Source organism: Hyla sarda, chromosome 13 (assembly GCF_029499605.1).
Source record: "Hyla sarda isolate aHylSar1 chromosome 13, aHylSar1.hap1, whole genome shotgun sequence".
In the NCBI taxonomy this organism is placed as follows: domain Eukaryota; kingdom Metazoa; phylum Chordata; class Amphibia; order Anura; family Hylidae; genus Hyla; species Hyla sarda.
The window spans coordinates 4570801-4642889 of NC_079201.1; the positions used below are offsets into that span (position 1 = coordinate 4570801).

The 72089-nt window shown below is 43.9% G+C and overlaps 1 pseudogene; it reads left to right on the forward strand.

The window, feature by feature from the left end:
- Positions 1-2626: 2626 nt before the first annotated feature.
- Positions 2627-48540, forward strand: LOC130297658 (zinc finger protein 850-like; annotated as a pseudogene).
- The last annotated feature ends 23549 nt before the right edge of the window (positions 48541-72089 follow it).

Below are 72089 nucleotides of genomic sequence, written 5' to 3' on the forward strand. Positions count from 1 at the left end.
GGTGTATTATAGTATATGGTGTAGAGCTGGGTGTATATATAGTATATGGTGTAGAGCTGTGTGTGTATATAGTATATGGTGTAGAGCTGTGTGTGTATATAGTATGTGGTGTAGAGCTGTGTGTGTATATAGTATATGGTGTAGAGCTGTGTGTGTATATAGTATATGGTGTAGAGCTGTGTGTATATTGTATATGGTGTAGAGCTGTGTGTATATAGTATATGGTGTAGAGCTGTGTGTGTATATAGTATATGGTGTAGAGCTGTGTGTGTATATAGTATGTGGTGTAGAGCTGTGTGTGTATATAGTATTATGGTGTAGAGCTGTGTGTGTATATAGTATATGGTGCAGAGCTGTGTTGTGTGTGTATATAGTATATGGTGTAGAGCTGTGTGTGTATATAGTATATGGTGTAGAGCTGTGTGTATATAGTATATGGTGCAGAGCTGTGTGTGTATATAGTATATGGTGTAGAGCTGTGTGTGTATATAGTATATGGTGTAGAGCTGTGTGTATATAGTATATGGTGCAGAGCTGTGTGTATATAGTATATGGTGTAGAGCTGTGTGTATATAGTATACGGTTGCAGAGCTGTGTGTATATAGTATATGGTGTAGAGCTGTGTGTGTATATAGTATATGGTGCAGAGCTGTGTGTGTATATAGTATATGGTGCAGAGCTGTGTGTGTATATAGTATATGGTGCAGAGCTGTGTGTGTATATAGTATATGGTGCAGAGCTGTGTGTGTATATAGTATATGGTGCAGAGCTGTGTGTATATAGTATATGGTGTAGAGCTGTGTGTATATAGTATATGGTGTAGAGCTGTGTGTGTATATAGTATACGGTGTAGAGCTGTGTGTATATAGTATACGGTGCAGAGCTGTGTGTATATAGTATACGGTGCAGAGCTGTGTGTATATAGTATACGGTGCAGAGCTGTGTGTATATAGTATACGGTGTAGAGCTGTGTGTATATAGTATATGGTGTAGAGCTGTGTGTGTATAGTATATGGTGCAGAGCTGTGTGTGTATAGTATATGGTGTAGAGCTGTGTGTGTATAGTATATGGTGTAGAGCTGTGTGTGTATATAGTATATGGTGTAGAGCTGTGTGTGTATATAGTATATGGTGTAGAGCTGTGTGTGTATATAGTATATGGTGTAGAGCTGTGTGTATATAGTATGTGGTGTAGAGCTGTGTGTGTATATAGTATATGGTGCAGAGCTGTGTGTATATAGTATATGGTGTAGAGCTGTGTGTGTATAGTATATGGTGTAGAGCTGTGTGTATATAGTATATGGTGCAGAGCTGTGTGTATATAGTATATGGTGTAGAGCTGTGTGTATATAGTATATGGTGTAGAGCTGTGTGTGTATATAGTATATGGTGTAGAGCTGTGTGTGTATATAGTATATGGTGTAGAGCTGTGTGTGTATATAGTATATGGTGTAGAGCTGTGTGTGTATATAGTATATGGTGTAGAGCTGTGTGTATATAGTACGTGGTGTAGAGCTGTGTGTGTATATAGTATGTGGTGTAGAGCTGTGTGTGTATATAGTATATGGTGTAGAGCTGTGTGTGTATATAGTATATGGTGTAGAGCTGTGTGTATATAGTATATGGTGTAGAGCTGTGTGTATATAGTATTATGGTGTAGAGCTGTGTGTGTATATAGTATATGGTGTAGAGCTGTGTGTGTATAGTATATGGTGTAGAGCTGTGTGTATATAGTATATGGTGCAGAGCTGTGTGTATATAGTATATGGTGCAGAGCTGTGTGTATATAGTTTATGGTGTAGAGCTGTGTGTGTATATAGTATATGGTGTAGAGATGTGTGTGTATATAGTATATGGTGTAGAGATGTGTGTGTATATAGTATATGGTGTAGAGATGTGTGTGTATATAGTATATGGTGTAGAGCTGTGTGTGTATATAGTATATGGTGTAGAGCTGTGTGTATATAGTATATGGTGTAGAGCTGTGTGTATATAGTATATGGTGCAGAGCTGTGTGTGTATAGTATATGGTGTAGAGCTGTGTGTGTATATAGTATATGGTGTAGAGATGTGTGTGTATATAGTATACGGTGTAGAGCTGTGTGTGTATATAGTATATGGTGTAGAGCTGTGTGTGTATATAGTATACGGTGTAGAGCTGTGTGTATATAGTATACGGTGTAGAGATGTGTGTGTATATAGTATACGGTGTAGAGATGTGTGTGTATATAGTATATGGTGTAGAGATGTGTGTGTATATAGTATATGGTGTAGAGCTGTGTGTGTATATAGTATATGGTGTAGAGCTGTGTGTGTATATAGTATATGGTGTAGAGCTGTGTGTATATAGTATATGGTGTAGAGCTGTGTGTATATAGTATATGGTGTAGAGCTGTGTGTATATAGTATATGGTGTAGAGCTGTGTGTGTATATAGTATATGGTGCAGAGCTGTGTGTGTATATAGTATATGGTGCAGAGCTGTGTGTGTATATAGTATACGGTGTAGAGCTGTGTGTATATAGTATACGGTGTAGAGCTGTGTGTATATAGTATATGGTGTAGAGCTGTGTGTATATAGTATATGGTGTAGAGCTGTGTATATAGTATATGGTGTAGAGCTGTGTGTATATAGTATATGGTGTAGAGCTGTGTGTATATAGTATATGGTGCAGAGCTGTGTGTATATAGTATATGGTGCAGAGCTGTGTGTATATAGTATACGGTGTACAGTTGTATATACAGTATACAGTGCAGAGTGTTGTGTATAAAGGTTCAGGGCTCAGCCTGACTCCGCCCACCCATGTGACTGGTCACATGACATGCCATCAGGTCCTTCAGCACAGGCTCCTGTACACAGGTCAGGTATGTGGAGTTTCCTCAGTTCTCGGTGTCGCCCTCCTGTGGATGTTTTCTCCCTCACAGGCTTCTGTAGCTGCCGTCTGTTGCCATGGTTACTATGTTTCCTGTATAATCCTGTGTGAACAGAACCTTAGAACATTCCGGCTCCATCACACACAATGGAGACGAGAGAAACAGATTTACCACAGCAACCAATCACAGCGCAGAGATAATTAACCAATCACAGCGCAGAGATAATTAACCAATCACAGCGCAGAGTTCCCCTCATGTATATAGTCCTCATGTATGTACCCCTCATGTATGTACCCCTCATGTATGTACCCCTCATGTATGTACCCCTCATGTATGTACCCCTCATGTATGTACCCCTCATGTATGTACCCCTCGTGTATGTACCCCTCGTGTATGTACCCCTCGTGTATGTACCCCTCGTGTATGTACCCCTCGTGTATGTACCCCTCGTGTATGTACCCCTCGTGTATGTACCCCTCGTGTATGTACCCCTCGTGTATGTACCCCTCGTGTATGTACCCCTCATGTATATAGTCCTCGTGTATGTACCGCTCATGTATATACCCCTCGTGTGTGTACTCCTCATGTGTGTCCCTCGTGTGTGTGTGTACCCCTCGTGTATGTACCCCTCAATTGTCTGCTCTTCTTTCCACATTATAGGATCCTATTTAAGATACTTTTCCTGACTGACCCTTCAAGGATGGAGAAGGACAGAGACAAGATGGCGGAGAGGATAATACACCTCACCATAGAGATACTCTTCCAGCTTACCGGAGAGGTGAGGGATGCTGGGAGTGATGTCACATGACCTCATTCTTCTCTATGGTAATCACATGATATGACCGGAGAGGTGAGGGATTCTGGGAGTGATGTCACATGACCTCATTCTTCTCTATTTTAATCACATGATATGACCGGAGAGGTGAGGGATTCTGGGAATGATGTCACATGACCTCATTCTTCTCTATGGTAATCACATGATATGACCGGAGAGGTGAGGGATTCTGGGAGTGATGTCATATGACCTCATTCTTCTCTATGGTAATCACATGATATGACTGGAGAGGTGAGGGATTCTGGGAGTGATGTCACATGACCTCATTCTTCTCTATGGTAATCACATGATATGACTGGAAAGGTGAGGGATTCTGGGAGTGATGTCACATGACCTCATTCTTCTCTATGGTAATCACATGATATGACTGGAGAGGTGAGGGATGCTGGGAGTGATGTCACATGACCTCATTCTTCTCTATGGTAATCACATGATATGACTGGAGAGGAGAGGGATGCTGGGAGTGATGTCACATGACCTCATTCTCCTCTATGGTAATCACATGATATGACTGGAGAGGTGAGGGATTCTGGGAGTGATGTCACATGACCTCATTCTTCTCTATGGTAATCACATGATATGACTGGAGAGGTGAGGGATTCTGGGAGTGATGTCACATGACCTCATTCTTCTCTATGGTAATCACATGATATGACTGGAGAGGTGAGGGATTCTGGGAGTGATGTCACATGACCTCATTCTTCTCTATGGTAATCACATGACATGACTGGAGAGGTGAGGGATTCTGGGAATGATGTCACATGACCTCATTCTTCTCTATGGTAATCACATGATATGACTGGAGAGGTGAGGGATTCTGGGAGTGAAGTCACATGACCTCATTCTCCTCTATGGTAATCACATGATATGACTGGAGAGGTGAGGGATGCTGGGAGTGATGTCACATGACCTCATTCTCCTCTATGGTAATCACATGATATGACTGGAGAGGTGAGGGATTCTGGGAGTGATGTCACATGACCTCATTCTCCTCTATGGTAATCACATGATATGACTGGAGAGGTGAGGGATTCTGGGAGTGATGTCACATGACCTCATTCTTCTCTATGGTAATCACATGATATGACTGGAGAGGTGAGGGATTCCGGGATGTATGTAGTGATATGTATTATTGTGTCCCCATAACCAGGATTACACAGTGGTGAAGAAGACCTCTAGGGGGCGCCATCAGGCCCCTGTGTGTGAAGGATGGGGAAGAACCCTGAGGCCAATCCCGGGGCCTCCACCTCACTCCCTGATACATGAGGAGATGAATGAGCAGAAGATCCTAGAACTCACCAACAAGATGGTGGAGCTGCTGACTGGAGAGGTGACCCTGCTGGGAATGCTGGGACATTATACAGTAACGCTATGAAGGGATGGGGGTGATGACTGTATCATTGTGTGTGTCAGGTTCCTATAAGGTGTCAGGACGTGGCCGTCTATTTCTCCATGGAGGAGTGGGAGTATTTAGAAGGACACAAGGATCAGTACATAGCGGACATAGTCATGATGGAGGATCAGCAGCCCCTCACATCAGCAGGTAATACACATGACTATATACACACCGCACACTGCATTTATTCTATATACACAATGGATTCACTCACTGGATGTGTTTCCTACAAAACCAGAGAGATGTCCCCGTCCTCTTCCTCCAGAGGATTCTTCAGAAGGAGATGACAATGTCCTCCAGGATTATCAGGTAGATAAGGGAGAGAAGGTTCCATGATATGTTCCCTATGATGTGTAGAAGAGCTGGGAGGCTCCTGTGCTCAGGATCAGTTCATCTAGAACATTCCATGTCACTTCTACAATATTTCTTTCACAGCTTATGGATCAGAGTAAAGATGTGAAGAACATTAATGCTCCAGACATAATGGTGAAAGAGGAGACAGATGTGAGGGGTGATGATCCGTGTACAGAGGACGTCCCTACAGCGCCCCCGCCAGGTCAGTAGTCATTACCGCAGACAACCCTTGATCCCATGATCTGGTCCGTACCTCCATATCTAAAGGGGTACTCTGACGTCAGATAAAAATGCTGAAGAAGCCTATAGTATTACTTACCTAGCTGTCCCAGTTCTAAAACCACCAGAAATTCAGATTTGTGCACATTTACCACATTCATCACAAGACAGCATGCTGTAAACACACCTTATTCTTCCCTAAATCTCCTGATAAAGTTTAACTTCCACCCTGACAATAAGAGGGCTACTCAACTTCCTGTCAGGAGAAAGGGAGGAGCCGAGAGCTGCTGGGACAACACCACACTGACTATGAGAGGACTACACAACTTCCTTTAGAGATCTGTAAAGCTACAAATACTGAAGCCAATAAAATGATATTTTTTTTAAATGTATTTATTTTTTAATCCAACAAGTTCCAAAACATTTCCTAGTCTTACCCCTACCCCGGCCCTATCACCTTGTGGCCTGAGGCTGAAAAAAAATTACATATGTGTAATTGTATGTGCGGATATCGAAGACTGGAAAGCAGTGGTCACAAATTGTGGCCCTCCAGGTGTTGCAAAACTTCAATCCCAGCATGCCCAGACTGCCAACCCTGTCCGGTCATGCTGGGAGCTGTAGTTTTACAACACTTGGAGGGCCACAATTTGTGACCACTGCTTTACAAGTCAGTTCCTACTGGGGATGTACCAAAAGGGAACTTATGGCCCGAAACCGAAAATTTAGGCTGTGCTTGGTCGAATACCGAAAATACATTGCCCCGCCCACTTTTTTTGCAGAACTACTGACCTCTAACTTTTTTTTTTTTCGTATACGGGGAGTTTTGTGGGCTTATTTTTTGCTTGTTCTGATTTTATCACTTTAAAAAAAAAAAAAAATTCTGATTAAAATTCTATATTTTTGGACTTTGGTGTTTTTTTATGTTTACGCCTTTCACCGTACAGGATCATTAACGTTCGTTTTTTTTATGAACGAGGCATTTACGCAACTGGTGATACCAAACATGATTTATTTACATTTTTAACACTTAAAAAAAAAAACTATTATAATAGGAAGATTTATTAAAACTTTTTTTTTTTTTACACTTTTTATCGTCCTAGACTAGATACTGCAATCTTTAGATTGCAGATACAGATCAGTGCTATGCATAGAGCATAGCACTGATCAGCGTTATCTGTGATCTACTTCTCTGGTCTGCTCGATGGCAGACCAGAGAAGAAGACCCCATGCTGGCAGCAGGAGAGGAGACCTCTGGCCAACAATTTAGCTGATATGATCCCCGTAGCCGTGCTGCAGGTGATCAGATCAGCCACCGGAACCGCCACAGATGTCGTGATAAATAATGATCACAACATCTGAGGGGTTAATGCCGGACATCAGCGCGATCGCTGATGTCCGTCATTACCAGCGGGTCCTTGGCTGCTGAAATCATCCGGAACCCGCGGTCTATGAAGCGTAGCTCCTGCACTCCTGTCATAGGACTCGGGGCATACAGGAAAGTCCCTGGCACCCAGGGCGTACCTGTACGCCCTGTGTCATTTAGGGTTTAGGCCACACCCCCGAAATTTTTGGCCCGGAGTTCCATTAACCAAAAATGCAGAATGGGGCATTTTCGGCCGATAGTTTTCGGCAGCCAAAATTTCGGTGCATCCCTAGTTCCTCCATTTGTGTCTGAACATCCACTGCTCATTCTCCATCTGCAGAGGTTGGACACTACGATAGTTATTATAATTATAATTTATAAGTTTTATGATACAAAAATAATAAAATAATCTATATTTTCGGCAGATGACTGTACCAGGATCTCAGAGGGTCACCTGATATCTCCTGGATCTGGAGCAGATTGTGGCGGTGTCACACATGAAGATCATGACCATTTCCCACATACACCCTCAGACCTTCACAACAAAGAACCGTCTTCCGAACCTTCTAAGCCAGTCCCTTCTTCTGATTCATCGCAGAATGGTAAACTAAATAAAAGTCACAGAAGAGGTGTTGAACATCAAAAAACTCACCCTGGGGAGAAGCAATACTCATGTTCAGAATGTGAGAAATGTTTTACCAAGAAATCGGATCTTGTTAGACATCAGAGATATCACACAGGGGAGAAGCCAGTTTCATGTTTAGAATGTGGGAAAGATTTTACTAGGAAATCCTACCTTGTTAAACACCAGAGAATTCACACGGGGATGAAGCCGTATTCGTGTTCAGAATGCGGGAAATGTTTTAACCAGAAATCAGATCTTGTTATACACCAGAGAAGTCACACGGGGGAGAAGCCATTTTCGTGTTCAGAATGTGGCAGATGCTTTAATCGGAAATCACGTCTTGTCACACATAAGAGAATTCACACAGGGGAAGCCGTCATCACGTAAAGAATGTGGGAAATGTTTTCAGGAGAAATCAGATCTTGTTATACACGGCCTCATAGGCAGAATATTAAAAAGGTTCAGAATAGTGCAATTTTATTTTTTTAGCAGACATAGTTTGACTCATTTTTTTAAACTAATTAATAAAATAAAAAAACAATGGGAGCCCTATCAATTAAGTTTAGCCAGGTTGCTGTAGTAATCACCATCTACATCAGTGGTCTCAAACTGTGGGCCTCCAGCTGTTAAAAAACTACAACTCCCAGCATGCCCGGAGAGCCAACGACTGAGGGAACACTGGTTGGGAAATACTTGTGTAAATAATCAAGATGTGATATGTTCTGATTATCCAGAGAAGTAAGGGAGGAATTTTCTGTGCGTGTGCTACTGGTTAACATCGTAGCTCTTAAGTTGTATGCTGGGAGTTAAAGTATTGCAACTTCTGGAGGGCCACAGTTTGAGACCACTGCTTTAACGTATGAGTCTGTGGATGGGGGGAAAAAAAAGTTAAGGCACTTGAGAAGCGAAAAAGGAAAAATGCAGAAATAAACATTGTCGTCGTGTAATTCAAAAAAACTTTTATTATGTTGTTTAAACATGTTTCACTCCCATCGAGTCTCAGTCCCAGCTCGTACACAACATGATTGGTTTAGGTCACATAAATTCCTCAATCCCAATCCACCATCCACACCCCCTGATGAAGCATTATGCGCGAAACTCGTGAATATATTGTACATGTGATGTATTGAATAAAAATTATATTTTTTTTTATGTAGATGTTCGGGCCCTTTTTGGACGTAGGTGTTTGTTCCTGAAGAACATGTCAAAGGGTTATTGTTTTTTTTTATTTCTTAATGACCGTCAAGATGGTCCTTCTTAGTGGGGGGGGGGGGGGGGGTGTGCTCTGCACCATATACTATATACACACAGCTCTACACCATATACTATATACACACACAGCTCTGCACCATATACTATATACACACACAGCTCTACACCATATACTATATACACACAGCTCTGCACCATATACTATATACACACAGCTCTACACCGTATACTATATACACACACAGCTCTACACCATATACTATACACACACACAGCTCTACACCATATACTATATACACACACAGCTCTACACCATATACTATATACACACAGCTCTACACCATATACTATATACACACAGCTCTACACCATATACTATATACACACAGCTCTACACCATATACTATATACACACACAGCTCTACACCATATACTATATACACACACAGCTCTGCACCATATACTATATACACACACAGCTCTACACCATATACTATATACACACAGCTCTACACCATATACTATATACACACACAGCTCTACACCGTATACTATATACACACAGCTCTACACCATATACTATATACACACACAGCTCTGCACCATATACTATATACACACACAGCTCTACACCATATACTATATACACACAGCTCTACACCATATACTATATACACACAGCTCTACACCGTATACTATATACACACACAGCTCTACACCATATACTATACACACACACAGCTCTACACCATATACTATATACACACACAGCTCTACACCATATACTATATACACACAGCTCTACACCATATACTATATACACACAGCTCTACACCATATACTATATACACACAGCTCTACACCATATACTATATACACACACAGCTCTGCACCATATACTATATACACACACAGCTCTACACCATATACTATATACACACACAGCTCTGCACCATATACTATATACACACACAGCTCTGCACCATATACTATATACACACAGCTCTACACCATATACTATATACACACACAGCTCTACACCGTATACTATATACACACACAGCTCTACACCATATACTATATACACACAGCTCTACACCATATACTATATACACACAGCTCTGCACCATATACTATATACACACAGCTCTACACCATATACTATATACACACACAGCTCTACACCGTATACTATATACACACACAGCTCTACACCATATACTATATACACACACAGCTCTACACCATATACTATATACACACAGCTCTACACCATATACTATATACACACACAGCTCTACACCATATACTATATACACACAGCTCTACACCATATACTATATACACACACAGCTCTACACCATATACTATATACACACACAGCTCTACACCATATACTATATACACACAGCTCTACACCATATACTATATACACACAGCTCTACACCATATACTATATACACACACAGCTCTACACCATATACTATATACACACACAGCTCTACACCATATACTATATACACACACAGCTCTACACCATATACTATATACACACACAGCTCTACACCATATACTATATACACACACAGCTCTACACCATATACTATATACACACAGCTCTACACCATATACTATATACACACAGCTCTACACCAAATACTATATACACACACAGCTCTGCACCAAATACTATATACACACACAGCTCTACACCATATACTATATACACACACAGCTCTACGCCATATACTATATACACACAGCTCTACACCACATACTATATACACACAGCTCTACACCACATACTATATACACACAGCTCTACACCATATACTATATACACACAGCTCTACACCATATACTATATACACACACAGCTCTACACCATATACTATATACACACACAGCTCTGCACCATATACTATATACACACACAGCTCTGCACCATATACTATATACACACAGCTCTACACCATATACTATATACACACACAGCTCTGCACCATATACTATATACACACACAGCTCTGCACCATATACTATATACACACAGCTCTACACCGTATACTATATACACACACAGCTCTGCACCCTATACTATATACACACACAGCTCTACACCATATACTATATACACACACAGCTCTACACCATATACTATATACACACAGCTCTACACCATATACTATATACACACACAGCTCTACACCGTATACTATATACACACAGCTCTACACCATATACTATATACACACAGCTCTACACCATATACTATATACACACACAGCTCTGCACCATATACTATATACACACACAGCTCTGCACCATATACTATATACACACACAGCTCTGCACCATATACTATATACACACAGCTCTGCACCATATACTATACACACAGCTCTACACCATATACTATATACACACACAGCTCTACACCATATACTATATACACACACACAGCTCTACACCATATACTATATACACACACAGCTCTACACCATATACTATATACACACACAGCTCTACACCATATACTATATACACACAGCTCTACACCATATACTATATACACACACAGCTCTACACCATATACTATATACACACAGCTCTACACCGTATACTATATACACACACAGCTCTACACCGTATACTATATACACACCCAGCTCTACACCATATACTATATACACACAGCTCTACACCGTATACTATATACACACACAGCTCTACACCGTATACTATATACACACAGCTCTACACCATATACTATATACACACACAGCTCTGCACCATATACTATATACACACAGCTCTACACCGTATACTATATACACACACAGCTCTACACCGTATACTATATACACACAGCTCCACACCATATACTATATACACACACAGCTCTGCACCATATACTATATACACACACAGCTCTGCACCATATACTATATACACACACAGCTCTGCACCATATACTATATACACACACAGCTCTACACCATATACTATATACACACAGCTCTACACCATATACTATATACACACAGCTCTACACCATATACTATATACACACACAGCTCTGCACCATATACTATATACACACACAGCTCTACACCATATACTATATACACACAGCTCTACACCATATACTATATACACACACAGCTCTACACCATATACTATATACACACAGCTCTACACCATATACTATATACACACAGCTCTACACCATATACTATATACACACAGCTCTACACCATATACTATATACACACACAGCTCTACACCATATACTATATACACACACAGCTCTGCACCATATACTATATACACACAGCTCTACACTGTATACTATACACACACAGCTCTACACCATATACTATATACACACAGCTCTACACCATATACTATATACACACAGCTCTACACCATATACTATATACACACACAGCTCTACACCATATACTATACACACACAGCTCTGCACCATATACTATATACACACACAGCTCTACACCATATACTATATACACCCAGCTCTACACCATATACTATATACACACCCAGCTCTACACCATATACTATATACACACACAGCTCTACACCATATACTATATACACACACAGCTCTACACCATATACTATATACACACACAGCTCTACACCATATACTATATACACACAGCTCTACACCATATACTATATATACACAGCTCTACACCATATACTATATACACACACAGCTCTACACCATATACTATATACACACAGCTCTGCACCATATACTATACACACAGCTCTACACCATATACTATATACACACAGCTCTACACTATATACACACAGCTCTACACCATATACTATATACACACAGCTCTACACCATATACTATATACACACACAGCTCTACACCATATACTATATACACACAGCTCTACACCATATACTATATACACAGCTCTACACCATATACTATATACACACAGCTCTACACCATATACTATATACACACAGCTCTACACCATATACTATATACACACAGCTCTGCACCATATACTATATACACACAGCTCTGCACCATATACTATATACACCCACAGCTCTACACCATATACTATATACACACAGCTCTACACCATATACTATATACACACAGCTCTACACCATATACTATATACACACACAGCTCTACACCATATACTATATACACACACAGCTCTGCACCATATACTATATACACACACAGCTCTACACCATATACTATATACACACAGCTCTACACCATATACTATATACACACACAGCTCTACACCATATACTATATACACACACAGCTCTGCACCATATACTATATACACACAGCTCTACACCATATACTATATACACACAGCTCTACACCATATACTATATACACACACAGCTCTACACCATATACTATATACACACAGCGGTAACACATACACTCCTGGTCCCCCTGACAGTCCCACAGATTTGTGGGGGTTCCTTCGCCACTGGTCACAATACTTCTGTCCATGTAACTGGCCTTTTCTAAGGTGTCCTAGTAGCAGTTACCCCTGGGGGAGGCCTGTTGAGTCTTCTTGAGTGTAGAGCCGTGTGTATATAGTATATGGTGTAGAGCTGTGTGTATATAGTATATGGTGTAGAGCTGTGTGTTTATAGTATATGGTGTAGAGCTGTGTGTGTATATAGTATATGGTGCAGAGCTGGGTGTGTATATAGTATATGGTGTAGAGCTGTGTGTATATAGTATATGGTGTAGAGCTGTGTGTATATAGTATATGGTGTAGAGCTGTGTGTATATAGTATATGGTGTAGAGCTGTGTGTATATAGTATACGGTGTAGAGCTGTGTGTATATAGTATATGGTGTAGAGCTGTGTGTATATAGTATATGGTGTAGAGCTGTGTGTATATAGTATATGGTGTAGAGCTGTGTGTGTATATAGTATGTGGTGTAGAGCTGTGTGTATATAGTATATGGTGTAGAGCTGTGTGTGTATATAGTATATGGTGTAGAGCCGTGTGTATATAGTATATGGTGTAGAGCTGTGTGTATATAGTATATGGTGTAGAGCTGTGTGTATATAGTATATGGTGTAGAGCTGTGTGTATATAGTATATGGTGTAGAGCTGTGTGTGTATATAGTATATGGTGTAGAGCTGTGTGTGTATATAGTATATGGTGCAGAGCTGTGTGTATATAGTATATGGTGTAGAGCTGTGTGTGTATAGTATATGGTGTAGAGCTGTGTGTATATAGTATATGGTGTAGAGCTGTGTGTGTATATAGTATATGGTGTAGAGCTGTGTGTGTATATAGTATATGGTGTAGAGCTGTGTGTATATAGTATATGGTGCAGGGCTGTGTGTGTATATAGTATATGGTGTAGAGCTGTGTGTGTATATAGTATATGGTGTAGAGCTGTGTGTGTATATAGTATACGGTGTAGAGCTGTGTGTATATAGTATATGGTGTAGAGCTGTGTGTATATAGTATATGGTGTAGAGCTGTGTATATAGCATATGGTGTAGAGCTGTGTATATAGCATATGGTGTAGAGCTGTGTGTATATAGTATATGGTGCAGAGCTGTGTGTGTATATAGTATATGGTGTAGAGCTGTGTGTATATAGTATACGGTGTAGAGCTGTGTGTGTATATAGTATATGGTGTAGAGCTGTGTGTGTATATAGTATATGGTGCAGAGCTGTGTGTGTATATAGTATATGGTGCAGAGCTGTGTGTGTATATAGTATATGGTGTAGAGCTGTGTGTATATAGTATATGGTGTAGAGCTGTGTGTGTATATAGTATATGGTGTAGAGCTGTGTGTATATAGTATATGGTGTAGAGCTGTGTGTGTATATAGTATATGGTGTAGAGCTGTGTGTGTATATAGTATACGGTGTAGAGCTGTGTGTGTATATAGTATACGGTGTAGAGCTGTGTGTATATAGTATATGGTGTAGAGATGTGTGTATATAGTATATGGTGTAGAGCTGTGTATATAGCATATGGTGTAGAGCTGTGTGTATATAGTATATGGTGCAGAGCTGTGTGTATATAGTATATGGTGTAGAGCTGTGTGTGTATATAGTATATGTTGTAGAGCTGTGTGTGTATATAGTATATGGTGCAGAGCTGTGTGTGTATATAGTATATGGTGTAGAGCTGTGTGTGTATATAGTATATGGTGTAGAGCTGTGTGTATATAGTATATGGTGTAGAGCTGTGTGTGTATATAGTATATGGTGTAGAGCTGTGTGTATATAGTATATGGTGTAGAGCTGTGTGTATATAGTATATGGTGTAGAGCTGTGTGTATATAGTATATGGTGTAGAGCTGTGTGTGTATATAGTATATGGTGTAGAGCTGTGTGTATATAGTATATGGTGTAGAGCTGTGTGTGTATATAGTATATGGTGCAGAGCTGTGTGTGTATATAGTATATGGTGCAGAGCTGTGTGTGTATATAGTATATGGTGTAGAGCTGTGTGTATATAGTATATGGTGTAGAGCTGTGTGTATATAGTATATGGTGTAGAGCTGTGTGTATATAGTATATGGTGTAGAGCTGTGTGTGTATATAGTATATGGTGTAGAGCTGTGTGTATATAGTATATGGTGTAGAGCTGTGTGTATATAGTATATGGTGTAGAGCTGTGTGTATATAGTATATGGTGTAGAGCTGTGTGTATATAGTATATGGTGCAGAGCTGTGTGTGTATATAGTATATGGTGCAGAGCTGTGTGTATATAGTATATGGTGTAGAGCTGTGTGTGTATATAGTATATGGTGTAGAGCTGTGTGTGTATATAGTATATGGTGTAGAGCTGTGTATATAGTATATGGTGTAGAGCTGTGTATATAGTATATGGTGTAGAGCTGTGTGTATATAGTATATGGTGTAGAGCTGTGTGTATATAGTATATGGTGTAGAGCTGTGTGTGTATATAGTATATGGTGTAGAGCTGTGTATATAGTATATGGTGTAGAGCTGTGTGTATATAGTATATGGTGTAGAGCTGTGTGTATATAGTATATGGTGTAGAGCTGTGTGTATATAGTATATGGTGTAGAGCTGTGTGTATATAGTATATGGTGTAGAGCTGTCTGTGTATATAGTATATGGTGTAGAGCTGTGTGTATATAGTATATGGTGTAGAGCTGTGTGTGTATATAGTATATGGTGTAGAGCTGTGTGTATATAGTATATGGTGTAGAGCTGTGTGTGTATATAGTATATGGTGTAGAGCTGTGTGTATATAGTATATGGTGTAGAGCTGTGTGTATATAGTATATGGTGTAGAGCTGTGTATATAGTATATGGTGTAGAGCTGTGTGTATATAGTATATGGTGCAGAGCTGTGTGTATATAGTATATGGTGTAGAGCTGTGTATATAGTATATGGTGTAGAGCTGTGTGTATATAGTATATGGTGCAGAGCTGTGTGTGTATATAGTATATGGTGCAGAGCTGTGTGTGTATATAGTATATGGTGTAGAGCTGTGTGTGTATAGTATATGGTGTAGAGCTGTGTGTATATAGTATATGGTGCAGAGCTGTGTGTGTATATAGTATATGGTGTAGAGCTGTGTGTGTATATAGTATATGGTGTAGAGCTGTGTGTGTATATAGTATATGGTGTAGAGCTGGGTGTGTATATAGTATACGGTGTAGAGCTGGGTGTGTATATAGTATACGGTGTAGAACTGTGTGTGTATATAGTATATGGTGTAGAGCTGTGTGTATATAGTATATGGTGTAGAGCTGTGTGTGTATATAGTATATGGTGTAGAGCTGTGTGTGTATAAAGGTTCAGAGCTCAGCCTGACTCCGCCCACCCATGTGACTGGTCACATGACAGGAGATCAGGTCCTTCAGCACACGGTGTACACAGGTCAGGTATGTAGAGGTTCAGGGTTCCTCTCCTGTTGTGTCGCTCTCCTTGTTTCCATATTGATGGAGGTGTCTGGTTGTTACTTTGCTCTTCCTGGTGGTGGCGCTCTCCTTGTTTCCATAGTGATGGAGGTGTCTGGTTGTTGCTTTGCTCTTCCTGGTGGTGGCGCTCTCCTTGTTTCCATAGTGATGGAGGTGTCTGGTTGTTACTTTACTCTTCCTGGTGGTGGCGCTCTCCTTGTTTCCATAGTGATGTAATCGTCTGGTTGTTACTTTGCTCTTCCTGGTGGTGGCGCTCTCCTTGTTTCCATAGTGATGGAATCGTCTCGTTGTTGCTTTGCTCTTCCTGGTGGTGGCGCTCTCCTTGTTTCCATAGTGATGGAGGTGTCTGGTTGTTGCTTTGCTCTTCCTGGTGGTGGCACTGTCCTTGTTTCCATAGTGATGGAGGTGTCTGGTTGTTACTTTGCTCTTCCTGGTGGTGGCGCTCTCCTTGTTTCCATAGTGATGGAGGTGTCTAGTTGTTACTTTGCTCTTCCTGGTGGTGGCGCTCTCCTTGTTTCCATAGTGATGGAGGTGTCTAGTTGTTACTTTACTCTTCCTGGTGGTGGCGCTCTCCTTGTTTCCATAGTGATGGAGGCGTCTAGTTGTTGCTTTGCTCTTCCTGGTGGTGTCGCTCTCCTTGTTTCCATATTGATGGAGGTGTCTGGTTGTTACTTTGCTCTTCCTGGTGGTGGCGCTCTCCTTGTTTCCATAGTGATGGAGGTGTCTGGTTGTTGCTTTGCTCTTCCTGGTGGTGGCGCTCTCCTTGTTTCCATAGTGATGGAGGTGTCTGGTTGTTACTTTACTCTTCCTGGTGGTGGCGCTCTCCTTGTTTCCATAGTGATGTAGTCGTCTGGTTGTTACTTTGCTCTTCCTGGTGGTGGCGCTCTCCTTGTTTCCATAGTGATGTAATCGTCTGGTTGTTACTTTGCTCTTCCTGGTGGTGGCGCTTTCCTTGTTTCCATAGTGATGGAATCGTCTCGTTGTTGCTTTGCTCTTCCTGGTGGTGGCGCTCTCCTTGTTTCCATAGTGATGGAGGTGTCTGGTTGTTGCTTTGCTCTTCCTGGTGGTGGCACTGTCCTTGTTTCCATAGTGATGGAGGTGTCTGGTTGTTACTTTGCTCTTCCTGGTGGTGGCGCTCTCCTTGTTTCCATAGTGATGGAGGTGTCTAGTTGTTACTTTGCTCTTCCTGGTGGTGGCGCTCTCCTTGTTTCCATAGTGATGGAGGTGTCTAGTTGTTACTTTACTCTTCCTGGTGGTGGCGCTCTCCTTGTTTCCATAGTGATGGAGGCGTCTAGTTGTTGCTTTGCTCTTCCTGGTGGTGTCGCTCTCCTTGTTTCCATAGTTATAGAGATGTCTGGTTGTTACTTTGCTCTTCCTGGTGGTGGCGCTCTCCTTGTTTCCATAGTGATGGAGTCGTCTGGTTGTTACTTTGCTCTTCCTGGTGGTGGCGCTCTCCTTGTTTCCATAGTGATGGAGGTGTCTGGTTGTTGCTTTGCTCTTCCTGGTGGTTGCGCTCTCCTTGTTTCCATAGTGTTGGAGGTGTCTGGTTGTTACTTTACTCTTCCTGGTGGTGGCGCTCTCCTTGTTTCCATAGTGATGGAGGTGTCTGGTTGTTGCTTTGCTCTTCCTGGTGGTGGCGCTCTCCTTGTTTCCATAGTGATGGAGGTGTCTGGTTGTTGCTTTGCTCTTCCTGGTGGTGGCGCTCTCCTTGTTTCCATAGCGATGGAGGTGTCTGGTTGTTACATTGCTCTTCCTGGTGGTGGCGCTCTCCTTTTTTCTATAATGATGCAGTCATCTAGTTGTTGCTTTGCTCTTCCTGGTGGTGGCGCTCTCCTTGTTTCCATAGTGATGGAGGTGTCTGGTTGTTACTTTGCTCTTCCTGGTGGTGGCGCTCTCCTTGTTTCCATAGTGATGGAGGTGTCTGGTTGTTGCTTTGCTCTTCCTGGTGGTGGCGCTCTCCTTGTTTCCATAGTGATGGAGGTGTCTGGTTGTTGCTTTGCTCTTCCTGGTGGTGGCGCTTTCCTTGGTTCCATAGCGATGGAGGTGTCTGGTTGTTGCTTTGCTCTTCCTGGTGGTGGCGCTCTCCTTGTTTCCATAGCGATGGAGGTGTCTGGTTGTTACTTTGCTCTTCCTGGTGGTGGCGCTCTCCTTGTTTCCATAGTGATGGAGGTGTCTAGTTGTTGCTTTGCTCTTCCTGGTGGTGGCGCTCTCCTTGTTTCCATAGTGATGGAGGTGTCTAGTTGTTGCTTTGCTCTTCTTGGTGGTGGCGCTCTCCTTGTTTCCATAGTGATGGAGGTGTCTAGTTGTTGCTTTGCTCTTCCTGGTGGTGGCGCTCTCCTTGTTTCCATAGTGATGGAGGTGTCTAGTTGTTGCTTTGCTCTTGGTGGTGGCGCTCTCCTTGTTTCCATAGTGATGGAGGTGTCTAGTTGTTGCTTTGCTCTTCCTGGTGGTGGCGCTCTCCTTGTTTCCATAGTGATGGAGGTGTCTGGTTGTTGCTTTGCTCTTCCTGGTGGTGGCGCTCTCCTTGTTACCATAGTGATGGAGGTGTCTGGTTGTTACTTTGCTCTTCCTGGTGGTGGCGCTCTCCTTGTTTCCATAGTGATGGAGGTGTCTAGTTGTTGCTTTGCTCTTCCTGGTGGTGGCGCTCTCCTTGTTTCCATAGTGATGGAGGTGTCTAGTTGTTGCTTTGCTCTTGGTGGTGGCGCTCTCCTTGTTTCCATAGTGATGGAGGTGTCTAGTTGTTGCTTTGCTCTTCCTGGTGGTGGCGCTCTCCTTGTTTCCATAGTGATGGAGGTGTCTGGTTGTTGCTTTGCTCTTCCTGGTGGTGGCGCTCTCCTTGTTACCATAGTGATGGAGGTGTCTGGTTGTTACTTTGCTCTTCCTGGTGGTGGCGCTCTCCTTGTTTCCATAGTGTTGGAGGTGTCTGGTTGTTACTTTGCTCTTCCTGGTGGTGGCGCTCTCCTTGTTTCCATAGTTATAGAGGTGTCTGGTTGTTGCTTTGCTCTTCCTGGTGGTGGCGCTCTCCTTGTTTCCATAGTTATAGAGGTGTCTGGTTGTTACTTTGCTCTTCCTGGTGGTGGCGCTCTCCTTGTTTCCATAGTGATGGAGGTGTCTGGTTGTTGCTTTGCTCTTCCTGGTGGTGGCGCTCTCCTTGTTTCCATAGTGATGTAGTCGTCTGGTTGTTGCTTTGCTCTACCCTGGTGGTGGCGCTATCCTTGTTTCCATAGTGATGAATGAGGTAGTATATGGGGACTGTATATGAGGTAGTATATGGGGACTGTATATGGGGACTGTATATGGGGACTGTATATGGGGACTGTATATGGGGACTGTATATGGGGACTGTATATGGGAACTGTATATGAGGACTGTATATGATGTAGTATATAAGGACTGTATATGATGACTGTATATGAGGCAGTATATGGGGACTGTATATGATGTAGTATTTGAGGACTGTATATGAGGTAGTATATGGGGACTGTATATGAGGCAGTATATGAGGACTGTATATGAGGCAGTATATGGGGACTATATGAGGTAGGATATGAGGACTGTATATGAGGTAGGATATGAGGACTGTATATGAGGTAGGATATGAGGACTGTATATGAGGTAGGATATGAGGACTGTATATGAGATAGTATAAGGGGACTCTATATGAGGTAGTATATGGGGACTGTATATGAGGACTGTAAATGAGGACTGTGTATGAGGTAGTATATGGGGACTGTATATGAGGACTGTATATGAGGTAGTATATGGGGACTGTATATGAGGTAGTATATGGGGACTGTATATGAGGTAGTATATGGGGACTGTATATGAGGACTGTATATGAGTCAGTATATGGGGACTGTATATGAGGTAGTATATGGGGATTGTATGTGAGGCAGTATATGAGGACTGTGTGTGAGGCAGTATATGGGGACTGTATATGTGGTAGTATATGAGGACTGTGTGTGAGGCAGTATATGAAGACTGTATATGAGGACTGGTAGTATATGGGGACTGTATATGAGTCAGTATATGGGGACTGTATATGAGTCAGTATATGGGGACTGTATATGAGGTAGTATATGGGGACTGTATGTGAGGCAGTATATGAGGACTGTGTGTGAGGCAGTATATGAAGACTGTATATGAGGACTGGTAGTATATGGGGACTGTATATGAGGACGTATATGGGGACTGTATATGAGGACGTATATGGGGACTGTATATGAGGACGTCTATGGGGACTGTATATGAGGACGTATATGGGGACTGTATATGAGGACTGTATATGAGGCAGTATATGGGGACTGTATATGTGGTAGTATATGAGGGCAGTATATGAGGACTGTATATGAGGACTGTATATGAGGACTGTATATGAGGACTGTATATGAGGACTGTATATGAGGACTGTATATGAGGACTGTATATGGGGACTGTATATGAGGACTGTATATGGGGACTGTATATGGGGACTGTATATGAGGCAGTATATGGGGACTGTATATGAGGACTGTATATGAGGTAGTATATGGGGACTGTATATGAGGCAGTATATGGGGACTGTATATGGGGACTGTATATGTGGTAGTATATGAGGACTGTATATGAGGTAGTAGATGGGGACTGTATATGAGGACTGTATATGGGGACTGTATATGGGGACTGTATATGAGGACTGTATATGGGGACTGTATATGGGAACTGTATATGGGGACTGTATATGAGGTAGTATATGAGGACTGTATATGAGGCAGTATATGAGGACTGTATATGAGGACTGTATATGAGGCAGTATACGGGGACTGTATATGAGGACTGTATATGAGGTAGTATATGAGGACTGTATATGAGGACTGTATATGAGGACTGTATATGAGGACTGTATATGAGGATTGTATATGAGGTAGTATATGGGGACTGTATATGAGGTAGTATATGAGAACTGTATATGAGGACTGTATATGAGGACTGTATATGGGGACTGTATATGAGGCAGTATATGAGGACTGTATATGGGGACTGTATATGAGGAGGTATATGGGGACTGTATATGCGGCAGTATATGGGGACTGTATATGAGGCAGTATATGGGGACTGTATATGAGGACTGTATATGAGGTAGTATATGGGGACTGTATATGAGGCAGTATACGGGGACTGTATATGAGGACTGTATATGAGGTAGTATATGAGGACTGTATATGAGGACTGTATATGAGGTAGTATATGGGGACTGTATATGAGGACTGTATATGAGGGCAGTATATGGGTACTGTATATGGGTACTGTATATGGGGACTGTATATGAGGCAGTATATGAGGACTGTATATGAGGACTGTATATGGGGACTGTATATGAGGAGGTATATGGGGACTGTATATGCGGCAGTATATGGGGACTGTATATGAGGCAGTATATGGGGACTGTATATGTGGTAGTATATGGGGACTGTATATGAGGCAGTATATGGGGACTGTATATGAGCACTGTATGTGAGGTAGTATATGAGGACTGTATGTGAGGTAGGATATGAGGACTGTATGTGAGGTAGGATATGAGGACTGTATGTGACGGTAGTATATGAGGACTGTATGTGAGGTAGTATATGAGGACTGTATGTGAGGTAGTATATGAGGGACCTGTATGTGAGGTAGGTATATGGGGACTGTATATGAGGTAGTATATGGGGACTGTATATGGGGACTGTATATGAGGACTGTATATGAGGACTGTATATGAGGACTGTATATGAGGGCAGTATATGAGGGCAGTATATGAGGGCAGTATATGAGGGCAGTATATGAGGGCAGTATATGAGGCAGTATATGAGGGCAGTATATGAGGGCAGTATATGAGGGCAGTATATGAGGTAGTATATGGGGACTGTATATGAGGACTGTATATGGGGACTGTATATGAGGGCAGTATATGAGGGCAGTATATGAGGACCTGTATATGAGGGCAGTATATGAGGACTGTATATGAGGTAGTAATATGGGGACTGTATATGAGGTAGTATATGAGGACTGTATATGAGGCAGTATATGAGGACTGTATATGAGGACTGTATATGAGGTAGTATATGGGGACTGTATATGAGGTAGTTTATGAGGACTGTATATGAGGTAGTATATGAGGACTGTATATGGGGGACTGTATATGAGGACTGTATATGAGGGCAGTATATGAGGACTGTATATGAGGTAGTATATGAGGTAGTTATATGGGGACTGTATATGAGGTAGTATATGGGGACTGTATATGAGGTAGTATATGGGGACTGTATATGAGGACTGTATATGGGGACTGTATATGAGGACTGTATATGAGGACTGTATATGAGGCAGTATATGAGGACTGTATATGGGGCAGTATATGAGGACTGTATATGAGGTAGTATATGAGGACAAGATATGGGTACATGAGATTAGATCAAGATATGGGGACGGCATATGAAGTCAGTATATAAGAAAGGGATATGGGAATGGTATACGAGATCTGGATATAGGGACGAAATATGAGGACAGGGTATAGGGGCGACATATGAGGACAGGATATAGGGGCGACATATGAGGACAGGATATGAGGACAGGATATAGGGGCGACATATGAGGACAGAATATAGTGGCGACATATGAGGACAGGATATGAGGACAGGATATAGGGGCGACATATGAGGACAGGATATAGGGGCGACATATGAGGACAGGATATAGGGGCGACATATGAGGACAGGATATAGGGGCGACATATGAGGACAGGATATGAGGACAGGATATAGGGGCGACATATGAGGACAGGATATGAGGTCAGGATATAGGGGCGACATATGAGGACAGGATATAGGGGCGACATATGAGGACAGGATATAGGGGCGACATATGAGGACAGGATATGAGGACAGGATATAGGGGGCGACATATGAGGACAGGATATGAGGTCAGGAATATAGGGGCGACATATGAGGACAGGATATGAGGTCAGGATATAGGGGCGACATATGAGGACAGGATATGAGGTCAGGATATAGGGGCGACATATGAGGGACAGGATATAGTGGCGACATATTAGGACAGGATATGAGGACAGGATATAGGGGCGACATATGAGGACAGGATATAGTGGCGACATATGAGGACAGGATATAGGGGCGACATATGAGGACGGGATATGAGGACAGGATATAGGGGCGACATATGAGGACAGGATATGAGGTCAGGATATAGGGGCAACATATGAGGACAGGATATAGTGGCGACATATGAGGACAGGATATGAGGTCAGGTTATAGGGGCGACATATGAGGACAGGATATGAGGTCAGGATATAGGGGCGACATATGAGGATGGGATATGAGGACAGGATATAGGGGCGACATATAAGGACAGGATATGAGGTCAGGATATATGGGCGACATATGAGGACAGGATATGAGGTCAGGATATAGGGGCGACATATGAGGACAGGATATGAGGTCAGGATATAGGGGCGACATATGAGGACAGGATATAGGGGCGACATATGAGGACAAGATAAGAGGTCAGGTTATAGGGGCGACATTTGAGGATGGGATATGAGGACAGGATATAGGGGCGACATATGAGGACGGGATATAGGGGCGACATATGAGGACGGGATATGAGGTCGGGATATAGGGGCGACATATGAGGACGGGATATGAGGTCAGGATATAGGGGCGACATATGAGGACAGGGTATGAGATCTGGATATAGGGGCGACATATGAGGACAGGATATGAGGTCAGGATATAGGCGCAACATATGAGGACAGGATATAGTGGCGACATATGAGGTCAGGATATAGGGGTGACATATGAGGACAGGATATAGGGGCGACATATGAGGACAGGATATAGGGGCGACATATGAGGTCAGGATATAGGGGCGACATATGAGGACAGGATATGAGATCAGGATATGAGGTCGGAATATAGGGACAACATATGAGGACGGGATATGAGGTCGGGATATAGGGGCGAGATATGAGAACAGGGTATGAGGTCTGGATATAGGGGTGACATATGAGGACAGGATATGAGGACAGGATATAGGGGCGACATATGAGGACAGGATATGAGGTCGGAATATAGGGGCGACATATGAGGACGGCATATGAGATCTGGATATAGGGGCGACATATGAGGACAGGATATGAGGACAGGATATAGGGGCGACATATGAGGACGGGATATGAGGTCAGGATATAGGGGCGACATATGAGGACGGGATATGAGATCTGGATATAGGGGGCGACATATGAGGACGGGATATGAGGACAGGATATGAGGTCAGGATATAGGGGCGACATATGAGGACAGGATATGAGGTCAGGATATAGGGGCGACATATGAGGACGGGATATGAGGTCAGGATATAGGGGCGACATATGAGGACGGGATATGAGGTCAGGATATAGGGGCGACATATGAGGACGGGATATGAGATCTGGATATAGGGGGCGACATATGAGGACGGGATATGAGGACAGGATATGAGGTCAGGATATAGGGGCGACATATGAGGACAGGATATGAGGTCAGGATATAGGGGCGACATATGAGGACGGGATATGAGGTCAGGATATAGGGGCGACATATGAGGACAGGATATGAGGACAGGATATAGGGGTGAGATATGAGGACAGGATATAGGGGCGACATATGAGGACAGGATATGAGGTCAGGATATAGGGGCGACATATGAGGACAGGATATAGGGGTTAGATATGAGGACAGGATATAGGGGCGACATATGAGGACAGGATATGAGGTCAGGATATAGGGGCGACATATGAGGACAGGATATGAGGTCAGGATATAGTGGCGACATATGAGGACAGGATATAGGGGGCGACATATGAGGACGGGATATGAGGACAGGATATGAGGTCGGAATATAGGGACGACATATGAGGACAGGATATGAGGTCAGGATATAGGGGCAACATATGAGGACAGGATATGAGGTCAGGATATAGGGGCAACATATGAGGACAGGATATAGGGGCGACATATGAGGACAGGATATGAGGTCAGGATATAGGGGCGACATATGAGGACAGGATATGAGGTCAGGATATAGGGGCAACATATGAGGACAGGATATGAGGACAGGATATAGGGGCGACATATGAGGACAGGATATGAGGTCAGGATATAGGGGCGACATATGAGGATGGGATATGAGGTCAGGATATAGGGGCGACATATGAGGACAGGATATGAGGTCAGGATATAGGGGCGACATATGAGGACGGGATATGAGGTCAGGATATGAGGTCCCACTCTATGGTCAGGTTAAGGCCTGTGAAATTCAGGAGAGAACCAAGACTGTACGAGCCCTGGTGGCCGGGGGGATGTATCAGGGCTTGTATGTTCTGGGTTAATGATAAGTCCCTCCCCCTGTGTTTGTAGCATTAGGGTCAGGAGTGACAGGAGGGCAGTCATGTGACCTGTGTTATGAAGAATACGTCTGTCTGACGCTATCAAACCCGTCCTATCATTGTGGATCTGAATTTGGCTTCTCGGCTTTTTGGCTAAGATGAAGTGTAGTATTGGTTCTTATCGGTTTCATGCCGGTGTGGAGCTGGTGGGGATGGGTGCTGCATGGTAGGGGGTAGGTGTACCGGGGCGTTCCGGGGCTGGTTCTGAAGAATCAGCTCGACGGCTGCCCCGATGTGACCTGTTACCTCCGGGTCTAGTCATGAGGTTGGGGGGGGGGGGGGGGGGTGTAGAGCCGAGGTACCTCTGTGCCTTGAGTGGTGACCCGAGGTGCCGAAACTCGCTGGGAGGATAGACTCACTGAGTGGAAGTACGGGCACCATTACTCTGCACCTTGTGGCACTCACCTCTTGATTCCCGGCCTTCTGATTAGGATCAGAGAATTGTTTATAGATCCGTCCGGATGTCGGGGCAGTATATCTGCACATTCACTTATATCTTTCTGTCACGGTGTCACTTTGTGTGTCCACAGGATTGTCAGGATGCGGTTCTGGGTGTCCTTCCTGGCGGTCTAGGGGAGGTGTGTGCGGCCATTAGGTTCCTCACCTCCCTGCACCCACCAGTATACGGCTCCTCGGCTGATACCTTGGATAACGCCCAGGTTGAAGCCGGGAGCATTTTCGGCCCCTTAGTAACTTCGGCGAAAAGGGGCATCGAACCTGGATCCTTGCAGGTACCTTTTGGCCCGGAGGTGAAGGGTAGGTTTGTTGGGGGTCTCTCTCCTGTTGGAGAAGGGCTTGCGATAGACCGCATCCTCTGTGCACGTTTGCACTCTTTCTTGCATTTTGGGTGATAGAGAGCACGTTCCGCGGATCAAAAAAATAAAAAATCATTGTGGATCTGAATTTCTATGTTTGCCGACTATCTGCACCCAGAAGATGACGACTCTCATTACTACATGTATATATATGTATACACGGGGGGGCCATTTATATATATATATATATATACACCATAATACAATGGATCCGTATACACTGCTATATACTACTATATACACCGCATTAGAAATGCTAGCACAGGCTTCCAGTATCCGTATACACTGCTATATACTACTATATACACCGCAGGAGAAATGCTAGCACAGGCCTCCAGTGTCCGTATACACAGCTATATACTACTATATACACCGCAGGAGAAATGCTAGCACAGGCTTCCAGTATCCGTATACACTGCTATATACTACTATATACACCGCAGGAGAAATGCTAGCACAGGCTTCCAGTATCCGTATACATTGCTATATACTACTATATACTACACCGCAGGAGAAATGCTAGCACAGGCTTCCAGTATCCGTATACACTGCTATATACTACTACATACACCGCAGGAGAAATGCTAGCACAGGCTTCCAGTATCCGTATACACTGCTATATACTACTATATACACCGCAGGAGAAATGCTAGCACAGGCTTCCAGTATCCGTATACACTGCTATATACTACTATATACACCGCAGGAGAAATGCTAGCACAGGCTTCCAGTATCCGTATACACTGCTATATACTACTATATACACCGAAGGAGAAATGATAGCACAGGCTTCCAGTATCCGTATACACTGCTATATACTACTATATACACCGCAGGAGAAATGATAGCACAGGCTTCCAGTATCCGTATACACTGCTATATACTACTATATACACCGCAGGAGAAATGCTAGCACAGGCTTCCAGTATCCGTATACACTGCTATATACTACTATATACACCGCAGGAGAAATGCTAGCACAGGCTTCTAGTATCCGTATACACTGCTATATACTACTATATACACCGCAGGAGAAATGCTAGCACAAGCTTCCAGTATCTGTATACACTGCTATATACTACTATATACACCGCAGGAGAAATGCTAGCACAGGCTTCCAGTATCCGTATACACTGCTATATACTACTACATACACCGCAGGAGAAATGCTAGCACAGGCTTCCAGTATCCGTATATACTACTATATACACCGCAGGAGAAATGCTAGCACAGGCCTCCAGTATCCGTATACACTGCTATATACTACTATATACACCGCAGGAGAAATGCTAGCACAGGCTTCCAGTATCCGTATACACTGCTATATACTACTATATACACCGCAGGAGAAATGCTAGCACAAGCTTCCAGTATCCGTATACACTGCTATATACTACTATATACACCGCAGGAGAAATGCTAGCACAGGCTTCCAGTATCCGTATACACTGCTATATACTACTATATACACCGCAGGAGAAATGCTAGCACAGGCTTCCAGTATCCGTATACACTGCTATATACTACTATATACACCGCAGGAGAAATGCTAGCACAGGCTTCCAGTATCCGTATACACTGCTATATACTACTATATACACCGCAGGAGAAATGCTAGCACAGGCTTCCAGTATCCGTATACACTGCTATATACTACTATATACACCGCAGGAGAAATGCTAGCACAGGCTTCCAGTATCCGTATACACTGCTATATACTACTATATACACCGCAGGAGAAATGATAGCACAGGCTTCCAGTATCCGTATACACTGCTATATACTACTATATACACCGCAGGAGAAATGATAGCACAGGCTTCCAGTATCCGTATACACTGCTATATACTACTATATACACCGCAGGAGAAATGATAGCACAGGCTTCCAGTATCCGTATACACTGCTATATACTACTATATACACCGCATGAGAAATGCTAGCACAGGCTTCCAGTATCCGTATACACTGCTATATACTACTATATACACCGCAGGAGAAATGATAGCACAGGCTTCCAGTATCCGTATACATTGCTATATACTACTATATACACCGCAGGAGAAATGCTAGCACAGGCTTCCAGTATCCGTATACACTGCTATATACTACTATATACACCGCAGGAGAAATGCTAGCACAGGCTTCCAGTATCCGGAGTTTCAGGTGCTGAACATCTCGTATCTTCACAGCATAGACAATTGCCTTCAGATGACCACAAAGATAAAAGTCTAAGGGGGTCAGATCGGGAGACCTTGGGGGCCATTCAACTGGCCCACGATGAACAATCCACTTTCCAGGAAACTGTTCATCTAGGAATCCTCGGACCTGACACCCATAATGTGGTGGTCACCATCTTGCTTACATTATGGGTGTCAGGTCCGAGCATTCCTAGATGAACAGTTTCCTGGAAAGAATAAAGTTACATTAAAACCAAGCACATCATTGTTTTTCTTGTGAAATTCCCAATAAGATTGATGTGTCACATGACCCTCTTCCTATTGAAAAAACAAAAGTTGGATTCAAAATGGCCGCCACAGTCACCACCCATCTTGAAAAGTTTCCCCCCTCACATTTACTAATGTGCCACAAAGAGGAAGTTATCACCAACCATTCCCATTTTATTAAGGTGTATCCATATAAATGCCCCCCTGTAGATTTCTCTGTATGTTATCATTTAGTTTTTGTGCAGTTCGCGGTCACTTTTACTTAGTACTGACGTTTCATCTCTTTTCTTTTAACTGTTTTTTATGTGATCAAAAAACATTTTTAACATTTTTTTTGGAGGGAGAGTTCCAGCAGTGACAGGAGGTGCAGCAGGAGGGAGAGTGCCAGCAATGACAGGAGGTGCAGCAGGAGGGAGAGTGCCAGCAGTGACAGGAGGTGCAGCAGGAGGGAGAGTTCCAGCAGTGACAGGAGGTGCAGCAGGAGGGAGAGTGCCAGGAGGTGCAGCAGGGGCCCGGGCTGGTTGGGCAGATTTGTAGGGCAGGATGTACATTCCCCCACACACATGGCAGTGCCCCCAGCTCCCACCTGGTTGGCGGTGGCAGTGCAGAGCGCTCTCCTGATGATGACTTCTTCATTACTTGATTTCTGCTCCCCCTGTATTATCTCCTCAGATATTATCTTCTCTGTATTATGTGTATTTCTTCCTCCAGGACTGTGTGTGGATCCTCCACGTCTCCTCTTCTGTCCCCTCAGGTCCCTACAATCCAGGATCCCCTCAGCTGATTCTTCTATAGAAGAGAATATTCCTGATCGACCATCAATGATGGAGAAGGACAGAGACAAGATGGCGGAGAGGATAATACACCTCACCATAGAGATACTCTTCCAGCTTACCGGAGAGGTGAGGGATTCTGGGAGTGATGTCACATGACCTCATTCTTCTCTATGGTAATCACATGATATGACCGGAGAGGTGAGGGATTCTGGAAGTGATGTCACATGGCCTCATTCTTCTCTATGGTAATCACATGATATGACTGGAGAGGTGAGGGATTCTGGGAGTGATGTCACATGACCTCATTCTCCTCTATGGTAATCACATGATATGACTGGAGAGGTGAGGGATTCTGGGAGTGATGTCACATGACCTCATTCTTCTCTATGGTAATCACATGATATGACTGGAGAGGTGAGGGATTCTGGGAGTGATGTCACATGACCTCATTCTTCTCTATGGTAATCACATGATATGACTGGAGAGGTGAGGGATTCTGGGAGTGATGTCACATGACCTCATTCTTCTCTATGGTAATCACATGATATGACTGGAGAGGTGAGGGATTCTGGGAGTGATGTCACATGACCTCATTCTTCTCTATGGTAATCACATGATATGACTGGAGAGGTGAGGGATTCTGGGAGTGATGTCACATGACCTCATTCTTCTCTATGGTAATCACATGATATGACTGGAGAGGTGAGGGATTCTGGGAGTGATGTCACATGACCTCATTCTTCTCTATGGTAATCACATGATATGACTGGAGAGGTGAGGGATTCTGGGAGTGATGTCACATGACCTCATTCTTCTCTATGGTAATCACATGATATGACTGGAGAGGTGAGGGATGCTGGGAGTGATGTCACATGACCTCATTCTTCTCTATGGTAATCACATGATATGACTGGAGAGGTGAGGGATTCTGGGAGTGATGTAGTGATATGTATTATTGTGTCCCCATAACCAGGATTACACGGTGGTGAAGAAGACCTCTAGGGGGCGCCATCAGGCCCCTGTGTGTGAAGGATGGGGAAGAACCCTGAGGCCAATCCCGGGGCCTCCACCTCACTCCCTGATACATGAGGAGATGAATGAGCAGAAGATCCTAGAACTCACCAACAAGATGGTGGAGCTGCTGACTGGAGAGGTGACCCTGCTGGGAATGCTGGGACATTATACAGTAACACTATGAAGGGATGGGGGTGATGACTGTATCATTGTGTGTGTCAGGTTCCTATAAGGTGTCAGGACGTGGCCGTCTATTTCTCCATGGAGGAGTGGGAGTATTTAGAAGGACACAAGGATCAGTACATAGCGGACATAGTCATGATGGAGGATCAGCAGCCCCTCACATCAGCAGGTAATACACATGACTATATACACACCGCACACTGCATTTATTCTATATACACAATGGATTCACTCACTGGATGTGTTTCCTACAAAACCAGAGAGATGTCCCCGTCCTCTTCCTCCAGAGGATTCTTCAGAAGGAGATGACAATGTCCTCCAGGATTATCAGGTAGATAAGGGAGAGAAGGTTCCATGATATGTTCCCTATGATGTGTAGAAGAGCTGGGAGGCTCCTGTGCTCAGGATCAGTTCATCTAGAACATTCCATGTCACTTCTACAATATTTCTTTCACAGCTTATGGATCAGAGTAAAGATGTGAAGAACATTAATGCTCCAGACATAATGGTGAAAGAGGAGACAGATGTGAGGGGTGATGATCCGTGTACAGAGGACGTCCCTACAGCGCCCCCGCCAGGTCAGTAGTGGCCACTATATGATGTGAGGCCTAGTTCTTCACCATCAGCCTGCTCTGTAGTAAAGTGCATGTATGTGTAGGGAGTGTGTGGGTCGGCTCCACCTAATAGTTCTGAGGTCCCATTAGTGTCTATTACATTGTGATCAGTTTTGGTCAGTTTAATGTTAGGTTTTCCCATATATATGTTTGATTTTTATATAATTTTTTTTTTTTTTGGCAGATGACAAGACAAGAAGCTCAGAGGGACATGTGACCTCCTCAGATTATAAATCAGATGATGATGTCACACATGACACAAATAAAGACCGTGTCCTTACCCCAGATATACCCTTAGACCTTCACAACAAAGACCCTTCATCTGATGCATCATCTAAAGACCCTTCATCTGACTTAACACAGACCGCTACCAAAAATAAGAGTCACAGCAGAGACACTGAACATCAAAAAGACAAGGCTCACACAGGGGACAAGACGTTTTTATGTTCAGAATGGGACAAATCAGTTCTTGTTAAACGTGAAAACATCCACATAGGAGCCAACCAATTTTCTTGTTTGGAATGTGGGAAATGTTTTACCCAGATATCGGATCTTGCTGTACACCAGAGAATTCATACTGGAGAAAAGCTATTTTCACCATCAGAATATGGGAAATGTTTTGTCATGAACTCCAATCTTGTTACACATCAGAGATTTCAGACAGACCAGAAGCCATATTCATGTTTGGAATGTGGAAAATGTTTTACCCAGAAATCATATCTTTTTACACATCTGAGAATTCACACAGAGGAGAAGCCATTTTTATGTTCAGAATGTGGGAAGTGCTTTAACTATAAATCAGAACTTGTCAAACATCAAATAATTCACACAGGGGGAAAGCCATTTTCATGTCCAGAATGTGGGAAATGTTTTAACAAGAAATCATGTCTTGTTGTACATCAGAGAATTCACACAGGGGAGAAACCATTTTCATGTTCAGAATGCGGGAAATGTTTTAGCCATAAATCGCACCTTATTGAACATGAGAGAATTCACACAGGTGAGAAGCCATTTCCATGTTCAGAATGTGGAAAATGCTTTAATCATAAATCTTACCTTGTTGTACATCAGAGAATTCACACAGGGGAGAAGCCATTTTCATGTTCAGAATGTGATAAATCTTTCAAACGGATATCAGATCTGGTTACACATCAGAGAATTCACACAGGGGAGAAGCCATATTCATGTGCAGAATGTGGAAGATCTTTTAACCGCAAAACTAATCTTGTTGTTCATCATAGAATTCACACAGGGGAGAAGCCATTTTCATGTTCAGTGTGTGGGAAACGGTTTAACCAGAAATCAAATCTTGTTTCGCATCAAGTAATTCACACAGGAGAGAAGCCATACTAATGTTCAGAATGTGTGTGTTTTTTTTTTTTTAACCAGAACTAAGATCTAAAATAAATTGGTTACGTCAAATAATGGCCAAATTGGAAAAGCAATTTTCATGTCCAGAGTGTGGGAAATCTTTCAATAGAACATCCAATGTTCAGCGTGTGGGAAATGTTTTACTATTATTTAACATTGTAAGTAGAAGTAGTAGGAGGCGGAACTTTTAGGTTTGTTCCATAGACATATAGTACAAGGGAAACATTCAATCACAGTATAAGATATGTAAACAATGACCAATAAGCAAATACAATCTACATAACAAATTTATATAAGAACTTTACGCATAGAATATTTCCCTTTAATTTATATAACACCATTGCAAACTTAATTATTAACTGTTTCCTTTTAATATTTTCATGTGTTTTGGCTTTTTATATATTAAAGGGGTATTCCACTGCCCCAGCGTTCGTAACATTTTGTTCCGAATGCTGGATGCAGGCGTTTGTGACATCACGGGGGGCCACGCCCCTTTAATATACGGCTGAAATTTCTACTACTCAGAACCCGGGGAGCAGGGAAATGCTGGTGGGGGGAGCAGGGAAGAGCTGAGAGGGAATAGCGGGGGGGGGGGGGGAGCAGGGAAGAGCTGAGAGGGAATAGCGGGGGGGGGGGGAGCAGGGAAGAGCTGAGAGGGAATAGCGGGGGGGGGGAGCAGGGAAGAGCTGAGAGGGAATAGCGGGGGGGGGGGGAACAGGGAAGAGCTGAGAGGGAATAGCGGGGGGGGGGGAACAGGGAAGAGCTGAGAGGGAATAGCGGGGGGGGGAGCAGGGAAGAGCTGAGAGGGAATAGCTGGAGGGGAGCAGGGAAGAGCTGAGAGGGAATAGCTGGAGGGGAGCAGGGAAGAGCTGAGTGGGGGAGCAGGGAGGAGCTGGGGGGAGCAGGAAGAGCTGAGAGGGAGGAGCTGGGGGGAGCAAGGAGGGAGCTGAGGGGGGGCAGTGAAGAGCTGAGGGGGAGCAGGGAAGAGCTGAGAGGGAGGAGCTGGGGGGGAGTAGGGAGGAGCTGAGGGGGAGCAGGGAAAAAGCTGGGGGGGGGAGCAGGGAAGGGCTTGAGGAGAGCTGAGGGGGAGCAGGGAAGAGCTGAGAGGGAGGAGCTGAGGGGGAGCAGGGAAGAGCTGAGAGGGGGAGCAGGGAAGGGCTTGGGGGGAGCAAGGAGGAACTGAGGGGGAGCAAGGAAGAGCTGAGAGGGAGGAGCTGAGGGGGGGCAGGGAAGAGCTGAGAGGGAGGAGCTGGGGGGGAGCAGGGAAGAGCTGAGAGGGAGGAGCTGAGGGGGAGCAGGGAAGGGCTAAGGGGGAGCAAGGAGGAGCTGAGGGGGAGCAGGGAAGAGCTGAGAGGGAGGAGCTGAAGGGGAGCAGGGAGGAGCGTTTTTTTAAAGAAGATCCCTTCTTAGGGAATCCTTATATAAACCATGTTTCCAGCTTCCAAATCCTGGAATAGCAAAAGCGTGAAAACATAGCGGGTACTTAGACTCCACCCATAAGCGTGACTCCAAGTCAATCTGGTTGGTTAAGATGGTCATGGGTAATGGGTCCACACACTTTGCTTGATACAATTGCTCAAACGGACCCTAAACGGGTCAGAGCACAACTGACGACACCACCGGATCCCATTGACTTGAATGGCGTAGGTCAGGTGTCCAGTATTTTAGAGGAGCAGATCGCATCGGTTACATTTTTTTCTCCACTCATCTCTCGTCCATTAACAGACCGCGCAACGGAGCACAACGACTGTGTACACGAGGCCTTAAAGGGGTCCTCCAGCACAACACAGGATAGAGGATAAGTGTCGGTTTGTGGGGGCACATCTGCTGTGACTCCCTATTCTTTTGCTGTGGTAGCGCTGGGGATATTCGGGTACAACACATAAAGAAGGAATCCGGATCAACAACACGTTCATAAGTCCAGTGATTATATTTATCACATCAGAGAGCAGCAGGTGACTGGTTAAACCATCCTCGACCAGAGTGGTGTCTAGTGAGTAATGATTCCACCAATGAAGACATACACCCTGCGCTCTACACCCCGCACTCTACACCCCGCACTCTACACCCCGCACTCTACATCCTACACCCCGCGCTCTACACCCCGCACTCTACACTACATTGACCATTATAGTCGTTATCATTAGACAAGATGAGCGATGTCCATCGTTTTTTCTAGGTCAATGATAATAAACAGATTTCTGGAAAAGTATTTTGCATCAGATTTGGTTTGAATTGTCTCCAGGTGGAGGGAGCGCCCCCTTGACTTTTCTCCAGGAGGAGAGAGCGCCCCCTTGTCTTTTCTCCAGGAGGAGGGAACGTCCCCCTTGTCTTTTCTCCAGGAGGAGAGAGCGCCCCCTTGACTTTTCTCCAGGAGGAGAGAGCGCCCCCTTGTCTTTTCTCCAGGAGGAGGGGAGCGCCCCCTTGTCTTTTCTCCAGGTGGAGGGAGCGCCCCCTTGTCTTTTCTCCAGGAGGAGGGAGCGCCCCCCTTGTCTTTTCTCCAGGAGGAGAGAGCGCCCCCTTGTCTTTTCTCCAGGAGGAGGGAGCGCCCCCCTTGTCTTTTCTCCAGGTGGAGGGAGCGCCCCCCTTGACTTTTCTCCAGGAGGAGAGAGCGCCCCCTCTTGTCTTTTCTCCAGGAGGAAGAGAGCGCCCCCTTGTCTTTTCTCCAGGAGGAGAGAGCGCCCCCTTGTCTTTTCTCCAGGAGGAGGGAGCGCCCCCTTGTCTTTTCTCCAGGAGGAGAGAGCGCCCCCTTGTCTTTTCTCCAGGTGGAGGGAGCGCCCCCTTGTCTTTTCTCCAGGTGGAGGGGAGCGCCCCCTTGTCTTTTCTCCAGGTGGAGGGAGCGCCCCCTAGTCTTTTCTCCAGGAGGAGAGAGCGCCCCCTTGTCTTTTCTCCAGGTGGAGGGAGGAGCGCCCCCTTGTCTTTTCTCCAGGTGGAGGGGAGCGCCCCCTTGTCTTTTCTCCAGGAGGAGGGAGCGCCCCCTTGTCTTTTCTCCAGGAGGAGAGAGCGCCCCCTTGTCTTTTCTCCAGGAGGAGAGAGCGCCCCCTAGTCTTTTCTCCAGGAGAGAGCGCCCCCTTGTCTTTTCTCCAGGAGGAGGGAACGTCCCCTTGTCTTTTCTCCAGGAGGAGGGAACGTCCCCTTGTCTTTTCTCCAGGTGGAGGGAGCGCCCCCTTGTCTTTTCTCCAGGAGGAGGGAACGTCCCCTTGTCTTTTCTCCAGGAGGAGAGAGCACCCCCTTGTCTTTTCTCCAGGAGGAGGGAGCGCCCCCTTGTCTTTTCTCCAGGAGGAGGGAGCGCCCCCTTGTCTTTTCTCCAGGAGGAGGGAGCACCCCCTTGTCTTTTCTCCAGGAGGAGGGAACGTCCCCTTGTCTTTTCTCCAGGAGGAGAGAGCACCCCCTTGTCTTTTCTCCAGGAGGAGGGAGCGCCCCCTTGTCTTTTCTCCAGGAGGAGAGAGCACCCCCTTGTCTTTTCTCCAGGAGGAGAGAGCGCCCCCTTGTCTTTACTCCAGGAGGAGGGAGCGCCCCCTTGTCTTTTCTCCAGGAGAGAGCACCCCCCTTGTCTTTTCTCCAGGAGGAGGGAGTGCCCCCTTGTCTTTTCTCCAGGAGGAGAGAGCGCCCCCTTGTCTTTTGTCCAGGTGGAGGGAGCGCCCCCTAGTCTTTTCTCCAGGTGGAGGGAGCGCCCCCTAGTCTTTTCTCCAGGTGGAGGGAGCGCCCCCTTGTCTTTTCTCCAGGTGGAGGGAGCGCCCCCTTGTCTTTTGTCCAGGTTGAGGGAGCGCCCCCTTGTCTTTTCTCCAGGTGGAGGGAGCGCCCCCTAGTCTTTTCTCCAAGTGGAGGGAGCGCCCCCTTGTCTTTTCTCCAGGTGGAGGGAGCGCCCCCTTGTCTTTTCTCCAGGAGGAGGGAACGTCCCCTTGTCTTTTCTCCAGGAGGAGAGAGCGCCCCCTTGTCTTTTCTCCAGGAGGAGGGAGCGCCCCCTTGTCTTTTCTCCAGGAGGAGGGAGCGCCCCCTTGTCTTTTGTCCAGGTTGAGGGAGCGCCCCCTTGTCTTTTCTCCAGGAGGAGGGAGCGCCCCCTTGTCTTTTCTCCAGGAGGAGGGAGCGCCCCCTTGTCTTTTCTCCAGGAGGAGGGAGCGCCCCCTTGTCTTTTCTCCAGGAGGAGGGAGCGCCCCCTTGTCTTTTCTCCAGGAGGAGGGAGCGCCCCCTTGTCTTTTCTCCAGGAGGAGGGAGCGCCCCCTTGTCCTTTCTCCAGGAGGGAGCGCCCCCTTGTCTTTTCTCCAGGTGGAGGGAGCGCCCCCTTGTCTTTTCTCCAGGTGGAGGGAGCGCCCCCTAGTCTTTTCTCCAGGTGGAGGGAGCGCCCCCTTGTCTTTTCTCCAGGAGGAGAGAGCGCCCCCTTGTCTTTTCTCCAGGTGGAGGGAGCGCCCCCTTGTCTTTTCTCCAGGTGGAGGGAGCGCCCCCTTGTCTTTTCTCCAAGTGGAGGGAGTGCCCCCTTGTCTTTTCTCCAGGTGGAGGGAGCGCCCCCTTGTCTTTTCTCCAAGTGGAGGGAGCGCCCCCTTGTCTTTTCTCCAGGTGGAGGGAGCGCCCCCTTGTCTTTTCTCCAGGTGGAGGGAGCGCCCCCTTGTCTTTTCTCCAGGAGGAGGGAGCGTCCCCTTGTCTTTTCTCCAGGAGGAGGGAGCGCCCCCTTGTCTTTTCTCCAGGTGGAGGGAGCGCCCCCTTGTCTTTTCTCCAGGTGGAGGGAGCGCCCCCTTGTCTTTTGAGGTGGTTTCTCCCATATATTTGGGGTGCTCCCCTCTTTGTCTTCCTGAGGATCTGTGGGAAATATTATGTGATTTCGGAATGATGATCAGGGACAATAGCGCCACAATGTCGTACACGTACAGGGCGGTAATCTAAAAAACTGATCAACGTGTCAGAAAGAAGAGAATCCTAAGTAATTTTATTAACACTTACACATCTGGTGACCTGACCTTATATAGTCACCGACATAGTCATCCCACTCTGAGGGGTAAGAACGGACAAATCCCTGTATAATATGGCGACACACACAGCTCTGCCGCCTCATACACGACACACACAGCTCTGCCGCCTCATACACGACACACACAGCTCTGCCGCCTCATACACGACACACACAACTCTGCCGCCTCATACACTACACACACAGCTCTGCCGCCTCATACACGACACACACAGCTCTGCCGCCTCATACACGACACACACAGCTCTGCCGCCTCATACACGACACACACAGCTCTGCCGCCTCATACACGACACACACAGCTCTGCCGCCTCATACACGACACACAGCTCTGCGCCTCATACACGACACACACAGCTCTGCCGCCTCATACACGACACACACAGCTCTGCGCCTCATACACGACACGCACAGCTCTGCCGCCTCATACACGACACACACAGCTCTGGTGCCTCATAGACAACACACACAGCTCTGCCGCCTCATACACGACACACACAGCTCTGCCGCCTCATACACGACACACAGCTCTGCCGCCTCATACACGACACACACAGCTCTGGTGCCTCATAGACAACACACACAGCTCTGCCGCCTCATACACGACACACACAGCTCTGCCGCCTCATACACGACACACACAGCTCTGCTGCCTCATGCACAAGACACACACAGCTCTGCCGCCTCATACACGACACACAGCTCTGCCGCCTCATACACGACACACACAGCTCTGCCGCCTCATACACGACACACACAGCTCTGCCGCCTCATACACGACACACACAGCTCTGCCGCCTCATACACAAGACACACAGCTCTGCCGCCTCATACACGACACACACAGCTCTGCCGCCTCATACACGACACACACAGCTCTGCCGCCTCATACACGACACACACAGCTCTGCGCCTCATACACGACACGCACAGCTCTGCCGCCTCATACACGACACGCACAGCTCTGCCGCCTCATACACGACACACACAGCTCTGCCGCCTCATACACGACACACACAGCTCTGCCGCCTCATACACGACACACACAGCTCTGCCGCCTCATACACGACACACACAGCACTGCCGCCTCATACACGACACACACAACTCTGCCGCCTCATACACGACACACACAACTCTGCCGCCTCATACACGACACACACAGCTCTGCCGCCTCATACACGACACACACAGCTCTGCCGCCTCATACACGACACGCACAGCTCTGCCGCCTCATACACGACACGCACAGCTCTGCCGCCTCATACACGACACGCACAGCTCTGCCGCCTCATACACGACACGCACAGCTCTGCCGCCTCATACACGACACACACAGCTCTGCCGCCTCATACACGACACACACAGCTCTGCCGCCTCATACACGACACACACAGCTCTGCGCCTCATACACGACACACACAGCTCTGCCGCCTCATACACGACACACACAGCTCTGCCGCCTCATACACGACACACACAGCTCTGCCGCCTCATACACGACACACACAGCTCTGCCGCCTCATACACGACACACACAGCTCTGGTGCCTCATACACGACACACACAGCTCTGTGCCTCATACACGACACACACAGCTCTGCCGCCTCATACACGACACACACAGCTCTGCTGCCTCATACACGACACACACAGCTCTGCCACCTCATACACAACACACACAGCTCTGCCGCCTCATACACGACACACACAGCTCTGCCACCTCATACACGACACACAGCTGTGCCGCCTCATACACGACACACACAGCTCTGCCGCCTCATACACGACACACACAGCTCTGCCGCCTCATACACGACACACACAGCTCTGCCGCCTCATACACGACACACACAGCTCTGCCACCTCATACACGACACACACAGCTCTGCCGCCTCATACACAACACACAGCTCTGCCGCCTCATACACGACACACACAGCTCTGCCGCCTCATACACGATACACACGGCTCTGCCGCCTCATACACGACACACACAGCTCTGCCGCCTCATACACGACACACACAGCTCTGCCGCCTCATACACAACACACACAACTCTGCCGCCTCATACACGACACACACAGCTCTGCCGCCTCATACACGACACACACAGCTCTGCCGCCTCATACACGACACGCACAGCTCTGCCGCCTCATACACGACACGCACAGCTCTGCCGCCTCATACACGACACGCACAGCTCTGCCGCCTCATACACGACACGCACAGCTCTGCCGCCTCATACACGACACACACAGCTCTGCCGCCTCATACACGACACACACAGCTCTGCCGCCTCATACACGACACACACAGCTCTGCGCCTCATACACGACACACACAGCTCTGCCGCCTCATACACGACACACACAGCTCTGCCGCCTCATACACGACACACACAGCTCTGCCGCCTCATACACGACACACACAGCTCTGCCGCCTCATACACGACACACACAGCTCTGGTGCCTCATACACGACACACACAGCTCTGTGCCTCATACACGACACACACAGCTCTGCCGCCTCATACACGACACACACAGCTCTGCTGCCTCATACACGACACACACAGCTCTGCCACCTCATACACAACACACACAGCTCTGCCGCCTCATACACGACACACACAGCTCTGCCACCTCATACACGACACACAGCTGTGCCGCCTCATACACGACACACACAGCTCTGCCGCCTCATACACGACACACACAGCTCTGCCGCCTCATACACGACACACACAGCTCTGCCGCCTCATACACGACACACACAGCTCTGCCACCTCATACACGACACACACAGCTCTGCCGCCTCATACACGACACACAGCAGTCCTGTGCACTAGACTCCTCCCCCTCCATGTGACTGATCACATGACTTGTGACATCATCGCAGGTCCTGTAAGCACAGAGCAGTTCTATGGCTGCAGGTACAGTACATGTATATTCTATTGCCTGTGTGTATTATACTGTATATAGGGGAATGTATACGGTTGTATGTGTTGTCTATATGGGCACATGTGAAGCGGCTGGGTCATCACTGAATATGTGGTCCTTACATAGGACTGCACAATCTGATGACTGATCTGCTGTATAGATGGAGCCGGAGAATGATGGAACTATACACTATATGGCAGTATTATTTATATACAATTACTTCCTATACTGAGTATAATGATACTATACACTATATGGCAGTATTATTTATATACAATTACTTCCTATGATGAGTATAATGATACTATACACTATATGGCAGTATTATTTATATATAGTTACTTCCTATACTGATTATAATGATACTATACACTATATGGCAGTATTATTTATATACAATTACTGCCTATACGGAGTATAATGACACTATATGGCAGTATTATTTATATATAATTACTTCCTATACTATACACTATATGGCAGTATTATTTATATACAATTACTTCCTATACTGAGTATAATGATACTATACACTATATGGCAGTATTATTTATATACAATTACTTCCTATACTGAGTATAATGATACTATACACTATATGGCAGTATTATTTATATACAATTACTTCCTATACTGAATATAATGATACTATACACTATATGGCAGTATTATTTATATACAATTACTGCCTATACGGAGTATAATGACACTATATGGCAGTATTATTTATATATAATTACTTCCTATACTATACACTATATGGCAGTATTATTTATATATAATTACTTCCTATACTATACACTATATGGCAGTATTCTTTATATACAATTACTTCCTATACTGAGTATAATGATACTATACACTATATGGCAGTATTATTTATATATATTTACTTCCTATGATGAGTATAATGATACTATACACTATATGGCAGTATTATTTATATATAATTACTTCCTATACTGAGTATAATGATACTATTCACTATATGGCAGTATTATTTATATGCAATTACTTCCTATGATGAGTATAATGATACTATACACTGTATGGCAGTATTATTTATATACAATTTCTTCCTATACTAATTATAATGATACTATACACTATATGGCAGTATTATTTATATATAATTACTTTCTATGCTTAGTATAATGATACTATACACTATATGGCAGTATTATTTATATACAATTACTTCCTATACTAACTATAATGATACTATACACTATATGGCAGTATTATTTATATACAATTACTTCCTATACTGAGTATAATGATACTATACACAATATTGCAGTATTATTTATATACTTTATGGGAACAATTATTTACTATGATGAGGGGAATACAGGAACCATGATAGGGGAATCTTTAGGATAAAATTAATTAATATTGGATCCTTAGATGTGAATTTGAGTAAATTTACTGTAGATTCACCCGTCTGTAGTTCTGTATAGGTTGTAAGGTTATAAATATTTCCTATACAGTATGGCGGCAGATATAGATATATATATATATATACACACTGTATGGTAGGAATATTTATTGTGTTGGTGACAATGTTTTATATACTATACGGTTTTATATATTATGGTGGAATATGTCTATACATCTGCTGGGGCAGGGAAAGAATAGGGAAAAAAGCCAAACTTACCTCTCCCCGATCCCCCGCAGCTCCTATTCGTCTCCATCCTCCCCCCAATCTTCTCTCTTCTTCCTGCTTCTGAGATAGATACAGGACCTGCCATCTCAACCAATCACTGACCACAGCTATGCCCTATCTTTGACAATGATTGGCTGAGCTGGCAGTTCCTGTGCTGGGTGATCGTCTCAGAAGCAGAAAGAGGAAAGATCTGGGGAGCGGACAGAGCCAAACACATGAGATTATTTTTGTTCTTCCATGGTCTCCTCTTCTGTCCCCTCAGGTCCCTACAATCCAGGATCCTCTCAGCTGATTCTTCTATAGAAGAGAATATTCCTGATCGACCATCAATGATGAAGAAGGATAGAGACAAGATGGCGGAGAGGATAATACACCTCACCATAGAGATACTCTTCCAGCTTACCGGAGAGGTGAGGGATTCTGGGAGTGATGTCACATGACCTCATTCTTCTCTATGGTAATCACATGATATGACTAAAGAGGTGAGAGATTCTGGTAGTGATGTCACATGACCTCATTCTTCTCTATGGTAATCACATGATATGACTGGAGAGGTGAGGTGTTCTGGGAGTGATGTCACATGACCTCATTCTTCTCTATGGTAATCACATGATATGACTGGAGAGGTGAGGGATGCTGGGAGTGATGTCACATGACCTCATTCTTCTCTATGGTAATCACATGATATGACTGGAGAGGTGAGGGATTCTGGGAGTGATGTCACATGACCTCATTCTTCTCTATGGTAATCACATGATATGACTGGAGAGGTGAGGGATTCTGGGAGTGATGTCACATGACCTCATTCTCCTCTATGGTAATCACATGATATGACTGGAGAGGTGAGGGATTCTGGGAGTGATGTCACATGACCTCATTCTTCTCTATGGTAATCACATGATATGACTGGAGAGGTGAGGGATTCTGGGAGTGATGTCACATGACCTCATTCTTCTCTATGGTAATCACATGATATAACTGGAGAGGTGAGGGATTCTGGGAGTGATGTCACATGACCTCATTCTCCTCTATGGTAATCACATGATATGACTGGAGAGGTGAGGGATTCTGGGAGTGATGTCACATGACCTCATTCTTCTCTATGGTAATCACATGATATGACTGGAGAGGTGAGGGATTCTGGGAGTGATGTCACATGACCTCATTCTTCTCTATGGTAATCACATGATATAACTGGAGAGGTTAGGGATTCTGGGAGTGATGTCACATGACCTCATTCTCCTCTATGGTAATCACATGATATGACTGGAGAGGTGAGGGATTCTGGGAGTGATGTCACATGACCTCATTCTTCTCTATGGTAATCACATGATATGACTGGAGAGGTGAGGGATTCTGGGAGTGATGTCACATGACCTCATTCTTCTCTATGGTAATCACATGATATGACTGGAGAGGTGAGGGATTCCGGGATGTATGTAGTGATATGTATTATTGTGTCCCCATAACCAGGATTACACAGTGGTGAAGAAGACCTCTAGGGGGCGCCATCAGGCCCCTGTGTGTGAAGGATGGGGAAGAACCCTGAGGCCAATCCCGGGGCCTCCACCTCACTCCCTGATACATGAGGAGATGAATGAGCAGAAGATCCTAGAACTCACCAACAAGATGGTGGAGCTGCTGACTGGAGAGGTGACCCTGCTGGGAATGCTGGGACATTATACAGTAACGCTATGAAGGGATGGGGGTGATGACTGTATCATTGTGTGTGTCAGGTTCCTATAAGGTGTCAGGACGTGGCCGTCTATTTCTCCATGGAGGAGTGGGAGTATTTAGAAGGACACAAGGATCAGTACATAGCGGACATAGTCATGATGGAGGATCAGCAGCCCCTCACATCAGCAGGTAATACACATGACTATATACACACCGCACACTGCATTTATTCTATATACACAATGGATTCACTCACTGGATGTGTTTCCTACAAAACCAGAGAGATGTCCCCGTCCTCTTCCTCCAGAGGATTCTTCAGAAGGAGATGACAATGTCCTCCAGGATTATCAGGTAGATAAGGGAGAGAAGGTTCCATGATATGTTCCCTATGATGTGTAGAAGAGCTGGGAGGCTCCTGTGCTCAGGATCAGTTCATCTAGAACATTCCATGTCACTTCTACAATATTTCTTTCACAGCTTATGGATCAGAGTAAAGATGTGAAGAACATTAATGCTCCAGACATAATGGTGAAAGAGGAGACAGATGTGAGGGGTGATGATCCGTGTACAGAGGACGTCCCTACAGCGCCCCCGCCAGGTCAGTAGTGGCCACTATATGATGTGAGGCCTAGTTCTTCACCATCAGCCTGCTCTGTAGTAAAGTGCATGTATGTGTAGGGAGTGTGTGGGTCGGCTCCACCTAATAGTTCTGAGGTCCCATTAGTGATTCTCCACTGAGTTTTACTAGAAGCTGTGGTCTTGGAAGGTTCTGGATCCAATATAGAAGTAGAAAACTACAAGACAACATCCTAGAGGCCGGACATCATGGCGGACTGGTCCTAGTTTAAACCTGTTAAGGACACAGGGCGTACAGGTACACCCTTGTTCCCGAGTTCTTAAGGATGCAGGGCTTATCTGTTTAAAACATGCTCACAGGCTGAAATTTCGTTAAACCCACTGGGTCCCGACTATCAGCAGCCAGGACCCAGGGTTAATCCCAGGGATCGCAGCGTCTAAAATGAAAGTGAAACCATCCCGGCAACTCAGCGAAACTGATCAGGGCCATTGCGATGAAATTGCAATGTCCCGATCAGCTGAGAGGACGGCGGGAGGGCCCTTTCCTGCCTCCTCCGATTGGTCCATCCAGGATGCCTCAGCAGGCTGGAGCAGCGGAGCACTGATAACAATGATCAATGCTATGCTATGGCATAGAACAGTGTAAAAAAAGGTAATAAAGGTGAATAAACCCCTCCCCTAATCACCCCCCATTTCCTATTTTTTAAATAAAATAATGTAATAAAAAATACACTAATAATATGTGGTATCGCCGCTTGCGTAAATGTCCAAACTATTAAAATATAAGGTTAGCTAATCTGCACAGTCGATGGCGTAGACGTAAAAAATAAAAAAAAGTGTGTGCGTTTTTAGTCACTTCATATACCATAAAAATATTAATAAAAAGCGATTAAAGTCCCATCAAGACAAAAATGGTACCATTAAAAACTACAGATCACGGCGCAAAAAAATGACCCTCCTACATCCCTGTATACAGAAAGAAGTGGACAATTTTAAACACAGTAATTTTGGTGCATATAGTTATAATAATTTTCTTGAGTAATAAAATAAAAATAAAACCAACATAAATTGGGTATCCTTGTAAGCATATGGATCTACAGAATAAAGATAAGGTGTCATTTCTACCGAAAAGTGCACTGCGTGGAAACGGAAGATACTAAAAATTACAAAATGGCGTTTTTTCATTTTATTTCACCCAACAAATAAGTGTTTTATTTTTCTTTTCGGCGCAGATTATGTTATAAAATAAGTGATGTCATTACAAAGTACAATTGGTGGCACAAAAAACAAGCCCTCATATGGGTCTGTAGGTGCAAGATTGATCATTTTTAGAAGGGGAGGAGGGGAAAACTAAAGTGCAAAAGTGAAAATTAGCCTGGTCTTTAAAGGGGTACCCCCCCCCCCCTAGACATCTCCCTGCTTTACCCGGCGTTCGTTTAGAGCGTTGGGTGCAGCGCCAGAGGCTCTTGACATCACGGCCACACCCCCTGAATTCAAGTCTATGGGAGGGGGCATGATGGCCGTCACGACCCCTCCCATAGACTTGAATTGAGGGGACGTGGGCCATGGCGTCACGAGCCTCCGCTCCGCATCGCCAGTCCGATCCATGTACCAGATGTCTGGGGTGCCGGTACAGAGATCGCGGGTGTCCCCAGCGGCTGGACTCCCACGATCTGACATCTTCTCCTCTATCCTTTGGCTAGGGGATAAGATGTCTAGGGACGGAGTACCCCTTTAAGGTCAAAATGTCTATTAGATTGTGATCTGTTTTGGTCAGTTTAACATTAGGTTTAGCTACATATATGTCTGGATATATATATATTTTTTTTTTTTTGGCAGATGACAGGACAAGAAGCTCAGAGGGACATGTGATCTCCTCAGATTATAAATCAGATGATGGTGTAACACGTGATACAAATGAAGACCGTGTCATTACCCCAGATATACCCTTAGACCTTCACAACAAAGACCCTTCATCTGACTTATCACAGACCGCTACCAAAAATAAGAGTCACAGCAGAGACGCTGAACATCAAAAAGTTTACACAGGGGACAAGACATTTTCTTGTTTGGAATGTGGGAAATGTTTTACCCAGATATCAGATCTTGCTGTACACCAGAGAATTCATACTGGAGAAAAGCTATTTTCATCATCAGAATATGGGAAATGTTTTGTCATGAACTCCAATCTTGTTACACATCAGAGATTTCAGACAAAAAAGAAGCCATATTCATGTTTGGAATGTGGGAAATGTTTTACCCAGAAGTCCTGTGTTGTTAGACATCAGAGACTTCACACAGGGGAGAAGACATTTTCATGTCCAGAATGTGGGAAATGTTTTAACCAGAAGTCATATCTTGTTACACATCAGAGCGTTCACACAGGAGCAAAGCCATTTTCATGTCCAGAATGTGGGAAATGTTTTACCAAGAAATCCTGTCTTGTTGTTCATCAGAGAATTCACACAGGTGAAAAGCCATTTTTATGTTCAGAATGCGGGAAAAGTTTTAACCATAAATCACACCTAGTTGTACATCAGAGAATTCACACAGGGGAGAAGCCCTTTTCATGCTCAGAATGTGGGAAATGCTTTTATCAGAAATCTTACCTTGTTGTACATCAGAGAATTCACACAGGGGAGAAACCCTTTTCATGCTCAGAATGTGGGAAATGCTTTTATCAGAAATCTTACCTTGTTGAACATCAGAGAATTCACACAGGGGAGAAGCCTTATTCATGTGCAGAATGTGGAAAATCTTTTAACCTGAAAAAAAATCTTGTTGTACATCAGAGAATTCACACAGGGGAGAAGCCATTTTCGTGTTCAGTCTGTGGTAAAAGGTTTAGCCAGAAATCAAATCTTGTTACGCATCAAGTAATTCACACGGGAGAGAAGCCATACTAATGTTCAGAATGTGGTAAAGGTTTTAACCAGAATTAAGTTCAGTCACTGAGTTACGAAGCTATTTTCATGTTTAGAATGTGGTAAATGCTATAAAGTGAAATTACTTTTGTTTTTTTACATCCAAGAATGTCCAAATGGAAGACGCCATTTTCACTCTCAGAATGTAGAAAATCTGTAATCCCACAGAGGTGAAGAAGCTGTATTCATGTTCAGCATGTGGGAAATCTTTTTACTTTTCTTTAACATCTTAAACATTAAAGAATGTATCAGGGAAGAAGCTATTGTCTTATTTATTTTTTTCTTTTCTTTTAGGTTTGTTTCATTGACATATAGTACGAGAAAAGAATCATGTAAGGGAACGCAGCGCAGAGCACTAAACAATGTAAGAAATGTAAACAATGACCAATAAATGATGTCATCCAATAAGCAAATACAATCTACGTAAATAATATATATGTTCCTGTGGCAATTGTTGTGACGTCACGGCCACGCCCCCTCCATTCATGTCTATGGGAGGGGGCGTGTCTACCGACACGCCCCCTCCCATAGACATGAATAGAGGGTGCGTGGCCGTGACGTCACGATCACGGACTCCGTGCGTTATGAACAAAATGTTCAGAACGTTGGAGTGCCCCTTTAACCCCTTAGACACCGCAGTCAAAGTTGATCTAAAACGGGAGAAAAGTCATCCCACCTCGCTCAGTGGTCTGATCCGGACCGCCGCGACATCCCGATTAGCTGAGAGGATGGCGGGAGGTCTCTTACCTGGAACCCTGCCGTCCGGTCATTGCTCTTAGTCTCTAGTCAGCCATGGCAGGCTGAAGCAATGGATCACCGATAACACTGATCAGTGCTACGAAATGGCAGTGACGGAGTGAATAGAAGCTGCCGCAAGTTTTCTTTTCAGCATGTGAGACGTCACTACGACTGTTGGGGAAGATTGATGCGGGAGCACATGTAAGGACTGGAAGTGGGCGGAGTGTCTCCAAGACTATAGCCCACATGGAGGTCACTGGAAGGGTACGTGTTATTAACTGCTGATCTGCTAAGGAGTAGGATATGGGGGAAATGTCTGATCATGGGGGGGGGGGTAGTTGGGACCCTCCAATGCCATGGTCCCTCCATTCATGTCTATGGGAGGGGTGGCGGCCATCAAGCCTCCTCCTATAGATATGAATGGAGGGGGCGGGGTATGACATCATGGACACCCGAAGCCGGCGTTCTGAACATTTATGTGCCAGCCCCAGGATGGCGGGGGGTCCCAGCAGTTGGACCCCCGCGATCAGACACTTATTTCCTATCCTGAAGATAGGGGACACATTTTTTTATAACTGGACATCTTCTCTAAGTGGGCGGGGAGGGAATGAAAATGATTATGATGCTTTTTATGTGTCATGTACAGTATGTGATGTAGGGATCGACCGATTATCGGTATGGTCGATATTATCGGCCGATAATCACCATTTTGGGCATTATCAGTATTGGCAATTACCTTGCCGATAAGCCGATAATGCCCCGCCCCCCGCACCGCGACACCCGCCCCCCCCGACTCGCCGCACCGCACCGGCGACCGACCCACCGCATCGCACCCCCCACCGTAGTGCTGGCCGGTATATTGGTATGGATTTTTGCCCATACCGCTATACCGGTCGGGCCCCTCTCCCACCCTCCGAGTCAATAAAAAAAATGTAAACTTACCCGTAATGCGGGTGGTCCGGGCCATCCTTCCTTCCTGTAGTGTCCGGTGGCATTCCGGGTGGAGGGTGAACCGGTCCGGGCTGTCCTTCTCCGGGGGTCCTCTTCTCCACTCTGGGCAGGCTCCAGCCTAGTACGCTGCATAGACGCCGCTACGCCGTGAGGTCAGGTGCGTCGCTGCGCACGGGCGTCACTGCGCAGCGACGTCTATGCAGCGTACTAGGTCGGAGCCTGCCCAGAGTGGAGAAGAGGACCCCCGGAGAAGAAGGACAGCCCGGACCGGTTCACCCTCCACCCGGAACACCCCTGGACACAACAGGAAGAAAGGATGGATGGCCCGGAGCACCCTGACAGGTAGGAGGAGAGAAGCGGGTGGTGGCGGCGGCGGCCTATGGCCCTGCAAAAGCCACTGCAGTGCATTGATTTAAAGCGCCCGCTTTAAATCAATGCTCTGCAGCGGTGTCGCGGGGGGATAAATAGCCGATAACTTATACCGGAATATCAGTATAAGTTATCGGCTATCGGCCCTAAAAAAACGATATCGGTCGATCCCTAATGTGATGGTTGGAGGCCGACACCCGACCCAGACAAGGGCCACAAATATTGATATTAGGAGGGGGGGGGGGGACAGGTGAGGAGATTGCTTAGGAGGGTGTATATATACAGTCATGGCCGTAAATGTTGTCCCCCCTGAAATGTTTCTATAAAATGAAGTATTCCTCACAGGAAAGGATTGCAGTAACACAGGTTTTGCTATACACATGTTTATTCCCTTTGTGTATATATATATATTGCAGTAACACATGTTTTGCTATACACATGTTTATTCCCTTTGTGTGTATATATATATAGATCTCCTCTCCTCTGTATATATATATATATAGCAGTAACACAGGTTTTGCTATACACATGTTTATTCCCTTTGTGTATATATATATAGATCTCCTCTTCTCTGTATATATATATATATATATATATATATATATAGATCTCCTCTCCTCTGTATATATATATATATATATATATAGATCTCCTCTTCTCTGTATATATATATATATATATATATATATATATAGATCTCCTCTCCTCTGTATATATATATATATAGATCTCCTCTCCTCTGTATATATATATATTGCAGTAACACAGGTTTTGCTATACACATGTTTATTCCCTTTGTGTATATATATATATATATATATATATAGATCTCCTCTCCTCTGTATATATATATATAGATCTCCTCTCCTCTGTATATATATATATATAGATCTCCTCTCCTCTGTATATATATATATTGCAGTAACACAGGTTTTGCTATACACATGTTTATTCCCTTTGTGTATTTATATATAGATCTCCTCTCCTCTGTGTATATATATATATATATATATATATATATATATAGATCTCCTCTCCTCTGTATATATATATTGCAGTAACACAGGTTTTGCTATACACATGTTTATTCCCTTTGTGTATATATATATAGATCTCCTCTTCTCTGTATATATATATATATAGATCTCCTCTTCTCTGTGTATATATATATATATATATAGATCTCCTCTTCTCTGTATATATATATATAGATCTCCTCTCCTCTGTATATATATATATATATATATAGATCTCCTCTCCTCTGTGTATATATATATATATATATATATATATAGATCTCCTCTCCTCTGTGTATATATATATATAGATCTCCTCTCCTCTGTGTATATATATATATAGATCTCCTCTTCTCTGTGTATATATATATATATAGATCTCCTCTTCTCTGTATATATATATATAGATCTCCTCTCCTCTGTATATATATATATATATATAGATCTCCTCTCCTCTGTATATATATATATTGCAGTAACACATGTTTTGCTATACACATGTTTATTCCCTTTGTATATATATATATATATATATATATATATATATATATAGATCTCCTCTCCTCTGTATATATATATATATATATATATATATATATATAGATCTCCTCTCCTCTGTATATATATATATATTGCAGTAACACATGTTTATTCCCTTTGTGTGTATTGGAAAAAAAGCAAATTGGACAAAATATCACCAAACTCCAAAAATGGGCAAAAATGATTGGCACCCTTAACTTAAAGGGGTACTCCCGTGGAAAACTTTTCTTTTTTGTAAATCAACTGGTGCCAGAAAGTTAAACAGATTTGTAAATCTCTTCTATTGAAAAATCTTAATCCTTTTTTTAGGGGCTGTATACTAAAGAGAAATCCCAAAAAAGAAATGCATTTCCTCTGATGTCATGCCCACAGTGCTGACCTCTGCTGTCCATTTTAGGAACTGTCCAGAGCAGCATATGTTTGCTATGGGGATTTTTCCTCTACTCTGGACAGTTACTAAAATGGACAGCAGAGGTCAGCAGAGAGCACTGTGGTCATGACATCAGAGGAAATGCATTTCTTTTTGGGATTTCTCTTTAGTGTACAGCTTCTAACAAGTACTGGAAGGATTAAGATTTTTTTTATAAAAGTGATTTACAAATCTGTTTAACTTTCTGGCACCAGTTGATTTAAAAAAAAAAAAAAAAAAGTTTTCCACTGGAGTACCCCTTTAACCCCTTAAGGACGCAGGACGTACTCAAACGGCCCCTTTTCCGAGTCCTTAAGGACTCAGGACGTTTGAGTACGTCCTGTCAAATCCCGGCCCCCCACCGCTAGCCGGAGGGGAGCCGGTGCCCGATGCCTGCTGAAATCGTTCAGCAGGCATCGCGGCATATCGCCCAGGGGGGTCATGATGACCCCCCATGTCGGTGATGGCCGCAGATTGCTGGACAATTCCGCCCAGCGATCTGCGGTGAATTCCGGGTCAATCTTCTCCGGTGACCCGGAATTACAGACTGTTCGGGGCCGTCTCTGATGGCCCCGAACAGCCATAGCCAGCAGGGGTGAGGTGGCACTGGTGCCACCTCACGATCGCCCTGATTCGTCGGCCGGTTTACCGGCTGACCAATCAGGGCACCTGCTGCGGGTGTCACTCCCGCAACCCGATCCGCCCCTCTTCCGGAGGACGTGAGCGGGTGACCCCGGCATCTGGGGACCCCAATCCCCGGCATCAATGTTGGGATCGGGGCCCCAGGAGCGACGGCGACGAGGGACTGACCTGTGTGCGGGAGCAGCAGTTGGTGGTGAGGGACAGCCTCCTGCTGTTGCTTAGCAACAGCTCTCAGCATGCAAAAAGGGCATGCTGGGAGCTGTAATTATGCAACAGCAGGAGGCAGACCACCACAACTCCCAGCATTCCCTTATGGGCATGCTGGGACTTATAGTTTTGCAACAGCTGGAGGCACATTTTTTCTATGGAAAAGTGTACCTTCAGCTGTTGTATAACTACAACTCCCAGCTTGCACAAACAGCTAAAGTGCATGCTGGGAGTTGTAGTGGTGCATCTGCTGGTTGCATAACTACAACTCCCAGCATGCCCGTTGGCTGTCGGTGACTGCTGAGAGTTGTAGTTTTGCAACAGCTGAAGGCACACTGGTTGTGAAACTTAGAGTTTTTTTTTTTAACCTAACTCAGTGTTTCACGACCGGTGTGCCTCCAGCTGTTGCAAACTACAACTCCCAGCATGCACCATACATGCTGGGAGTTGTAGTTTTGCAACAGCTGGAGGCACACTGGTTGTGAAACACTGAGTTAGGTCACAAACAGTCTGTCAGCACATGCTTGGAGTTGTAGTTTTGCAACAGCTGGATGTCCGTCCGTCCCCCCCCCCCAATGTGAACGTACAGGGTACACTCACATGGGAGGAGGTTTACAGTAAGTATCCGGCTGCAAGTTTGAGCTGCGGCAAATTTTCTGCCGCAGCTCAAACTGCCAGCGAGAAACTACTGTGAACCCCCCGCCTGTATGACTGTACCCTAAAAACACTACACTACACTAACACAAAATAAAATAAAAAGTAAAAAACACTACGTATACACATACCCCTACACAGCCCCCCTCCCCAATAAAAATGAAAAACGTCTGGTACGCCACTGTTTCCAAAATGGAGCCTCCAGCTGTTGCAAAACAACAACTCCCAGTATTGCCGGACAGCCACTGACTGTCTAGGCATGCTGGGAGTTTTACAACAGCTGGAGGCACCCTGTTTGGGAATCACTGGCGTAGAATTCCCCTATGTCCACCCCTATGCAAATCCCTAATTTAGGCCTCAAATGCGCATGGCGCTCTCACTTTGGAGCCCTGTCGTATTTCAAGGCAACAGTTTAGGGTCACATATGGGGTATCGCCGTACTCGGGAGAAATTGTGTTACAAATTTTGGGGGGTATTTTCTGCTTTTACCCTTTTTAAAAATGTAAAATTTTTGGGAAAACAAGCATTTTAGGTAAAAAAAAAATTTTTTGGGACATATGCAAAAGCCGTGAAACACCTGTAGGGTATTAAGGTTCACATTACCCCTTGTTATGTTCCCTGAGGGGTCTAGTTTCCAAAATGGTATGCCATGTGTTTTTTTTTGTTGTTGTTCTGGCACCATAGGGGCTTCCTAAATGCGATATGCCCCCAGAGCAAAATTTGCTTCCAAAAAGCCAAATGTGACTCCTTCTCTTCTGAGACCTGTAGTGCGCCAGCAGAGCACTTCTCACCCCCATATGGGGTGTTTTCTGAATCAGGAGAAATTGGGCTTCAAATTTTGGGGGGTATTTTCTGCTATTACCCTTTAAAAAATGTAAAACTTTTGGGAAACCAAGCATTTTAGGAAAAAAATTTTATTTTTTACATGCAAAAGTCGTTAATCACCTGTGGGGTATTAAGGTTCACTTTACCCCTTGTTATGTTCCCCGAGGGGTCTAGTTTCTAAAATGGTATGCCATTTTTTTTTGCTGTTCTGGCACCATAGGGGCTTCCTAAAGGTGACATGCCCCCCAAAAACCATTTGTCGCTCCTTCGCTTCTGAGCCCTCTACTGCGCCCGCCGAACAATTAACATAGACATATGAGGTATGGGCTTACTCGAGAGAAATTGGGTTTCAAATACAAGTAAAAATTTTCTCCTTTTTACCCCTTGCAAAAATTGGGTCTACAAGAACATGCAAGTGTAAAAAATGAAGATTGTGAATTTTCTCCTTCAGTTTGCTGCTATTCCTGTGAAACACCTAAAGGGTTAAAACACTGACTGAATGTCATTTTGAATACTTTGGGGGGTGCAGTTTTTATAATGGGGTCATTTATGGGGTATTTCTAATATGAAGACCCTTCAAATCCACTTCAAACCTGAACTGGTCCATGAAAAATAGCGAGTTAGAAAATTTTGTGAAAAATTTGAAAATTGCTGCTGAACTTTGAAGCCCTCTGATGTCTTCCAAAAGTAAAAACTCATCAATTTTATGATGCAAACATAAAGTAGACATATTGTATATGTGAATAAAAAAAAAATTTATTTGGAATATCCATTTTCCTTACAAGCAGAGAGCTTCAAAGTTAGAAAAAAGCTATATTTTCAATTTTTTCATCAAATTTTGGGATTTTTCACCAAGAAAGGATGCAAGTTACCACAAAATTTTACCACTATGTTAAAGTAGAATATGTCACGAAAAAACAATCTCGGAATCAGAATGATAACTAAAAGCATTCCAGAGTTATTAATGTTTAAAGTGACAGTGGTCAGAATTGCAAAAAATGGCCGAGTCCTTAAGGTGAAAAAGGGCTAAGTTCTTAAGGGGTTAATATTTGGTCTCACACCCTTTGGAAAAAATAAGTGAAATCAGTGTCTTCCTATAACCATCAATAAGCTTCTTACACCTCTCAGCCGGAATGTTGGAGCACTCTTCCTTTACAAACTGCTCCAGGTCTCTTATTGGAAGGCGCCTTTTCCCAACAGTAATTATAAGATCTCTCCACAGGTGATCAATGGGATTTAGATCTGGACTCATTGCTGACACTTCAGAACTCTCCAGCACTTTGTTGTCATCCATTTCTGGGGGCTTTTTGACGTATGTTTGGTTCATTGTCCTGCTGGAAGACCCAAGATCTTGGACACAAACCCAGCTTTCTGACACTGGGCTGTACAGTGCGACCCAAAATCCATTGATAATCCTCAGATTTCATGATGTCTTGTACACATTCAAGGCCCCCAGTGCCAGAGGCAGCAAAACAACCCAAAACATCACTGACCTCCACCATATGTCACTGTAGGTACTGTGTTCTTTTTTTTGTAGGCCTCATTACATTTTTCGGTAAACAGTAGAATGATGCGCTTTACCAAAAAGCTCTATCTTGGTCTCATCTGTCCACAAGACGTTTTCCCAGAAGGATTTTGGTTACTCAAGTTCATTTTGGTAAAATGTAGTCTTGCTTTATTATGTCTCTGTGTCAGCAGTGGGGTCCTCCTGGGTCTCCTCCATAGTGGGGTCCTCCTGGGTCTCCTCCATAGTGGGGTCCTCCTGGGTCTCCTCCATAGTGGGGTCCTCCTGGGTCTCCTCATTTAAATGTCGATGGATAAATCGCGCTGACACTGATGCTCCCTGAGCCTACAGGACAGCTTGAATAACTTTGGAACTTGTTTGGGGCTGTGTTACACTATGCGCTCTGGCCTCACACGCTGGCCGTGAGCGCATGGTCCCCTTACCTTCTGCTGCCGACGGGGCTGGGACTCGCACTGTGGGACGCACCCGCATGCGAGCCCCCGTCCGTCACTCTCCGGGTGTTTCCCCTGCCTCTGCTTCCACCTCTCTGCTCTGGCACACGTGTCCCCGTCCCTTAGGGCGTGCGCGCGCGCCGGGTGCTTTAAGATTTAAAGGGCCAGTATGCTCATTAGTGTAACCACCTGTGTCTTGTTGATAAATTCCTCCACCCTCCTCAGTTCTCTGCCGGATCTTTGTTGCCTTGTGCCCTAGAGAAAGCGTTCCTTTGTATTGCCCTGCCGTGTAGCAGATCTCCTGCTCTTGTGACTTGACCTTGCTTCTCTGCCGCCTGCCTACTGAACTTCTGCTGTGTCCCGACTATGCTACTGTGCTGCCTGCCCTGACCTACAGCTATCCTGACTACGGGTTGTCTCATCCCTTCTGTGCTTTGCATCTCCTCAGCCGCCTGTGTGGTCGAGCCGTTGCCGGGGGTCACAACCTGGGTGTCGCCTGCAGCAGCAAGCCCATCATGCTTTGCCGCGTGCTCTGGTGAAGACCAGCGGCACCTTAGTCTCCGTTCCCTGGCACGGTTTGAGTCATCTGCCACACAGGTCCAGCGGAGCCACATCCACCGGAGTTCCTGTCTTCAGAAACGTGAGTGTTACAGTAAGATCCGGCCATGGATCCCGCTGAGGAACCCCTGCCTGAAGTTGCGGATCTTTCCTCCGTTGTGATACGTCACTCACAGCAGTTGTCCCGACAGGCGCAGCAATTTTCTCAACTTGCAGCCATGATGCAACAGCTTTTGGCCTTGCAACAGCAGCATGTACCACAATCTGGCCCACCTCCAGCTCCTGCAGTCTCTCCTGGCTCCAAGCTGCACCTGCCTTTGCCTTCCAAGTATGATGGGGATTCCAAGTCATGCAGAGGCTTTGTTACACAGGGCTCCATGCATTTGGAGCTCATGTCTGAACTGTTTCCGACTGAACGTAGTAAGGTGGCCTTTGTCATTAGTCTACTTTCTGGAAAAGCCCTGGCTTGGGCTACATCCCTTTGGGACCGTGGTGATCCAGTATCCTTCAATTTGAGGAACCCGCGTATGCCTTTTCAGTTGAGACGGCGTTGCTGAATCTATGTCAAGGAGATTCTACCGTTAGTGACTACGCGGTTCAGTTCCGCATTCTAGCCTCTGAACTTGCCTGGAATGAAGAGGCCTTGTGTGCCACATTTAAAAAAGGACTGTCAAGCAGGATTAAAGAGGCCTTTGCAGCACGAGATCCTCCATCTTCTTTGTCTGAACTTATCCACTTGGCCACACGCATTGATGTGCGTTTTTCCCGAAAGACAGGAGGAATTGCGCTTTGAGAGGGAATCTGCCCGCCTGACACCTGTGTCCCAACGTTCTCCTCTTCTGTCTCTTGCGCCTCTTGTCAAAGAGGTTATACAAGGAGATCGTCCTCATCTTACGCAGCAGGAGAGGTCACGACGACGTGCTAGCCCTGGGCACTTTCTCAAGGACTGTACTGTTCGTCCGCACCTAGGGTATGTGGGAGAGGCATCCTTGGGTGTTAATACTACCTCTCCATGCTTAAATATTCCTGTACAAGTCTTCCTTCAGCGCTACAGCATTTTTGGACTCCGTATCTACAGGTGACTTAATTGATGCGGCTTTAGTCCACAAGTATCATCTTCCTATTACTTGGCTTGCCAAGCCCTTGTTCATCTCTTCTGTAAATGGACAAAATCTGGACTGTAAGGTTCACTTCCATACTGAATCTCTCGTCATACAAGTGGGAGTATCGCATAAAGAGAAGATTGAATTCTATGTTCTGCCACACTGTACTTCTGAGATTCTTCTTGGTCTTCCTTGGCTGCAACGCCATTCCCCGCAACTGGATTGGAGAACTGGAGAAATAATTCGCTGGGGACAATCCTGTCAACATTTTTGCCTCCAATCTGCTCTGCGTCAAGTTGTTTCTCGTCCTCCACCTTTACCTGGCCTGCCACCACCTTACCTAGATTTCTCAGATGTCTTCTGTAAGAAACAGGCTGAGTCTCTGCCTCCACATCGTCCTTACGAATGCCCTATTGATCTTCTGCCTGGTACCACTCCTCCTCGTGGGTGGATATATCCTCTTTCAGTTCCTGAGACCAAAGCCATGGCTGAGTATATCCAGGAGAATCTCCAAAAGGGATTCATCCATAAGTCCTCTTCTCCTGCAGGAGCAGGTTTCTTCTTTGTAAGGGAAGAAGGATGGCTCACTCCGTCCATGCATTGACTACAGGGGACTTCACAGTCAAGAACCGTTACCCTTTACCTCTTATCTCAGAACTTTTTGACCGTTTACTTGGTGCCAAGGTCTTCTCCAAGCTGGACTTACGCGGTGCGTATAATCTCATTCGTATCCGCAAGGGAGATGAATGGAAAACGGCCTTCTATACTCGTCACGGACATTTTGAGTATCTTGTTATGCCATTTGGTCTCTGCAATGCTCCAGCCGTTTTCCAGGAGTTCGTTAATAATATCTTTCGTGATCTTCTTTACACTTGTGTTGTCGTATACCTTGATGACATCCTGATCTTCTCTTCCAACTTAGTGGAGCATCGTGCTCATGTTCGTCTGGTTCTTCAGAGACTATGGAAGAATCTTCTCTACGCCAAATTGGAGAAATGCCTGGTTCGAAAAGTCTAGTCTTCCGTTTCTTGGCTACATTGTCTCTCATCAGGGCCTGCAGATGGATCCAGATAAGTTATCTGCAGTTTTGGATTGGCCTCGTCCCTCGGGCCTACGTGCAATTCAACACTTTCTGGGATTCACTAACTATTATCGTCAGTTTATCCCACATTTTTCATCCTTGGTGGCTCCTATTGTAGCTCTCACTAAAAAAGCATCCAATCCTAAGTCTTGGCCTCGAGAGGCTGAAGAGGCCTTCTCCCATTTAAAGTATGTGTTTGCCTCTGCTCCCGTGCTTACAAGACCTGATCCAGAGAGGCCCTTTGCGTTGGAGGTTGATGCCTCATCTATTGGAGCGGGAGCCGTCCTCACACAGAAAAACGCCAAGGACAAGAGTGTAACTTGTGGGTTTTTCTCCAAGACTTTCTCTCCTGCTGAGAGGAATTACTCCATTCGAGATCATGAACTCCTCGCTATTAAGCTAGCTTTGGAGGAATGGCGACATTTACTGGTAGGCTCTTCTCATCCGGTCAGCATCTACTCCGATCATAAGAATCTTCTATACCTTTAGTCTGCTCAGCGTTTGAACCCCCGCCAGGCAAGATGGTCACTGTTCTTTTCCCGTTTCAACTTCTTCATTCACTTCCGTCCTGCAGACAAGAACATCAGGGCTGATGCACTCTCCAGGTCCTCTGACGTCATTGGTTTGGACTCCACGCCTAGGCACATTATTCCTCCTGACCGTTTGATTCCTGCCGCTCCTGCAGAGATTCAGCAAATTCTTTCGGGAAAATCCTTTGTGCCCACCAGATTGAAACGCAAGGTCTTGAAATGGGGTCATTCTTCCTTGACAGCAGGACATCCTGGAATACGCAAGACCCTACTTCTTATTTTGCGGCACTACTGGTGGCCCCATCTTGAACGTGATGTTTCTGATTTTGTTCGGTCCTGTGTAACTTGTGCCTGTGACAAAACTCCTGGGGAGAGATCTTGGGAACCTGAGGAGAATATCCTGGACCGTGACCTTCTCAGGAGTTTTCTCTCTCGTAAAAGGAGGGGGAGACCAAAGGGGGGGGGGTACTGTTACGCTATTCGCTCCGGCCTCACACGCTGGCTGTGAGCGCATGGTCCCTTTACCTTCTGCTGCCGACAGGGCTGGGACACACCCCCATGCGAGGACACACCCCCATGCGAGCCCCAGTCCGTCACTCTCCGGGTGTTTCCCCTGCCTCTGCTTCCACCTCTCTGCTCCGGCACACGTGTCCCCGTCCCTTAGGGCGTGCGCACGCCAGAGCTTTAAGATTTAAAGGGCCAGTACGCTCATTAGTGTAACCACCTGTGTCTTGTTGATAAATTCCTCCACCCTCCTCAGTTCTCTGCCATATCTTTGTTGCCTTGTGCCCTAGAGAAAGCGTTCCTTTGTATTGCCTTGCCGTGTACCAGATCTCCTGCTCTTGTGACCTTGACCTTGCTTCTCTGCCGCCTGCCTACTGAACTTCTGCTACGTCCCGACTACGCTACTGTGCTGCCTGCCCTGACCTATAGCTATCCTGACTAAGAGTTGTCTCATCCCTTCTGTGCTTCGCATCTCCTCAGCCACCTGTGTGGTCGAGCCGTTGCCGGGGGTTACGACCTGGGTGTTGCCTGCAGCAGCAAGCCCATCATGCTTTGCGGCGGGCTCTGGTGAAGACCAGCGGCACCTTAGACTCCGTTTCCTGGCACGGTCCGAGTCATCTGCCACAGAGGTCCAGCGGATCCACATACACCGGTCTTCAGAAACGTGAGTGTTACAGGCTGCTTATCCACCATCCGGACTATCCTGCGTTGACACCTTTGATCAATTTTTCTCTTCCGTCCTCGCCCAGGGAGATTAGCTACAGTGCCATGGGTTGCAAACGTCTTGATAATGTTGCGCACTGTGGACAAAGGCAAATCTAGATCTCTGGAGATGGACTTGTAGCCTAGAGATTGTTGATATTTTCCCACAATTTTGGTTCTCAAGTCCTCAGACAGTTCTCTTCTCCTCTTTCTGTTGTCCATGCTTAGTGTGGCAAACACAGACACAATGCAAAGACTAATGAACTTCTCTCCTTTTTATCTGCTTTCAGGTGTGATTGTTATATTGCCCACACCTGTTACTTGCCCAAGGTGAGTTTAAAGGAGCATCACATGCTTGAAACAATCTTATTGTTCCACAATTTAGAAAGGGTGCCAATAATTTTGTCCACACCATTTTTGGAGTTTGGTGACATTATGTCCAATTTGCTTTTTTTCCTCCCTTTTTTGGTTTAGTTCCAATACACACAACGGTGTAGAGCTGTGTGTATACAGTATATGGTGTAGAGCTGTGTGTGTATATAGTATATGGTGTAGAGCTGTGTGTGTATAGTATACAGTGTAGAGCTGTGTGTATATAGTATACGGTGTAGAGCTGTGTGTGTATATAGTATACGGTGTAGGGCTGTGTATACAGTATATGGTGTAGAGCTGTGTGTGTATATAGTATATGGTGTAGAGCTGTGTGTATATAGTATATGGTGTAGAGCTGTGTGTATATAGTATACGGTGTAGAGCTGTGTGTGTATATAGTATATGGTGTAGAGCTGTGTATATATAGTATATGGTGCAGAGCTGTGTGTATATAGTAGATGGTGTAGAGCTGTGTGTATATAGTATATGGTGTAGAGCTGTGTGTATATAGTATATGGTGTAGAGCTGTGTGTGGATATAGTATATGGTGTAGAGCTGTGTATATATAGTATATGGTGCAGAGCTGTGTGTATATAGTATATGGTGTAGAGCTGTGTGTGTATATAGTATATGGTGTAGAGCTGTGTGTATATAGTATATGGTGTAGAGCTGTGTGTATATAGTATATGGTGTAGAGATGTGTGTGTGTGTGTATATAGTATATGGTGTAGAGCTGTGTGTGTATATAGTATATGGTGTAGAGCTGTGTGTGTATATTGTATATGGCGTAGAGCTGTGTGTATATAGTATACGGTGTAGAGCTGTGTGTATATAGTATACGGTGTAGAGCTGTGTGTGTGTATAGTATATGGTGTAGAGCTGTGTGTGTATATAGTATATGGTGTAGAGCTGTGTGTGGATATAGTATATGGTGTAGAGCTGTGTATATATAGTATATGGTGCAGAGCTGTGTGTATATAGTATATGGCGTAGAGCTGTGTGTATATAGTATACGGTGTAGAGCTGTGTGTGTGTATAGTATATGGTGTAGAGCTGTGTGTATATATAGTATATGGTGTAGAGCTGTGCGTGTATATAGTATATGGTGTAGAGCTGTGTGTATATAGTATATGGTGTAGAGCTGTGTGTGTATATAGTATATGGTGTAAAGCTGTGTGTGTATATAGTATATGGTGTAGAGCTGTGTATATATAGTATATGGTGTAGAGCTGTGTATATATAGTATATGGTGTAGAGCTGTGTGTGTATATAGTATATGGTGTAGAGCTGTGTGTGTATATAGTATATGGTGTAGAGCTGTGTGTGTATATAGTATATGGTGTAGAGCTGTGTGTATATAGTATATGGTGTAGAGCTGTGTGTGTATATAGTATATGGTGTAGAGCTGTGTGTATATAGTATATGGTGTAGAGCTGTGTGTATATAGTATATGGTGTAGAGCTGTGTGTGTATATAGTATATGGTGTAGAGCTGTGTGTGTATATAGTATATGGTGTAGAGCTGTGTGTATATAGTATATGGTGTAGAGCTGTGTGTGTATATAGTATATGGTGTAGAGCTGTGTGTATATAGTATATGGTGTAGAGCTGTGTGTATATAGTATATGGTGTAGAGCTGTGTGTGTATATAGTATATGGTGTAGAGCTGTGTGTGTGTATAGTATACGGTGCAGGGCTGTGTGTATATAGTATACGGTGTAGAGCTGTGTGTGTATATAGTATATGGTGCAGAGCTGTGTGTATATAGTATATGGTGCAGAGCTGTGTGTATATAGTATATGGTGTAGAGCTGTGTGTATATAGTATATGGTGTAGAGCTGTGTGTATATAGTATATGGTGTAGAGCTGTGTGTGTATATAGTATATGGTGTAGAGCTGTGTGTATATAGTATATGGTGTAGAGCTGTGTGTATATAGTATATGGTGTAGAGCTGTGTGTATATAGTATATGGTGTAGAGCTGTGTGTGTATATAGTATATGGTGTAGAGCTGTGTATATATAGTATATGGTGCAGAGCTGTGTGTATATAGTAGATGGTGTAGAGCTGTGTGTATATAGTATATGGTGTAGAGCTGTGTGTATATAGTATATGGTGTAGAGCTGTGTGTATATAGTATATGGTGTAGAGCTGTGTGTGGATATAGTATATGGTGTAGAGCTGTGTATATATAGTATATGGTGCAGAGCTGTGTGTATATAGTATATGGTGTAGAGCTGTGTGTGTATATAGTATATGGTGTAGAGCTGTGTGTATATAGTATATGGTGTAGAGCTGTGTGTATATAGTATATGGTGTAGAGATGTGTGTGTGTGTGTATATAGTATATGGTGTAGAGCTGTGTGTGTATATAGTATATGGTGTAGAGCTGTGTGTGTATATTGTATATGGCGTAGAGCTGTGTGTATATAGTATACGGTGTAGAGCTGTGTGTATATAGTATACGGTGTAGAGCTGTGTGTGTGTATAGTATATGGTGTAGAGCTGTGTGTGTATATAGTATATGGTGTAGAGCTGTGTGTGGATATAGTATATGGTGTAGAGCTGTGTATATATAGTATATGGTGCAGAGCTGTGTGTATATAGTATATGGTGTAGAGCTGTGTGTGTATAGTATATGGTGTAGAGATGTGTGTATATAGTATATGGTGTAGAGCTGTGTGTGTATATAGTATATGGTGTAGAGCTGTGTGTATATAGTATATGGTGCAGAGCTGTGTGTGTATATAGTATATGGTGTAGAGCTGTGTGTATATAGTATATGGTGTAGAGCTGTGTGTGTATATAGTATATGGTGTAGAGCTGTGTGTGTATATTGTATATGGCGTAGAGCTGTGTGTATATAGTATACGGTGTAGAGCTGTGTGTGTGTATAGTATATGGTGTAGAGCTGTGTGTATATATAGTATATGGTGTAGAGCTGTGCGTGTATATAGTATATGGTGTAGAGCTGTGTGTATATAGTATATGGTGTAGAGCTGTGTGTGTATATAGTATATGGTGTAAAGCTGTGTGTGTATATAGTATATGGTGTAGAGCTGTGTGTGTATATAGTATATGGTGTAGAGCTGTGTGTGTATATAGTATATGGTGTAGAGCTGTGTGTATATAGTATATGGTGTAGAGCTGTGTGTGTATATAGTATATGGTGTAGAGCTGTGTGTATACAGTATATGGTGCAGAGCTGTGTGTATATAGTATATGGTGTAGAGCTGTGTGTATACAGTATATGGTGCAGAGCTGTGTGTATATAGTATATGGTGTAGAGCTGTGTGTATATAGTATATGGTGTAGAGCTGTGTGTGTATATAGTATATGGTGTAGAGCTGTGTGTGTATATAGTATATGGTGTAGAGCTGTGTGTGTATATAGTATATGGTGTAGAGCTGTGTGTATATAGTATATGGTGTAGAGCTGTGTGTATATAGTATATGGTGTAGAGCTGTGTGTGTATATAGTATATGGTGTAGAGCTGTGTGTGTATATAGTATATGGTGCAGAGCTGTGTGTATATAGTATATGGTGCAGAGCTGTGTGTATATAGTATATGGTGCAGAGCTGTGTGTATATAGTATATGGTGTAGAGCTGTGTGTATATAGTATATGGTGTAGAGCTGTGTGTGTATATAGTATATGGTGTAGAGCTGTGTGTGTATATAGTATATGGTGTAGAGCTGTGTGTATATAGTATATGGTGTAGAGCTGTGTGTACATAGTATATGGTGTAGAGCTGTGTGTGTATATAGTGTATGGTGTAGAGCTGTGTGTGTATATAGTGTATGGTGTAGAGCTGTGTGTATATAGTATATGGTGTAGAGCTGTGTGTGTATATAGTATATGGTGTAGAGCTGTGTGTGTATATAGTATATGGTGCAGAGCTGTGTGTGTATAGTATATGGTGTAGAGCTGTGTGTGTATATAGTATATGGTGCAGAGCTGTGTGTATATAGTATATGGTGTAGAGCTGTGTGTATATAGTATATGGTGTAGAGCTGTGTGTGTATATAGTATATGGTGTAGAGCTGTGTGTGTATATAGTATATGGTGCAGAGCTGTGTGTGTATATAGTATATGGTGCAGAGCTGTGTGTGTATATAGTATATGGTGCAGAGCTGTGTGTGTATATAGTATATGGTGTAGAGCTGTGTATATAGTATATGGTGTAGAGCTGTGTGTATATAGTATATGGTGCAGAGCTGTGTGTATATAGTATATGGTGCAGAGCTGTGTGTATATAGTATATGGTGTAGAGCTGTGTGTGTATATAGTATATGATGTAGAGCTGTGTGTATATAGTATATGGTGCAGAGCTGTGTGTATATAGTAGATGGTGTAGAGCTGTGTGTATATAGTATATGGTGCAGAGCTGTGTGTATATAGTATACGGTGTAGGGCTGTGTATATAGTATACGGTGCAGGGCTGGGTGTATATAGTATACGGTGCAGGGCTGTGTGTATATAGTATACGGTGTAGAGCTGTGTATATAGTATATGGTGTAGAGCTGTGTGTATATAGTATATGGTGTAGAGCTGTGTGTGTATATAGTATATGGTGCAGAGCTGTGTGTGTATATAGTATATGGTGCAGAGCTGTGTGTATATAGTATATGGTGTAGAGCTGTGTGTGTATATAGTATATGGTGTAGAGCTGTGTGTGTATATAGTATATGGTGTAGAGCTGTGTGTGTATATAGTATATGGTGTAGAGCTGTGTGTGTATATAGTATATGGTGTAGAGCTGTGTGTGTATATAGTATATGGTGTAGAGCTGTGTGTATATAGTATATGGTGTAGAGCTGTGTGTATATAGTATATGGTGTAGAGCTGTGTGTGTATATAGTATATGGTGTAGAGCTGTGTGTGTATATAGTATATGGTGTAGAGCTGTGTGTGTATATAGTATATGGTGTAGAGCTGTGTGTATATAGTATACGGTGTAGAGCTGTGTGTATATAGTATATGGTGTAGAGCTGTGTATATAGTATATGGTGCAGAGCTGTGTGTGTATATAGTATATGGTGCAGAGCTGTGTGTATATAGTATATGGTGTAGAGCTGTGTGTATATAGTATATGGTGTAGAGCTGTGTGTGTATATAGTATATGGTGCAGAGCTGTGTGTATATAGTATATGGTGCAGAGCTGTGTGTATATAGTATATGGTGTAGAGCTGTGTGTGTATATAGTATATGGTGTAGAGCTGTGTGTGTATATAGTATATGGTGTAGAGCTGTGTGTATATAGTATATGGTGTAGAGCTGTGTGTACATAGTATATGGTGCAGAGCTGTGTGTGTATATAGTATATGGTGTAGAGCTGTGTGTATATAGTATACGGTGTAGAGCTGTGTGTATATAGTATATGGTGTAGAGCTGTGTGTGTATATAGTATATGGTGTAGAGCTGTGTGTGTATAGTATATGGTGCAGAGCTGTGTGTGTATATAGTATATGGTGCAGAGCTGTGTGTGTATATAGTATATGGTGCAGAGCTGTGTGTGTATATAGTATATGGTGCAGAGCTGTGTGTATATAGTATATGGTGTAGAGCTGTGTGTATATAGTATATGGTGTAGAGCTGTGTGTGTATAGTATATGGTGCAGAGCTGTGTGTGTATATAGTATATGGTGTAGAGCTGTGTGTGTATATAGTATATGGTGCAGAGCTGTGTGTATATAGTATATGGTGTAGAGCTGTGTGTATATAGTATATGGTGTAGAGCTGTGTGTGTATATAGTATATGGTGTAGAGCTGTGTGTGTATATAGTATATGGTGTAGAGCTGTGTGTGTATATAGTATATGGTGTAGAGCTGTGTGTGTATATAGTATATGGTGTAGAGCTGTGTGTATATAGTATATGGTGTAGAGCTGTGTGTATATAGTATATGGTGTAGAGCTGTGAGTATATAGTATATGGTGTAGAGCTGTGTGTGTATATAGTATATGGTGTAGAGCTGTGTGTGTATATAGTATATGGTGTAGAGCTGTGTGTGTATATAGTATATGGTGTAGAGCTGTGTGTGTATATAGTATATGGTGTAGAGCTGTGTGTATATAGTATATGGTGTAGAGCTGTGTGTATATAGTATATGGTGTAGAGCTGTGTGTGTATATAGTATATGGTGTAGAGCTGTGTGTGTATATAGTATATGGTGAAGAGCTGTGTGTATATAGTATATGGTGCAGAGCTGTGTGTATATAGTATATGGTGCAGAGCTGTGTGTATATAGTATATGGTGTAGAGCTGTGTGTGTATATAGTATATGGTGTAGAGCTGTGTGTGTATATAGTATATGGTGTAGAGCTGTGTGTATATAGTATATGGTGTAGAGCTGTGTGTACATAGTATATGGTGTAGAGCTGTGTGTGTATATAGTGTATGGTGTAGAGCTGTGTGTGTATATAGTGTATGGTGTAGAGCTGTGTGTATATAGTATATGGTGTAGAGCTGTGTGTGTATATAGTATATGGTGTAGAGCTGTGTGTGTATATAGTATATGGTGCAGAGCTGTGTGTGTATAGTATATGGTGCAGAGCTGTGTGTGTATATAGTATATGGTGCAGAGCTGTGTGTATATAGTATATGGTGTAGAGCTGTGTGTATATAGTATATGGTGTAGAGCTGTGTGTGTATATAGTATATGGTGTAGAGCTGTGTGTGTATATAGTATATGGTGCAGAGCTGTGTGTGTATATAGTATATGGTGCAGAGCTGTGTGTGTATATAGTATATGGTGCAGAGCTGTGTGTGTATATAGTATATGGTGTAGAGCTGTGTATATAGTATATGGTGTAGAGCTGTGTGTATATAGTATATGGTGCAGAGCTGTGTGTATATAGTATATGGTGCAGAGCTGTGTGTATATAGTATATGGTGTAGAGCTGTGTGTGTATATAGTATATGATGTAGAGCTGTGTGTATATAGTATATGGTGCAGAGCTGTGTGTATATAGTAGATGGTGTAGAGCTGTGTGTATATAGTATATGGTGCAGAGCTGTGTGTATATAGTATACGGTGTAGGGCTGTGTATATAGTATACGGTGCAGGGCTGGGTGTATATAGTATACGGTGCAGGGCTGTGTGTATATAGTATACGGTGTAGAGCTGTGTATATAGTATATGGTGTAGAGCTGTGTGTATATAGTATATGGTGTAGAGCTGTGTGTGTATATAGTATATGGTGCAGAGCTGTGTGTATATAGTATATGGTGCAGAGCTGTGTGTATATAGTATATGGTGCAGAGCTGTGTGTGTATATAGTATATGGTGTAGAGCTGTGTGTGTATATAGTATATGGTGTAGAGCTGTGTGTGTATATAGTATATGGTGTAGAGCTGTGTGTGTATATAGTATATGGTGTAGAGCTGTGTGTATATAGTATATGGTGTAGAGCTGTGTGTATATAGTATATGGTGTAGAGCTGTGTGTATATAGTATATGGTGTAGAGCTGTGTGTGTATATAGTATATGGTGTAGAGCTGTGTGTGTATATAGTATATGGTGTAGAGCTGTGTGTGTATATAGTATATGGTGTAGAGCTGTGTGTATATAGTATACGGTGTAGAGCTGTGTGTATATAGTATATGGTGTAGAGCTGTGTATATAGTATATGGTGTAGAGCTGTGTGTGTATATAGTATATGGTGCAGAGCTGTGTGTATATAGTATATGGTGTAGAGCTGTGTGTATATAGTATATGGTGTAGAGCTGTGTGTGTATATAGTATATGGTGCAGAGCTGTGTGTATATAGTATATGGTGCAGAGCTGTGTGTATATAGTATATGGTGTAGAGCTGTGTGTGTATATAGTATATGGTGTAGAGCTGTGTGTGTATATAGTATATGGTGTAGAGCTGTGTGTATATAGTATATGGTGTAGAGCTGTGTGTACATAGTATATGGTGCAGAGCTGTGTGTGTATATAGTATATGGTGTAGAGCTGTGTGTATATAGTATACGGTGTAGAGCTGTGTGTATATAGTATACGGTGTAGAGCTGTGTGTGTATATAGTATATGGTGTAGAGCTGTGTGTGTATAGTATATGGTGCAGAGCTGTGTGTGTATATAGTATATGGTGCAGAGCTGTGTGTGTATATAGTATATGGTGCAGAGCTGTGTGTGTATATAGTATATGGTGCAGAGCTGTGTGTATATAGTAGATGGTGTAGAGCTGTGTGTATATAGTATATGGTGTAGAGCTGTGTGTGTATAGTATATGGTGCAGAGCTGTGTGTGTATATAGTATATGGTGTAGAGCTGTGTGTGTATATAGTATATGGTGCAGAGCTGTGTGTATATAGTATATGGTGTAGAGCTGTGTGTATATAGTATATGGTGTAGAGCTGTGTGTGTATATAGTATATGGTGTAGAGCTGTGTGTGTATATAGTATATGGTGTAGAGCTGTGTGTGTATATAGTATATGGTGTAGAGCTGTGTGTGTATATAGTATATGGTGTAGAGCTGTGTGTATATAGTATATGGTGTAGAGCTGTGTGTGTATATAGTATATGGTGCAGAGCTGTGTGTATATAGTATATGGTGTACAGCTGTGTGTGTATATAGTATACGGTGTAGAGCTGTGTGTATATAGTATACGGTGTAGAGCTGTGTGTGTATATAGTATATGGTGTAGAGCTGTGTGTGTATATAGTATATGGTGTTGAGCTGTGTGTATATAGTATATGGTGTAGAGATGTGTGTGTATATAGTATATGGTGCAGAGCTGTGTGTATATAGTATATGGTGTAGAGATGTGTGTGTATATAGTATATGGTGTAGAGCTGTGTGTGTATATAGTATATGGTGCAGAGCTGTGTGTATATAGTATATGGTGTAGAGCTGTGTGTATATATAGTATATGGTGTAGAGCTGTGTGTATATATAGTATATGGTGTAGAGCTGTGTGTGTATATAGTAGATGGTGTAGAGCTGTGTGTATATAGTATATGGTGTAGAGCTGTGTGTGTATATAGTATATGGTGTAGAGCTGTGTGTATATAGTATATGGTGTAGAGCTGTGTGTACATAGTATATGGTGCAGAGCTGTGTGTGTATATAGTATATGGTGTAGAGCTGTGTGTGTATATAGTATATGGTGTAGAGCTGTGTGTGTATAGTATATGGTGCAGAGCTGTGTGTGTATATAGTATATGGTGCAGAGCTGTGTGTGTATATAGTATATGGTGCAGAGCTGTGTGTGTATATAGTATACGGTGTAGAGCTGTGTGTGTATATAGTATATGGTGTAGAGCTGTGTGTGTATATAGTATATGGTGTAGAGCTGTGTGTGTATATAGTATATGGTGTAGAGCTGTGTGTATATAGTATATGGTGTAGAGCTGTGTGTATATAGTATATGGTGTAGAGCTGTGTGTATATAGTATATGGTGTAGAGCTGTGTGTATATAGTATATGGTGTAGAGCTGTGTGTGTATATAGTATATGGTGCAGAGCTGTGTGTGTATATAGTATATGGTGCAGAGCTGTGTGTATATAGTATATGGTGCAGAGCTGTGTGTATATAGTATATGGTGCAGAGCTGTGTGTATATAGTATATGGTGTAGAGCTGTGTGTATATAGTATATGGTGTAGAGCTGTGTGTATATAGTATATGGTGTAGAGCTGTGTGTATATAGTATATGGTGTAGAGCTGTGTGTGTATATAGTATATGGTGTAGAGCTGTGTGTGTATATAGTATATGGTGTAGAGCTGTGTGTGTATATAGTATATGGTGTAGAGCTGTGTGTGTATATAGTATATGGTGTAGAGCTGTGTGTGTATATAGTGTATGGTGTAGAGCTGTGTGTATATAGTATATGGTGTAGAGCTGTGTGTGTATATAGTATATGGTGTAGAGCTGTGTGTATATAGTATATGGTGTAGAGCTGTGTGTGTATATAGTATATGGTGCAGAGCTGTGTGTGTATAGTATATGGTGTGGAGCTGTGTGTGTATATAGTATATGGTGCGGAGCTGTGTGTGTATAGTATATGGTGTAGAGCTGTGTGTGTATATAGTATATGGTGCAGAGCTGTGTGTATATAGTATATGGTGTAGAGCTGTGTGTATATAGTATATGGTGTAGAGCTGTGTGTGTATATAGTATATGGTGTAGAGCTGTGTGTGTGTATATAGTATATGGTGTAGAGCTGTGTGTGTGTATATAGTATATGGTGCAGAGCTGTGTGTATATAGTATATGGTGCAGAGCTGTGTGTGTATATAGTATATGATGTAGAGCTGTGTGTGTATATAGTATATGGTGCAGAGCTGTGTGTATATAGTATATGGTGTAGAGCTGTGTGTATATAGTATATGGTGCAGAGCTGTGTGTATATAGTATATGGTGTAGAGCTGTGTGTGTATATAGTATATGGTGTAGAGCTGTGTGTATATAGTATATGGTGTAGAGCTGTGTGTATATAGTATATGGTGTAGAGATGTGTGTGTGTGTGTGTATATAGTATATGGTGTAGAGCTGTGTGTGTATATAGTATATGGTGTAAAGCTGTGTGTGTATATAGTATATGGTGTAGAGCTGTGTGTATATAGTATATGGTGTAGAGCTGTGTGTGTATATAGTATATGGTGTAGAGCTGTGTGTGTATATAGTATATGGTGTAGAGCTGTGTGTGTATAT